Raw genomic sequence first — 72,089 nt, 5'->3', positions numbered from 1 at the left:
CTACCTCTCTCTTCTTATCACCTTCTCTACCTGCTCCCTTCCTTCCTTTTATATCTTTTGACTATGTAATGTCATTAGTAACACATATTCTCTATAGTGCATTCACATTATAGAGAAATTATACTATTGTTTACATAGCACACATGTACAATAGTGCATATGCACTTCACAATGTATTCAAATTCACCAAGCCTAAGGCTTGGATTTTCATTGGAGATCCAACCCAAAGGTTCGGTCATTTCAAGTTGGTATTAGAAGTGATTTCTAACAAACATACCAAAAATGTTTGATTTTTATTGTGTTCTCTCCATCAGGTTTTACCATGTTATATTATCAATAAAATTAGGTTACAAAATATTATAGATCTTTTTGTTAGATATGTAACCATATAATTTATTTTGAATTTAGACTATTTTAAGCCTTTCCACTATAATTTCCTTTGAATGCATGTCCATTTTCTCTCTAAAACCAACGTGTACTATTTGGGGGTTAGATTTTAGCTCCTTCATCCGATTTTCCAACAAGTTTTTAAGAAACTAGACTTCATTCTACACACTTCTTTAAAAAAAATTGATTTTTTATTAGTTCTCAATGTATTTTAGGGGGAGAAAACAAATACTTCACATTTTAAGGATGTGTTCACTTACAAATTTCATTACACACACACACACACACACACACACACACACACACACGTGTGTGTGTGTGTGTATGTATATATATGTATATATTACCCCAAAAATATGGGATAAACTACATGGTGTTAGCTAACTTCTACCCTGAGTATTTCACATTTTTAGGATGTTTTCACTTACAAAATTCATTATTTATACACACACACACACACACACACACACACACATGTATGTATGAATGTATGTGTGTGTGTGTGTGTGTGTGTATATATGTATATATATGTATATATGTATATATATATATATATATGTATGTATGTATATGTATGTATATATTACCCCAAAAATATGGGATAAACTACATGGTGTTAGCTAACTTCTGACTTGAGGGATTAAAGAATTTCCTAAAAAATAAGATTTTAGGGAGACCACACTTCGCACTATGTTATATTTTTATTGAAAAAGCAATACCACTTTCTGTGGCCCCATTTTTTGAGGGTCTTAAACTCCGCCACTTTTTTGTAAAAATTAGTAGTTTAGAAACTATATGTGGAGGAATATAACTTCTATTTAGTCATATCTTGAAATATTTAGTATAACTATCTTCAAATTCTTGTCAAAGTTCATAGATTTTTAACTTTAGAAAAAATGTGGCATCTTATATCCCCCTTTTGGTACCACAACTTTGTGTACTTACCCATGGTATTCCTGTTGGAATAATCAAATGGGAAGAATACTTCTAGGAGGTGGGGTCAATCAAAAGTAACACACTTTAACCTTTTCAAATCCTTTAAAACAAATAACTAAAAGTAAATAGCATCCATGTAAACATATCAAATAAACATGAAGTAAACACATGCATCAACACACATAACACTAGAAATTTGGTAACTCCAAGAATAAGAAGGTAAAATTGGGGTGGGGATGATACCCACAAAATCACTATAGCAATAATTGTTTGACCACTTCTGATGGTTTGCCTTGTTAAAGGCTTTACATTGTGTCAATAGTGACCTTGTTAAAGGATTTAAAACACTTTACATGAAGTGTCACCCTGTTAAAGGATTTAGTCACCTCTTCAAAGGATCTACAAAATAGCTATTAAGTTAACCTATCAATATAAGATTTTCCACTATCTAATACAATTGCTAGAGAGTATTAAAAATCTTTGACCTGATTGCTTACAATCTTCAATTGCTGATTTCAAGCACTTGATCTATTCATTTTGATGTGATCCTTCATTGATCTGATATCTGTTCATAGCCCTTGTTCAGTTCTGATCAACTAGATATGTAATTGTTGCTTTGTTCCTCTAAGTCTTTCACACTTGCCACTGAATTTTTCTATAGTTTACCCATATGCTATTCTCATCCACACATACAATGGAGTTTTCATCCTCCTTTTAAAGATTACAAAGACTTACGGTTAGTATGGATCTACGATCCATATTGAATCTTTAATTCCCGCTCATTCCTTGCACTCTTTCCATTGGTTGCATGCCTTCTCCATTTTTCTTATTGACTACATGCTAATTGCATAGGAAATATAAAAGATTCATTCTTATCCTTATTATCCTTCGAGATCCTTCTATGTCAGCTCAAAAAATGGTTTACATGTGAGTTTTTGAAAGCACAAACTCATATGCTTATTCAGTGTTACTCTAAACATACTAGATTATTGGTGCTTGGCACATATACTATCCTACTTTGCTCAGCACCTATTACACTTTGTCTTTCTTGGCTCATGTATGACTCTGGCTCACTCGGCACATGTTACATTTTGACTTGCTCAGCATCAACTATGACTTAGCACCTATATTATCACTCAGCATCTATTGTTCACTTGGCGCCTGAAGTCACTTGGCACCTATTGAAATTCTGGCTTGGCACATGTTGTAGCTTGGCATATATGGTGTACTTGGCATCTATGTAGAAAGTGGTTAAATGTGTTGACACTCAAATGTCAAAACTATTATGAGACCAAAAATCTCCCCCTTTGACATGAGTGTAAAAAACACTTAACTAAACATTATTGATCTGACCTCATGAGTACATTAATAATTCTGCTCTGCATATGTACAAAATTTCAAAATTTGTTCAAAATACCTTATAACTCCCCCTGAGCTAATTGCACCTTGTCTATTCTTGTAACCAAAATTTTGTGTTGAATGCACCTGATACTCTTTGTCTTTTCCCTATTTTTATAATCTGTACTTGAGTGCTAATTTGTTTTGTCTTTTGGCTATCTACAATCTTTCCCCCTTTATTCTTCAAAAGAATGAAGAATGAATGAAAGAATGTAATCAAAATGCTTAGTATTCTCCCCCTAGTTATATCTTCCTTATTATTTCTCCCCCAAAACATTATATATATCTATCTTATCTCCCTTGTTATTTCTCCCCCTTTTTGACACTTACGTCAAAGGGTTCTGAGGAGTAATACCATATTTTTCCAAAAATGTGCTATTGACCTCCATAATCATTTTTAGAGCTACATCCCAATTCTCCAAAGAAATTTCTAATGACTTATGTTGGATGGTAGTCTTTGCAGCAAGATGTACAAGTCCATCTAATGTAGAAAGATTAGGATCTTTCTATAAAATAGTTTTAGCATAGACTTTCTCTTTATGGAGTACTTCCAAATGTGGGGTTATGGAAGATTGAATCTGCATTAATTTGGCCTTTGTATTGGCCTCTTCACTTGTAAGTGCAGCTAACTACTTTTGCGTGTGAAGCGATTGGGTAAAATGCTTCTCACTCTGAGCTAGATCTCTTGGTAACTACATGCTAGAAATCTTTAGATTTCTCTCCAAGCTCATGATCCTTTGGCCTGTCTCTTGTGTGAAATTGGAAAAATCACACAACTTGTTGTACAATGAGAAGATGTTCTCAAGTACAATTTTGACCTTTTCAATTTTCTTGGCCAATTCTATCTATGCAAGTGCTATACCACTAGATATTTTCTCATTTACCTTTCCTTGAAATTTCCTTTCAGACCCCTCCATAAGTTTGATGTTGGTATCCTAGTCTTCACTTGTCAACTAGTCAACTATATTTGTAATTTGTTCCATTATAGGCTTTGACTCATCTAGTGACTGCAAGCTGAAGGCATCCATAAAGATGTCCTTAATCTCATGTAGTGCTTGCTTATGTTTATACTCTTTTCTCAATATTTCTTGTCTTCTCCTTCTATTTAATGCATCTTGCATCTCTGTAATCTTCTCAATGGTGATACTCTTTGAGTCATGGGCAGGTATTACTATCTCTTCATCTAGCTCAAGGTCTCTAGAGTGAAGTACCCTGGTCACCTTAGTAGAATTCGAGTCTAGTGTTGATATTTGTAAAGGTATGGCTTTAGTGCTTAGCTTCTGAAGAGTTTTTGTAGGAGTGCCTATTTTTGGTAACTCTATCAGTGTTTGTATTGTGGCCTTCTCCTCTTAATTTGATTTATCCTCATTTTCCTCATTAGACTTTTCTTGATCAATGACAATTACTTGAGGTGTACCTTGGAGTTGTATTGTAGGATCAGATGTATCAATCTGTCCTATTGGCCTTGTTGTTGTATCCTTCCCTTCTTCTACACTCAGCTTCTGAATGGTGTCACCTACTCATAATGTGTCAATTGTTGCAATTGTTGGAGATGGTGGTGGAAGCATTAGAATTTGAGTACTAGTAGCTATAGAGAAGGTAAAAGGTGGTTCTTGTGGTTTCACCTTGTCTCTTGTTGGTTCTACTAAAACCTTTTTCAACTCATCCACACTCACCAATATAGGATTTGTCCATAATTGTGCCCATAGAGTTTATTGGTGAAGGATCTTGGAGAGATTATCTGTAGTTAGGGGATTGATGTTCTAAGAAGAATTTTTAGGAACATCCTTCATAGTTATAGTGTTTGTAGGTGTGATGGTTACATGAGGAGGGCTAGGAGGTGGCATTTGTGTGTCTTGCACACTTTTTTCTTCTTGTTGCTGCTGCTTAGCTATTGCCCTTACATATCCTTTTGTGTTTTCTCCTCTCCTTTTTCCTTATCCTCTTCCTCTTTCTTCTCTTCTTCTCCTTTCTTCTTTTCATCTCCTTTTTTTGTTGTCTCCTCTTCTACCTTTTCTTCTATTTTCTTTTCCTCCTCCACTACTTTGGCTTCCTTTTCCTTCTCACTAGCTTTAGCCTTATTTGCTTCTTCATCCTTGTCATTAGTCAATTTGTATATTGACTTCCATAATCTTATTGATTTTTGGACAACTTCTTCAATTTTATTTTGTAGAATACTAAAGGTTCTATATTTTGGTGCAAATTTTCCACCATGTTTCTCGGTAGCCTTATTAATTTGACCTCTTATCAAATCAAGCATCACTTATGCCAGTGTTGATTTTCTGATCTCCTTCTCCATCTTGAGACAATAGTGCCATTTTTTTCAATGATCTCATATAATTCCCTAAGCATGGTATTGTCTAACTCTAGAGGTGTGTTTTTAAATTCTACCATCATGGCATACACTAATTCCTCTATCTTATTTTGATCCTCTCTACTTAATTTCTTAAAATCAACACTTTTCAAACTAGAAAAATCTACATTTTTCCTAACATTATCATATATTTTATCTATTGATAATTTGGGAGGATGACTTACCACTCTAAATTGGATGATATCCTCTTATTTAGTTCTCTCCTCATCATCAGTGTTTAGCCGTGCTACATACTTTCTTCTTTTCTTTTGCACTTCACTAGTCTGTTCAATGGCCTTCTTCTTCTCTTTTGTTTCCTCCTTGGTCTTTTGTGTAGATGCCCTTGTGCTAGATCTTGTTGTAGGTGTCTTTGGCTTGGCTTATGTAGGCTTGGTTTCCTTCTTGGATTTGGGTTGATCTGGAGGTGAAGTTTTAGCCTTTCTTTTCTTTGACTTGGCTTGTGTAGGTGCTTCCTTAGCTTCTTCTTCCTCGACACCTTCCTCCTTATCTTCTCCTAAGCCCTGTGTCAATTCCATAGGGCCTTGCCCTTTTTCTTCTTCTTCATCATCATCTTCTTCCTCATCTTCATCCTCTGCACATACTACCCCTTGAATTTCTGCAACAAATTTCTTCTTTATCTTCTTCACTAGTTTATCCTCCTTCTTCAAGGTGGAGGTTGTTTTTAGTTCCATATCTACATTGGAATGCACAACATCATATGTTCCAAAGTGAGGTGCCTCCTTATCAATCTCTTTTGCAAGAAACATTGTGATTTTTGTTGAGGCTTCATCAATGTTTATCTCATAACCGAATGGTCTAATCCATCTAACTCTTGGAACTACTCCTTGTATGTAGGTGTAATCAATGTCCACTAGGAAGCATATGTCATTGATATGTTTTTCCACTAGGGAAACTGGTATCCTAACCCTTTGCTTCATGGATTTCTTAAAATCCTCAAAGTAGCTTGCCATAAGAGAGTCAAAGTTATCTCCCATTTGCTCAATATACTCATTGATTTGAGTAATTGTAGATTTGTTCAAATTCTAGTTAACTTTACCAAAGGATGGGAATTCTTCCAAAACATAGAAAAATGTGTAGAAAAGGACTGAACCAAACTTGCATTGAGCACCTTTTGACCTTCTTATTGCTCCTAGGTTCTCATTTATCTACCAAAGCATCAATTATGCTAGATCATATGTATGATCTTTCTTTACAAGTTTATAGGCTACATCAATAGCAATACATGGTACACTATTTAATCTATTGGATTGGTAAAATTTGTGAGATATCACTCTTCATAGAAAATCTAGAAGGGGGTCTGTTATAGTATCAATTGTCATACCCCTCTTATTCCACTTAGCCCCTGTGTTCTTTTCAATGACATCTTTTGAATCACTTCTTAGCGTCTTGGGATTATCTAGGGTTGGGAAACCCATAACCCTATGTACTATCCTCTTTGTTATTTTGATGGGTCCTCCTTCCAACCACAAACATCCATTGTGTATTCTGCTCAAAACAATCCATATCCATTCTATTTTGAAACCTATGGGATAAATTAGGACATGAATTAAACCCTTTTTCTTGACTATCTAAAATTTATCCTTGAGTATATTGTTATCACACATTTTATAACAGGCTTGAAAATTTTCCAAATCTCCAATTGCACCTATTTTGCAATTGTAACATTTTCTCACATCTTGCACCATTACGACTTTGGGTGGAATAATGGACAATGCACCAGTAGGGTCATTTTTGTACGTGACTTCTTGGATTGGCCTAAACTTGGGTTGTTTCACTTCATTACTAACCAGCTGGACCTCATGAATTTCCTTTCCCTTGGGGTTCTTAGAACTAGAAGCCATTATACCGATCTAGGGTTTCAATATATTAAAACTTTAACACCATGTAGCATGCGATCAACAAAATTTATGTTGAATCACTATTGAAATTAGTGAAAAAGGCTTCAAGGTTATTCTTTGATCTCTTCTGCACTCTTCTCATCTTTTCTCTTTGTTTGAATGGCATAAAAATGATAAAAATTTGACCTTATACCTTTCAAAACCTAGCATTAAATATTTAGTGCATACAGCTATAAACTTGGCTCTTGCAGGTTTCAACATGACTCCGCTTCCATTGGTTTTCCATTACTTGACTCCAACTAGATTTCCACTTCACTCGGCTTCCATTGACATTTCTCAACTTAACACTAACTAAAAACTCAGTCGCTACTGACTACTTGGCATCCACTGGAGCTTTACTTGGCATCTAAGGACAGCTCAACAATATTTGCAAAAATTTTGAGTTTTTAACTTTGCATCTTTATTCATGCTGATTTCTTCTTTGCAATACTTGTATGACTTGGGATTGATTTATGATATAGCTTTGTATATCATTCCCATACATCTATCCTTTGCTTAGTTGGATGAGGTGTGATCACTTGACCTCTTGGGTGAATTGATCCCTTCATTTGATGTGTTGGCTCCATCCCTTCTCTTCCATGTCTTATTCATTTCTCCTCTAATTTGTTCAACATCTACTATCTCTTTTCCTTTGTTGACTTCTGACTTGGGTGTCTTGGCCCTTGTTGGGCAATACCTGCCAATATGACTAGTCTTAAAGCAATTAAAACATGTGGTTTGACTCAACCACCTTCTATAGTTCCCTCTAAAATGGGTTCTTATGCAGTTCTCAAGAACATGCCCATACTTCTGATAGTAATGAAAACTCTACCTGGTATTGTAATCCCAATTATAGTGGTGTCCATGGTTGTTTCTCCTTGTAGGATGATTAGGTGTCCACATAGGCTTTGATCTACACTCAAAAGGTCTATGTCCATATTTCTTCTAGTTATTTTAGTGACCTTCAAATTTTGGTGTCTTGGTAGTCTTAGTCCTGCATTCATGTGCTTGATGTCCTTGATTCTTGCACTTATGACAATAGCTTGCATTCTTAGGCTTATCATGTTGATCATTCTTCTTACTCCTACATATATAGAAGTATGTCCCTTTTTACCACAGAAATGACAAGTAGGTTTAGTGTTCTTACCTTTGTAACTAATCCTTTCTTTAGCAGTCTTGGATGATTCTCCTTATTCAATGCTAATGTAACTATTGGATACAATTGTTCAATTGTGTGTTGTCTTTGATGTTACACAAATGTCATATCAGTCAACAGATAGATTCTACTGATCTTAGTTGGTTAGCAAAGAAAATTTTAGATTTTACACAATGTTCTTGGAAAATACTCTGTGGAAACAATTTCTACCGAGCTCACTCGGGCGTCGAAGGTTTTTGTGGTAGAAGTTAATGTTAACCAAGCTCACAAGGTTAGCAAAGGAAAGTCAGTGTTTACTAAGTTCACTTGATCTTCAAAGGATTTTGCAAGATTCACAGTGTTAATCGAGCTTTAGTTGGTTAACACTAGAAATTAGTTCTAGAATAGTGTTTACTGAGCAGGGTCGGCCAATGAAGGATTTCATTATTTTGGGAAATAAAGTGTAATTATTTTATGTGATGATTGTAGATGACTGATGTAATGATTATTGGTAATTGTAACTTGTAAATGAGCCAAATTGATAATTTGTAAGGTATAAATAAAAGGTCAAGTTGTGAATTCTAAAGTGTAATGAGTGAGCATGCAAGTGTATTGATTGAAGAAGAAAGTGTGAGTGAATTTTGAAGGATAGTCAGATAGGCTTGAGGAGCAACAAAGTTTTATTTGATCAGAGAGGATTTAGTGGAGTAGAATAGAGATTTGTATCAACAATTTAGTTGCAGCTCATTCAGGTATATTCATTGTTACTTTCTCACCATTGTAGCAGTGATTTCTAAATCTCTTAATAGAGTTGGTCTAGCAACCATTTTTTAAATCCTCTAACAAGGTGATAGTTCTATTGAATTGTTCTAAAGACCTCTAGCAAGGCCACTCCTAATAGGGTGATTAAATCCTTTAACAAGGTCACACATAACACTATGTTTTGTAACCTTTAACAAGGTTGGCTCCTAACAGGGCTCACTTCAAAAGAGTGAAAATCAGTAGCTATTTACTTGGTGGTTTTTCCCATATTGGGTTTCCACGTTAAATCTGGTGTCTCATGTGTTCATGTTATTTCTTTTATGGTTGCATGTTAATCATTGTGAATGTTTAAAGATTAGTAATAAGTTAACATTCATTGCATCTACCAAGTTACAACATTTTTCTGTATGGTTATGGAGTAACAACAGTAACTAGTTTTTGCATACATCTAAAGGATCTGTGGATTTGTTTTTGTGGTAATTGATTCACCCCCCCTCTCAATTACTTCATCAATATTTCCAATACTAACCAAGTCCTAAAGTATCATTACTGGCCCTTGGTGATTTTAGTAGCTTCTCAAAGTACTTGATAGCCTCATTGGGTTTGTTGAAGCTTTTTGCAACTTCCTTCTCTCTTTTCAGGTCATTTTGCAATTGACCATTTTGTATTTTCAATGTAGAGATCTCAATGTCTTTCATATTCAACTCATGATTTGCATTCATCATATGACATAAGGTGTCCAGTTGCATGTTTGAGATTCTTTCAAACTCAACTGTCTTTTCTTCCAGTCTATTGGTAAGATTTCTCTTGTCATGTTCTATCATAGCCTTGTCTTCAATGAATTTCTTCTTCTTTTCAGTTACTTCACAAAGCATTATGGCTTGTGATTCTTGTTCAAGCTTGAGTATTCTAATTTCTTTTGCTTGAGCTCTATTCTTTTCCATCAATTCTACTATTGATGCATCAAACTCTTTGGAGTCTCCATTGGAAAACACTTTTGTGATATCAATCTCCTTGTAGTGTATGTCATTTTCAGCTATGGCTATATCCTTCCTTCTTTTCAAGGATTTTCTCAATTCTTCTTTGGCTTGATCCAAGTTGTGTAGGGTGAGTTGCACATTAATCACCCGATTCTCTATAATCTTCCCAAGTTTGAAGACTTTCATCTTCATATCTTTTCTCTAAGCTATTAGGCTTCTCCTTGTGAGAACTTAGCTCTGATACCAATTGTTGGAATAATAAAATGGGAAGAATACTTCTGAGAGGGGGGGTGAATCAGAAGTAACACACTTTAACCTTTTCAAATCCTTTAAAACAAATAGCTAAAAGTAAAATGCATGCATGTAAACATATCAAATAAACATGAAGTAAACACATGCATCAACACACATAACACTAGAAATTTGGTAACCCACTCCAGGAATAAGAAGGTAAAACTGGGGTGGGGATGATACCCAAAAAATCACTGCAGCAATAATTGTTTGACCACTTCTAATGGTCTACCCTATTAAAGGCTTGCCCTGTTAAAGGCTTTACACTATGTCAATAGTGACTTGGTTAAAGGATTTAAAACACTTTACATGAAGTGTCACCCTGTTAAAGGATTTAGTCACCTCTTCAAAGGATCTACAAAATAGTTGTTAAGCTAACCTATCAACATAGGATTTTTCACTATCTAATACGATTGCTAGAGATTATTAGAAATCTTTGACCTGATTGCTTACAATCTTCAATTGTTGATTTTAGGAACTTGATCTACTCATTTTGATGTGATTCTTGCTTGATCTGATATATGTTCATAGCCCTTGTTCAATTCTTATTAACTGGATATGTAATTACTACTCTGTTCCTCTAAGTCTTTTACAATTGCCACTGAATTTTGCTATAGTTTACCCATACATTGTTCTCATCCACACATACAATGGGGCTTTTGTCCTCCTTTTAAAGATTATGAAGACTTAGGGTTAGATATGGATCTATGATCCATATTGAATCTTTAATTCCTACTCATTCCTTGCACTTTTTCCATTGGTTACATGCCTTCTCCATTTTTCTTATTGGTTGCATGCTGATTGCATAGGAAATGTAAAAGATTCATTCTTATCCTTATTATCCTTCTATATTGGCTCAAAAAATGGTTTACATCTAAGTTTGTGAAGGCACAAACTCATATGTTGATTTTGTGTTACTCAGCACATACTAGATTACTGGTGCTTGACACATATACTATCCTACTTTTCTCAGCACCTATTGCACTATGTCTTGCTTAGCTCATGTTTGACTCTAGCTCACTCAGCACATGTTACATTCTAACTTTCTCAGCATCAACTGTGACTCAGCACCTATATATCACTCAACATCTATTGTTCACTCAGCACCTAAAGTCACTCGGTACCTATTCAAATTCTGGCTTGACACATGTTGTATCTCAACATATGTAGTGTACTCAGCTTCTATGTAGAAAATGGTTAAATGTGTTGACTCTCAAATGTCAAAACTATTCTGAGACCAACAATTCCTCTACGTGGTTGTTTAATCAGGTTCACATCAATTTTGTGAAATAAAAGATTAAATATTTTCTATGGTCATATGACAAAGGGAAAAACAAGAAACATATTGTGAAATGAGATTGGTGTGTTAGAAGTGAAGGGAAACATGGGCTAGGGATTAAGGTTATGAACCTTAGCTATCAATCAAGGTTTGAAGGCCACCCAAGGTAATGGACCTTGTAAATTTCTTACCAAGAATAATATTTTTAGGGGTGTGCTTGCAAGAAAAATCTTGGAAAGGGTTTTAGATTAATGACTTGTTCTTAGGGAAACTAAAGATTAAGGTTCTAGGATCCCTAGCATTTCAATCCTTATGGAAGAGCTAGGAGGGGGTTATGTACTTGGTCTCAAGTAACAATATTTTTTACCATGATACTAAAATCTATGGAGAGAAATCCATCTAGTAGAATCCACGTAAAAAGGACAAGCCTCTTGCCCTACTCTAAGGATTTTAAGTGAAGAAATGGAATTTGTGTGGCATCAACAATTTCTAGGATATCATCATAGAGGGTTCCCTTATTAATTGAAAATCCTTATCTTTGAGATATAACATGTCCTATACCTAGTGGATTACCTATTCTATTCCAAATGAGGTATGTTCTTATCTTAAGCTCCCTAGTGTTTGTAGTGAAGTGTCTAAGAGGATTTTGCTACTAACATGGCCTGACGATGCCCCCTTGCACTCAAATAAAGCCAAACTTGTATATTGTCTACTTTGCAACACCTATGAAATATCCAAGCATTTAAATTGTAAGTGGAGTCTTAACATGGAGCCTCATTTTTGGAGAAGAATATTCTCTAGAATATGGCATTCCCTTTTTGAACTAGAAATCCTATGCTTCATTTGGTGACTCTCAATACATAGATTCTTGGTGGTCATCCCAATGTTTTCTTCTTTTGTTAATGCCCTGAGTCATTACATCATATTTTATTTGAATGTCTCTTTGCAAAGGAGGTTTGGAATTTATTTTTGGTTTCTCTAGAATGTAATTCTTCTAGTATGCATATTATTTCTAGGTATATGGATGGAACCAATAAATCTAGAAATGTTTTTTTGGCCTATTCTCTCTCATCTTACTCTAAGGTGCATTTGAAAATGTATGAATGAGGATTTATTTATGTGGATTCTTATCGAGACTCTTCAAAGACTCATTTTTCACTCTATCTCTGTGTATGTCACCATGATTTTGCAAGTTAAGGAGAACAAGCTTATGAGAGTCATGAATAAATGTTCTTCTTCTTTTAGGAAAGAATGAGTATCATATAAATTCTTAGTCAAAGATAAGTACGAGTTTGATTTTGACTGCACCTTGGAGTAGTTTCTCAAGCATATTAAGAAGAATAAATCTCTTATTGTCGATCCTCCTAGCATGATTATACCCAAATAGCTCATGTTTTCATCTCTTTTATTGGAAACACTTCCAACATTTGTTGGAAATCTAATAGGAAAAGTAAGATGTTAAGAGGGGGCTGAATCAAGATCTTCAAAACTTCATCAAACATAAACTATGTTTGATATCTTCACATAAACCCTCATTAAACCTTAACCTTGCATCAAATCAATCATATACTGCAATGTGATATCGGATCTAACATCTAACAACATAAACAACACATAACACCAAATATGGTAACACAAAAACCCTCCAAGGTGAAGATAAAACTATAGTGGGGATGATGCCCCTAAAGATCTTCACTATGGCAGTAATAAAGTGTGCATGTTAAGGCTAAAAGGTTTGATCACTTCTAATAATCTACCCTTTGAGGAGTATGCCCTATTAAGAGCTTATAAGACTTATCCATTCTACCTTGATCAAAGGATCTTAACTACATAATTAAGTGAGCACTATGTTAAGAGATTTACCCTAAAACACCTGTTATATTTTACCAGTACTTGATCCTTCAATTTTCACATGAATGATGATGACGGATCTCTTTTGTTCAATATGATATCACCTCTATATGATAGATCTTCAATAACTCTTCTCTTAACTGTTCACTGGACTTCTTGATTGCACTTCTAATTCACCTTCAACTTCACATGCATCCAATCTTCAAACTCTCAACTCTATTTCCCTATCTCCAGAATGTGCTTAAATAGTTTCCTTACAGGTTTCCATATCTTGATCAATGGTCAAAATTCATCATTTTAGCCCCTTATTCCTTGCAATTTTTTGATTGGCTAATCTCTTTGCATAGTGATTGATGATCCATAATTAAAGGCATTATTACCTCTTTAACAAACTTATTGAGCTTACAAATACATCTTTAGCGCAGAAAAAACCATTTACATAAGATTATGTGTCATTTGAGACAAATATACAAAACTATCTTAGTTAGCAATTTTTTGATACTCGGTCATGCTTGATCTTCATATTGTCACTCAGCTTCAACTTTACTTGACATACACGTCTTTATGTGGTCTCTATTATACTTGGCATATATATGCACTTAGCATGTATACTATCTCGTGACTATCTCAACTAATATTGGATTACTTGGAAACCATTATCTTGCTAGACAGTAACTACTCCTCAACACTAACTACAATATGAACATGTCTTCTATATAGTACTTGACCTATATAGAATGGCTCAGTTGCAATGATGACTGACCAATCATGCCTATTAATTGACTAAGTGTTTTGCACTAACTAACAATACTATGATTTCCTTTAGGGTCAACAATCTCCCCCTTCGACATTAGTGGCAAAAACACTTTGTCATGACCAAAAATTTTCATTCCAAAACTTCAAAATGAGTACTCCCCCTTAGGATATAATCCATACTTGTAGCTCATTCTACACATAGACTTTTGTACTTGCAATTATCAAAACCTTTTACAAAATCCTCTAATATCACACATCTCTGAGTATTAGACTAACTAACTTCTTATTACTTCAAAAATATACACAACAAAATCTTGTCAAAATTTCATACAATTGATATATGATCATATGTTTATGTTCTTCTTGTCATATTGTTGTTGATCATGCATCACTCATTCATTCCCCCTTGTTTATGTCATGGTTGTTCTAACTTACGAATGGGGACTAGGAAGTATACCATACCTTATCAAATATGGTTTATGGGACTTCATAATCATTGACATGGTGGTGTCCCATTTATTCTTGATTCCTTCAAGAATTTGTCTTTGAATCTCCAATGTAGCTGCAAGATTAATCATATTGTCTGCAATAGACAACTATTGATTACTCTACATTAGATCTTTTGAAATCTTCAAATGTTTTTGCATGACTGTCAAATGTGGAGTCAACAATGCTTGAATAATAAGTAGCTCAACTCTTATTTTTATCTCTTCTTACATAAGATCAAATCATTTACCTTGCAAAAATATTAACCTTGAAAAATGAACTAAACTTGAACTTGCATCCAAGGTCAGTGTGGTGCCACTCTGCTACAAATCAACATCAATCTTGTCCATCTCATATCTTATTTCTTTGATGAATGAAGAGACGTGACATAACTTTATAAATAAAGATTATATATCAAAAGCTAATTCCCCACATCATCAACTTGAGTAGAAAGTTCAACCATTTTAATGGTTATCTGACTTGACACTTTTTCCATGACCTTATTGTCATACTTTCTCTCAGCTCTTTGCATCAATTTATGCTTAGTATAAATATCAGGCTTATTAATCTTCTCCATAAGTTTTACTAATTTTTCAATGATGGTAGCTTGCTCATCTAAGTCATCAACAACTATAGTGTTAGGGAAAATATCCTTGATGTCATGCAAACTTGTTTACATTGATGGTCTATTCTCCTCTCGGCTTTCTTAGCCTTCCTAGCATATAACTCACTTAAAATTCTCATTTTCTCCTTGCTTAAATTTTATCTATCGTAGTCAATTATTACAATATCTTCATATAAGGTAATTGGTTTACCTATCATAGCCTGGAGTGAGTTCCTCTTATTTTTCTTCAATTTCTTGCTCTTGTAATCTAGTGTACTTGAGGTCAGCACAATCAAAAAACCTTGAGTTTGATTTGCCAAGTTCATCTTCTATGATTCTTGAATTGCATCATATTTTTGTGTTTCTTCTCCTATCTTCTTCTATTATTTTTCTTTTTGTATACACAATTTGATATGACATATTTGATTTACTTTTAACAACAATAATTTTGAGTTCACTAGAGGAACTCATTTTACCAACCTCCTGTTTCCCCTCTTGCTAAGGTCTTGAGACAATTGTTCCACTAACTGTAGTAGATTGGTCTACTTGATCATTAATTCGTTTCTCTCATTTCTATCTGTGTGTTCTTGTAGTACCCTTAGTAGCATCATGTATCTTTACTTTCTCAGGTGACTTATTTGCTTTAGTAGCTAGCATGCTCTATTGCTCGGGATCCACATTTTGTGCATCATCCTAATTATCATTTGGATTAACTGTAAAATATAGGAAAATTTGAGGTATCTAGTGATGTATCAACTAACTATGCACATGCTTGTGTGCCTATCTTTGGATACTCTTTGACTTGAACTAACACATCATGATTAGGATTCAACAATACCTCTTGTGTAGGAATTTGAATGACATTATCCTCCTTTGGTTCTTGCTTAGCCAACTTAGTCACATCCTATGTACTATCAATAGGTTCATCTTTAATAGTAATTATCTCTTATTGTTCACTCTCCTAAACCTTTCTTTGTATTGCTTCCTCAATATTTTAAGCACCATCATAGTAGTCTTCTTGGTTGTCCAACTCAACTTGTTCTGGCTCCTTTTTCTCAGTTTCATCATTCTTTTCATCTATTGGCATTAATCCAAAAATATTCTTCCATATCAATTTTCTTTTATGCACAATGTCTTTTATTTTATTCTTCAACACCAAGAATTCCCTTGTCTTAGGTATAAATCTATTTATGTGCTTCTCTATACATTGTGTAGTTTTCTTCTAAGTCAATTTTGACATAATTTGAGCTAATGTAGCTTCCCTTATCTGTCTATAACTCATTATTGCATATTTCCACTTTTCATCAATTTTCTTATACAATTCATTAGGAAAACTACTCCCTATCTCTAATGGGGTAGTCTCTAAGTTTTTCATCATGTTAACTAATGCTTTTTCAATCTTGGCCTTATTTTTCTTAATTAGCTTTTCATACTTGACAAATTTGAATCCTAACAAACCTACACTTCCTCTAATGTTTTTATATACCTCATCTACAATTTTAGGAGGCTTGTGCAATATAGCTCTAAATAGAATAATGTTATCAAAAAAAAAAAATTTATCATCATCCTTTTCTATTACTAGCTTTCTTCTTGGCTTCTTTACTAGTTTACTAGTCTTAGTCTATTCACTAGTAGTATTAATTTCTTCCCTTGAGTAGGCTTGTCGATCCTAGCCACTCCTTTCTTGGGCTTGGGCTCAACTATAGTGGTAGCCACCCTAGGTCTTTTTCTAATAATCCTTGATGGTGTAGGGGTAGGCTTTCTTACTACCCTTTTCAAACTTTTCTTGATTGGGGGTTCAACAATGGTAATCTGTTTACCCTTTTTCTCCTTTGGCTCAATAGGTATTAACTCCTTACCTTTGCCTTCCATCTTTTCTTCTCCCTCCTCATCATTATCCTCTACATCACCATCACTTTCATTTCTTTTCTTATCCTCACCTTTGTCTTATATAATTTGTAGAGGCATATCCTTATCTACACCTTCCCCTAGTGACTTCTCTAGATCTTTAATCGTACTTTTTATTTTCTTGTTCATTTTAGACACTTTTAAATCAATAGTAATTATAAATCTTTCCACCTCATACCTACCCAATGGGTTAGCATTCTTGTCCACTTCCTCTTCTATCAGCAATTTCTATATTCACTTCATCTATGTTGATTTCATACAGAAAGGGTCTCAACCATGCAACAATAGGAATTACTTACTGTACATAGGTATAGTATGTGCCAAAAAGAGAACACACTTAATTGTTGTACTTATCAACCAAGGATTTAGGTATCCTTGTCCTCTTCTTCATTTTCTTCTTTAATTCCTCAAAATATCAATCCATAACATGGTTAAAATTGTCGCCTAACAGATGAATATACTCATTAATCTATTGTGTGTCAAGTCTCCTTGGATCCCAAACAACATTTCCAAATGTAAGAAAATAATTATGTATATAGAAAAACATATAGATAATCAATGACCCAAACTTACTTATTTTATTCTTTTCCTTGCAGATGCTTAATAGATTCTCGAAAAGATCATAAGCATGATCTTTCTTTACTATTTTCCATGTTTGGTTTATTGCTACACATGAAATATTATCGGTTGGCTCAACTAGTGAAATTTGTGTGCTATAACCCTTACTACAAACTCTATCTCAACAACTTGAATAGTAGAAATGGTTTATCCTTTTTTGTCCCAAATTACTAAAGTATTAGCTTCAATTACATCTTCGCTTTGACATTGTATTGTCTTCTTCCTATTCATAATAGGGTTACCAGTAACATGGTGGATGATTTTTTTGTGATTTTCACTAGTCCATTCTCTAGCCACAATTTCATATCATGAATCCTTCTCAAAAAAAAATTAATCCATTCTACTTTGGACTTTCTCGAAAAGTTTAAGGCATGAGTCAACCCTTTCTCGGCAATGTTTTTATGTTCATCTTTTAATACTCCTTCCTTGCATAACTTGTCATATACAATCCTCAAATCAAAATCTCCTACTTCACCTACTTTTCACATGTAACATGACCTAACATCATGAATCATAATAACCCTAGGTGTAATTGATGGCAAGGTACCCAAGGAATCACGCTTCATTGTTATTTTAAGATATTCCTTGTACAAGGGTGGGGGACATACATCATTCTTGACTAATTGAGAATAACTAACCTTTAAATCCACCTTCTTCTCATTTATGGATGACCTTGGTGCCATTTGTTCAAATGTAGGGTTTGAACATAGTTTTTACACAACTTGGCAACCACAGTTGCTTCACAATTCACTTTAATATCCAACAACATACTTCAAATTTTCTCACAATCTCTGCTCAACTACTCTTGAAATATTGAACTCAGTATTCTCTTTGAAAACTCAAATGTTGTGTGCTCAAAATGACTTGTAAAACCCATTATATACCTCAAAAATTCAATATTAGGGCCTCATAAATGCTTTGTACAAATATTGGGTGAATTACAAATGTCTCAGCCAACACGAGATAGCTTGGTCATTACACTTCCACACTTCATTAACTCAGCCAATGTTATAGCTTGGTCACAACTACCATTTTGACTTGGTTGCTTAACACTTTTTAGAACCTCAACACTAACACTTGTTCAATACTAACATCTCAACTCAGCACCAACATACATTACTCAATTCAAACTTCAAAATTTTCCTTGCTCTTCCATTATCATGCACATTTGGACTCCAATGCATTCAATCTAGGAATTGATGTCTGATTTAACAATTTGAAACGCAATTCCATACATACCTCTTTGCTTTAGTTTCAGGTAGAAGAATCACCTAATCCATTAGATTGGGTGACCACAATTTCAACATTTGCACTACTACTATGATCACATTTCTTCTTCCAAATTTGATCCATCTGAGTTCTTACTTCTCCTGCATTAACCTTTTCTTTTTCATTATTCTCTTCAACATTAGGTGTTGGTGCTAGGTTTGTACAACCTCTTCTTAGGTGACCAATCTTTTGACAGTGAAAAGAAAACTAGTTTGAAATTCCTCTAGTTTCTTGATATTCCTCTAAGAAGTATCCTTTCACAGATTGTTGTAATGTGTCCATACTTTCCAAAAAATGGATAATTGACTCTAGTATTGTAATCCCAAATTATGGTATTACCTTTCCTAGGTGTTTTACCTTGGCCTTTTAAGTGTCCAATTGTTCTTTTCTTTAGATCTACAATCTTGTGGCTTATGACCATACTTATGACATGCTTGACAATGGCCTTCAAATCTAGATGTGGCTTGTGACTTACTGGTCTTTGATCTACATTCATGTGATTGGTGTACATACTTGTTGTAATTGAAATAATTTCCATTAAATTTGGTTTTGAATTTGACTTACCATCTTTTCTCCTACAAATATTTTCTATATGTCCTAGTTTTCCACAATGATAACATGTAGGCTTCTTGTTCTTTGGTTTTACAGTCACATTCCTTTATTCTCCTTGCTTTGATGACTCTCTTTGCTTTGCACCGGATAGGAATTCAACATAGCCTAATCTAGAAGTGTCTAGAGGTATCCTTGATGCATTCATTTCTTCATTAAGAAATCTCATAGCATCTTTAGGTTTCTTCATCCTTTCAATGATTTATTTTTTAGCTCTCAATCCACTCTCTAGTTGATCATTTTAAGATCTTAGATTTGTAATCTCTTCCACTTTTCTAGAAATTTCAAGATTAAACTTAGTAATGGATTGACCATGTCAAATTGATTTTGAGTCACCCTTTTTACCTCATTGATCCTTCCATCAAGACTTGTAGCCATCTACCTCTTGTCTTCATCAGTCATTGCCTTGTCATCCTCATCTTTCTTGTTTTGTTCAATCACTTCACATAGCCTTACTAATTGTATTTTATGTTATCTTTTCAATTCCCTTACTTCTTCGATCAAGATTTTTTCTTCCCCAATAGATCTGCTATGGTTACATCAGATTCACTAGATCTTCCCTCATCAGATAAGTATTCAATGTTTTCTTCTTTATATTGTGTGTCATTTTGTTAAATTTCCATGCCTTTCCTTCTCTTTAAGGATTTACTCAATATCTCCTTTGCAATCTAAACTTGTTCAAATGCAAGTTGAACAATGAGCTTCTAATTTTCAATGATCTTTCCTAGTTTGTAGGCTTTCATTCTCCAAGGTCTTTAACTCCCAAGTGGTTAGACTTCTACTAAGAGAACACAACTTTGGTACTAATTTTTGGAAATCTACAAGGGAAAGTAAGATGCTGAGAGGGGGAGGGGGTGAATCAAGATCTTCAAAACTTCATCAAACGTGAACCATATTTGGCATCTTCACATAAATCTTCATTAAACCTTAACCTTACATCAATTCAATCATATATTGCAATGTAATATCATATCTAACATCTAAAAACATAAATAACACATAAGTGATTGATCAACACATGACACCAGATATGGTAACATAAAAACCCTCCAAGGTGAAGGTAAAACTATGGTGGGGATGACATTGACAAAGATGTTCACTACTGTAGCAATAAAGTGTGTCTATTAAGGCTACAAAGTTTGATCACTTTTTATGATATACCTTATGAGGGGTTTCTCTTGTTAAGAGATTACAAGAATTATTTAGTCTACATTGATTAATGGACTTCAACTATACAAATAAGTGAGAACTCTGTTAAGATATTTTACATAGGCTTGTTAGGATCACTCTATTAAGAGATTTACCCTAAAACACCTGTTAAATTGTATCAGTACCCAATCCTTCGATTTGCACTTGAATGTTGATGACATATATGTTGGAAATAATCAAGACTAGCTAGGTTACTGAGAGGGGAAGGGTGAATTAGTAACCTCAAAAACTTTTAAATTAATACAACACTTAACCATATAAATCATTCATCATTCGTTCATCTAATCTATTACATGCATGAGAAAAGATAAGCATTCATAACACAGTATTTTGGTGACCCAAAAACCTTCCAAATAGAAAGTAAAACTGGGATGGGGATGATACCCAAAAAACTTCACTATTGCAGTATAAAGTTGGCCTATTAGGGCTTACATTGACCACTTCTAATGATCTACCTTGTTAAGAGAAATTTGGATTGCTAGGTCACCTTGTTAGAGGTTTTGCGAACATATAATGAAGTATGCACTTTGTTAAGAGATTTATACAAAGACTATTAAGTCTACCCTGTTAAAGGATTTAGAAAACTAATTCACTTATTAGGATGAAATAGTATATCTAACTTACAACTTGATTGTTGAATAGATCTTGAAGTACAAATCACCTCTTGAAGTACAAATCACCTCTTGTGACTGATATGTCTTTGTTGCTCCTTAATGACCTTGTTGAAAACTCTTCTCTACTGCCGATTCACATTTACTCTTCTCAAAACATTACATGTCCACTCCTTAACATACTCATGAAAATAATACATACATTGCAAATGATACAATACATTACATATATACCATTCCAATAATTAAAATTTCAAGGTCAGGTAAAACACAAGTAAACAAAACATTACTAAGTTGGCCAAACAATAGAAAACTCGGGCTCTTCAAGCTGACTCGGTGACCTTCTGATACTCAGAATCCATTGCATTACTTGGCATCATCATGCACTTGGTAGAAGTAGAAGCACAGTCCATACTAATCACAAAATGTAGCTTGGAGCTTGGTAACCATTGGAGACTCAGTAGATATAGTGTCACTCAGTAAATACTAAAACCTTCGTTTACCTTGTTGTCACTCGCTAAACACTACACATCCATTACTTGGTAGAAACTAGCTACATATCACGCAAACTGATGACTCAGTAGATACTGTAAAGCTCGTTGACCATTATTTGTTCAATAAACACTGTTGAACTGCACATTCACTCAGTAGCCTCAGGAATGCTTGGTGTGAACTACTTAACTGCTGAACTTACAAGGTAACCACTGAATGCTCGATATAAAATGTGCACTGAGTGATGAGCTCAGTAGCCATTCATAATCAAATAAGTGTTTTCACTAATGACAAATACAACATAATGCCAACAATCTCCCCCTTTGGCATTAGTGACAAAAACACTTATGAGCCAAAACTTATGTACACTGACATTCTGATTTTGATTTTTCAAAATTGATCTTTGTAAAGCTATTGTATATACATATCTTACATATCTCCCCCATACATATGGCATAATATATACATAAATTTTATCTATACATATATCAATTCATTTTCTCTTTTGATTTTTCCACAAGTCTCTTTACTCTCCTTGTTCTCTCCCTTGTTCATCTCATACTCCCCCTTTTTTATAGTAATGCCAAAGGGTATATACAATATATTCAAATAGAGACACAAAAATATGAAATAAATTCAGAGTGTACCTTGAGAATAAGGTCCAATGTCTTATCCCAATTATCTTGCAAAATCTTGCAGGTGGAGAGTGCCACTTGAACTTCTGTAGAAAGCTCAATCATATGATCTACTATTGAAAAATTGTTATCTTGGACCAACGGTTTTTAATATGCAATATGTTTTTGCATTGGGTCCATAACTGGAAGGATCATATTCTGGAGATCAATCAGTGTACATCTGATCCTGGCTTCCTCTCTGAGTAACTCTGCCTACATCTCTGATAAAAAATTCACCTTCATGTGATGTGCTAAGCTTGAACTAGGGTCAAGTTGTAACCTTTGAGCACTAGCCTTCATGTCCATATCAATCTTATTCAATTTCTCCTTAATATCCTTGGTATACTTGGTAACATCACAAATCTTGCCAAAAATTAATGTTACATTTGTGAAGGTTTGTTTAAGGTTGCTCAAAATTATGGATAATTCTACCTAATTTATTGCAATGTGCTCAAGCACCTTATTGTCAAATTTCCTCTCTGCCTTCTCAATGAGCTTCTCTTGACCAAAAGTGTCCTCATTGAACTTATTTATAGCCTCTTCTAATTGTAACAAAATGTGTTGAGATAAATCAACATCAACACCTATAGCCTTAGTAATTATGTTTTTGGAATTCTCAATTATTGTGAATTCTCTGTATCTCTCTTCCCTTAGTTATTTCTGCTTTGCCTTTTGCTCTAAAAGTTGACTGACCAATCTCATTTCATTGGCTGAGGCAGTTTCCAAATCTATCTTAGGGATAATAGTTTCTTTATCTAAGTCTATATCTTCATAATTGCCTTACCAGTAAGCAAAAGTTTTAGAGGAGTCTTTGGTTTTACTTTAGTGCTTACTTCCTTGGATTTAGAAATAGAAATAATAGTTGATGTAGATGGACTAGCAGAAAAGACTTGAATTGATCCAACTAGATGAAAACTGAGAGAAGTGCCAACTATGTCCAAAATTGATGGGCCTCCCAAAAATGATGTACCAATAGGTAATGTACAAGATGGAATATTTATAATTGAAGAACTAACTGAAAAAAAAATTGTTGCAGTTAAAGTTGTTGAAGACAAAATTTTAGAACAAACTAGCAGACTTACTGTACATGGTGTAGAAGAAGTTGATATAATTATAGAACTGGTAGCTATGCACACTACTAAGGTGGATTGCTCAGGTGCTGATGAAGAGGGTTGCAACTTAGTAGATGAAGTAATTGATACTTCCATTGAGGATACTTGGAGCTGTGAGGTGGTAGGAGCAGATAATATTTCTGATGTAGTTGCAATCAATCTTGTTGAGGCTGACTCCAACCTTGATGATGTTGCTGGCTTATGTGGAGAGTGAGGAAGGGAAGCAATGACTTCTGCTGCAATCTTCATTGGGTCATCTTCTTCATCTACTTCCTTGTCTTCCTCATAAGCTTCTTCCTCTTTTTCTTCATCATCTGCCCTTAGTGTTTGATAATCTTCAACATCAACAGTAGCACATGGAGTGTTATCATCTTCTTCATTATCACTATCATCATCATCATCCTTGATTTCAACTAGATCATCACTAGGCTTATGCAGATGATAGATATTCTTCTACATTTTTGTTGCATCTCTTACAACATGCTCAATGTATTTAATTAAAATCAAACATGTGTGGAATCTGATCATCATTTTAACTTCATTATTCTTCATGGCAGCCTTTACTTCAGCATCAGTAAGATTTGGTAATAATTTCCCCAAAGATTTTTCATAGATATCTTTAGCTATCTGCACAGTAGATCCCCATCTTGGTTGTAATCTCACTAATAATTCCTTTGAGATTTGAGGAGCAATCTGGTCTGGGGAATACTTGCATTGTCCCATTTTGGTGAGTACCAGTTCCTCAATCTGCATCTTTTTAGCATTAGTTCTAGTTTCAAACTTTAAGGCCTTGAAGTTTGTGTCACTAGCTCCTTCTTCCATTTGTTTTAGCCTTTCTTGGAAGGTAATTTGGGGCTTGTTGAGCACAACTTCACCTTTGCCTTTACCTTTGCCTCTCTTGGTGAAAACAACTATGGGCATCTTTGGTGGCTTGGTAATAATTACCCTGCCCTTCTTCTCTATTGGCTCTGCCTCCTTCTTAGCTTCTTGCTCTTCTCCTTCTTCTTCTTCTTCTTCTTCTTCATCCTCTCCTTTTCCCTCGGTAAGCATTAAGGGACTAGTGGCAATTTTCATCTTAGCTATCTTCCTCTTGCCTTTGCTGATTGCTTCAGGTAGCTTAATTTCTAGTTCAATTCTGACGTTTGCCTCATCATAAGTGTTGAAAACTAGTTGCCTAGGGTCTATAGGCTCATTCACCAATGCTTCAATGATGTCCTTGATTTCATCAATATTGACCTCATAAGGAAGAGGTTTCACCCATGCAACTCGGGGCCTAACTACTTGAATATATACTTTATCATAGTAAACCATGAAACACATATCATCTTTATAATCGTCAACAAGCTTAGGAGGAATCTTGTACCTATTGTTCATCCTTTCTTTGAAATATTCAAAATAATTGTCCATTATGCTGTCAAAATTTACACCCATTTCTGCAATAAACTCATTTATTTGATACAAAATGGGAACATCCTTTCTCCATACAACAGAACCTTTGGATGGAAATAATTTTTGCACATAAAAGAAAAGACATGTCAACAACGAACCAAATTTGCAAGGATTGTTCTTTGATGTCTAGATTTTGTCCATATTCTTGTTTAGTTGCTTCAGTAGTGGCTTTGACAGGTCAAATTCCATGTTTTTCTTCATGATTTTGAATGCTAAGTCCATTGCCTCACATGGCACACTGTTTAAATGACTAGAACTATAGATCTTGTGGGCAATTACATGGATACCAAACCTCAACTCCACATAAAAGATGGTGCTAATTTTCAAACCTCTACCATCCCACTCAGCTAGGGTTTTCTTCTAAAGTTTATCTTGACCTAGGGTTTTGGTGGATTTTGCTTTGCTTAGAATGGGAAGGCTAATAATCTTGTGAATCATCTTTTTGGTTATCAATATGGGCTGCTCCAACCATAACTGACCATTGTGTATGTGACTAAGAGTATACCTAATCAATTTAATTTGAAAACTCCTTGGCAGGTGTGATATGTGTGTCAACCCTTTTGTTTCAAGATGCTTATGCTTAAGTTTTAATGAGCCATCAACACGCATTTCCTCTAAAGCACTATCCATTTCTAGGGTTCCTGTCTCCTAAATTGAACAATTAAAATGAGTGTGGATATTGTTAATCAGAAGTACATTTGGTGGAATTTGTGATTGCGCACCATTAGGGTCAAGTGCCTCCGCCACTGTTGGAACTAGCTTGAAATTCGGTGCATTCCACTCCACACCCTTGACCAATATCTCTGAACCCCTTTTTACCTTGTTGTTGTTGGTACTTCTAGATGCCATTGCTACTCAGTAAGTGTTGGAAAATTTTGAACAAATTTCTTAGTTGCAAATTCGCTCGAAATCACTTGGAAATGCTTGTGTGCACCTGAAAATCTCTTTTCTTTGTGAATACTAAAGACGCGATGAAAAATGGAGTCAAATTCTGCCCCTTTTGATAAAAAATTTCCATTAATGCTAGGTACCATACTAATGTAGTGTGTGACAGGCTGTCATCCACTCACTAGCTTGGTAGAAACTTGTGACTCAGCAATCAAACAAAAATTTCATTGCTCCCGACCTAGCTCGGTTGAGTCAGTGACCAACCTTGCTCGGTATGAACTAAACTCATGTGATCCTTTTGTATCTAAAATACTAATTTGGATCTTCTACTTTCTTCCATTTGGAACTATTCAAGATATAGCTTGAAGATGCAGTTCTGGTCCTTTCTTGAAGAATCTAATTGGAAATGGTGGAGTCGCCCACTTCTTGAGTGACATTGCCATCATTTGAACTATCCTGCTTGGTAGATTTAGGAATCCACTACTATCTCATCTGCTTCCTGATGTTATCAGCTTTAGATTTCTTCTCATCTTCAATTCTTCCTATGTTCATGCAATTTTTAGCTATGTGACCAATTTCAATGCATGTGTAACATCTTACTATTGAATCTCTTTTTCTTAAGTGATGCCTTGTGCAGTCTATGCCAATATGTCCATATTCTCCACAATAGTGACATTTGCACCAAGTGTTGTAATCCCAACCAAATATTGCTTTGACAAATTTTTTAGCTAGATTGAACGGTTTGGATCTACATTCAGATGTCTTGTGACCTTGTTTCTTGCATTTGTGACATTTACCTTCAAATTTTGGTTTCTCCTTGCATTCATTAGCTTATGTCCATGTTTACTACAATTGTAGCATTTTCCATTGAATTTTACTTTTTAATTGCTCCAACATTTGTTTGATGTATGACCTAACTTACCACAATGATTGCAAGCAGGTCTTTGATTCCTTTGGGCACCTTGTTTGGAGGATTCACCTTCTTCTTTGTAACCAAGTCCTACTTTTCCTTTTTGTCTATGAAGATTCTGCTCACTTTGTTGATTCAATTGATCCATGTCTACTTGGGATTTTGTCATCCTTTCATTGATTTTCTTTTCAGGGATTAGATCATCTTTCAATCTTTCATTGATCTATCTTTCAGTGATTAGATCATTCCTTAAGTTTTCATTTTTAGATCTTAGATCCATGATTTCCTCATTTGCATTAGAGAGCTAATTGATAAGACTTTCTTGTTGAAGGGATTGATTTTGATTTGCATTGTTCCTTGCCTCCAAGTCTTCACTTGCCTTATTCCTTTGTTCTAAGATTTCACACATTCTTATTGACTGAACTTCTTGTTCTCTTTTTAATTTTCTTACCTCTTCTTGAAGAGAGCCATTCTTTGCTAGGAGTTCTTTGATTACCTCATTTGCTTCATTTGAATTTCTTGATGGGAAAAGGTCTTCAATCTTTTCTTCAACATACTGATGGTTATTCATTTGTCTTGCAAGTTCCTTCCTTCTTTTCAAAGATTGGGAGAGATACTCTTTTGCTTCCTTGAGTTGAGCTATGGCCATTTGCAGATCTAGCTTCTCATTCTCAATAGCTTTGTCAAGTCTAAATATACTCGGTAAATACGAAAACCTTTGTTTACCTTGGTGTCACTCGATAAACACTACACATCCATTACTCAATAGAAACTAGTTGCATATCATGCAAACTAATGACTTGATAGATACTATGAAGCTTGGTGACCATTATCTATTTGGTAAACACTGTTGAACTGCACATTCACTCGGTAGCCTTAGGAATTCTTGGTGTGAATTGCTTAACTACTAAACTTACAAGGTAACCACTAAATGCTTGGTATAAACTATGGACTAAGTGATGAGCTCGATAGCCATTCAGAATCAAATAAGTGTTGTCACTAATGACAAATACAACATAATGTCAACAATATCTCCTCCATTCAATATGATATCACCTCTTTGTTATAGATTCTCAATAACTCTGCTCGTAACTCTTCATTGCACTACTTGATTGCTCTCCTGATTCACCTTCAACTTTGCATGCATCCAATCTTCAAACTCTCAAATCTATTTTTGTGTCTCAAGATCATGCTTAGATAGTTTCCTTATACATTTCCAAATCTTGATCAATGATCCAGATTCATCCTTTTTGCCCCTTACTCTTTACAATTTTTTGATTGGGTAATCTCTTTGCATAGGGATTGATGATCTATAATTAAAGGTGTATTTACCTCTTTAACAAACTTATATATATGATACAAATACATCTCCATCTTGGGAAAAATAGTTTACATAAGATTATGTGTCATTCCAAAAAAATATGCAAAATTATCTTACTCAGCACTAACAATTTGTTGATACTCAGCCATGCTTGGTCTACATTTTTTCACTCAACTTTAACTTTACTTAGCATACATTTTTTTACTTAGTCTCTATTACACTTAGCATATATAAACACTTGGCATGTATATTGTTTCATGACTAACTTGGCTAATACAGGAGTACTCGACGACCATTGTCTTGCTTGACAGTAACTACTACTTGGCACTAATTGCAATACAAACATGTTTTCTTTACATTAATTATCCTATATAGAATGACTTGGTCATAGTGATGACCGACTAATCCTAACTAATAAGTGACTAAGTGTTTTTCACTAACAAACAATACTATGATTGCCTTTAGGGTCAACAACATTATCATTGCTACTCCTCCCTTGCTAGCTTTTTCATGGGAGGCATGAATGTCTTACCCTTATAATCAAATCATTTAGGATAGATTGTTACTTAGATGAGTAGATGACCTTAAGGCATAGATTGCTTGGTTTGAGTTGTCATAGTGTTTCTCCTCTTTTTCTTAATGATCTTGCATATTTTGTAATAGTTTGTCTTAGGAATATACACATGAGCATCAAACTCAACGATATGTATTGTAATCTAGTAGAGGTGCTAAAATATGTCATGGTATCAATTGTAGTATCTTGTGACAAAATTGTTTCATAGTTGTTTGTCATATTCAATAGAAAATAGTCATCTAATTTAAGTAAATATTTTTTTTGTCTTTGTATGTATTCTAATTATTTAGAATTATTGTTCTAGATTCTTATGCAATGAAGAAAAATATTATGGGACATATTATGTGCACCAGGGTAAAAAAGTAGTCACTTTAATGTGTCATCCTAAAAAATTTCTCTATCATCCCATTTATAGTTTCCTCTAACAAGAAAGCCCAATGAACAATTGATTCAATACTTGTACAAATGTCCTAATAATGATACACTATTGGTACAAATAAAGTTACACAATTGATATATATGTTTTTTTTTCAAAAAATATTCACAGATTGGTCCACTCGATAATCATATACTACACTTTTAATTAGTAAAATACAATAATCAATTAATAGAAGATGAGAAGGGGTCATAGTTAATGCCCCTCTCTTTTCAATCAACTATGTACAAAAAAGAAGATTGAAAGTAAACATTTAAATGATATTAATTATATGGCATTGCTATCATAATTGAATTGTGTAGTTTTGAATCAATCATTGATCCATATTCCATGAGTAGTGGTTCACATGAATATGCCTCTCATGAAAATTAATGGAAATCTTATCAACCACTACATGTAAGTGACACTCATAATCATTATCACAACTCAACCTATGGTATTGTTATCTTTTAGGATCTTGGAAACATTTAATTGATGTTGACTTAGTCTCTTTTATTCAACTTATGCCAATATGATTTTAGTCACTTTATTTTAGGTTTGTTAGTTGATATTTTTAAATTATTCAACTTTACATAATAATAATATGATTTTGGATTAAGGTAAAAAATATGTTTTGAGGGGACCATGAAACCCCCTATAAAGAAATTGCATTATGATTATATGGTTATATATACTTTGATGTTTAATTTTTCATGATGGTGTTATGGCCTAAATGATATGAAGATATGATTATATGATGCACATTCTAATGAAATTATGGTGTTAGTTGATGATGATTACATTATGCATTTTATTGGTTATTTATGCAATCATGTTGATATATGACAGAAAGTAAATGAAATAGGTTAGATTTAATTTGATTATGTTTATGAATACTAGCCTTTTGATGTTGTCTTGAGTGTGTTTGAGGTTATTTTAGGATTAAAGTTGGGGTTATGGTTGAGGTAGAGTAGGATAGCTCCTCAATGGTGTTGGATGGGGATATCCTGGTCTACACACACCATGCAGAAATACATAAGAACTATTGATAATTCAAGTTTTATCTCTTCCTTAAACTCCATATGATTTTATGTGAAATTTTGTATGCACAATTGATAAGTGAATGACATAGTTGTAAATAGAATTAAAAACCTAAGTGATAAATGCATTTTTAATTACTAAAAAATAATTCTTACATGGAAATTTTGTTTGTAGTACTAGACATTTTCTTATAATTTCCTTAATACAAATAACTTTGATGGAATTAAGGTGTAATGCACTAATAATATAGTGATGCATGAGTATTGAAATAGAAAATAACTATAAGATTACACCTACATTTATGGGTATGTATACTTCATACAAAGTGGAATCTTATTGGTTGAGAAAAACATTATGATGCCCTATCACCAAGAATGATTATGGGGAACATGATATTATTAAGTAGAGAGAGAAAAATGGTTAGATGGAGAAATGTGGGGGGGGGGGGGGGAAGAAAAATGTCTTTCTAGGTGCTACTCTACATTATTGTAATCTATTTTCTCCTATATTTGTTGGAGTATAATTTGCTTCTTGGTTGCATTTGTCTCACTGCTTATCTCCATTTTTTACCTACCCATCTTTTTTTCCCATTTCCCCCCTTATTCTAGGGTGGGTTACATATGTAATTGTGTTAAGATTCAATATGTAGTTGTGCCTTATAATGTTTTTCCCCCTAATTATTGTTCTCCTTGGAAGATTTTAGATATTACTTTGTTAAATGGAAGTAACTCAATTTATAATTAGACCATAAGCAATATTTATGATATGTAAGTCAACCTTTTTTCTAACAACCAATAAAGAGAGAAGATGAACAATGAAATCTACATTGATTACATATAGAATGTAAAGAACTTTCGAAGATGTTTGAATATCTACCTTGTTCTACATGCAAATGTAGAAGTTGGTACTTAATTTTGTGTGATATGTATGAAAGCATTGATGAAGTTAAACTTCAACTAGTGGCTTGAGTTAATAGGAAATTAACATCTTGTTATTCCAAATTATAGGCTTTAGGTCGAACACTTATTTATTTAACAAATCATAACTTCTTGTCTACAATTGCACTTTGTCTATGCAAGATTATTGTTTTTATTGGAGGATTTGAGCAATACACAATACAAATCCACAAAGCCCTCAAATGCCTACACATAAAAGCCTATCATAAAGAAGAAAAAGATAAGAAGAGGTGAGGTTTTGCTCTAAAACTATGCAAATTGTATTCTCATAAATGAAAAAGATGCAATATACTTACAAATGATCTATCCTTATAGAAGGAGATCGAAACCCAAAAAGGGTAACCTAAAAGGCAAATGCTATTTAATAATTATTAAAAATGAATGCAAAGGTGCATAAAGTGAAATCTTAAGAAGGGAGAAAAGGTAATTTAGTAAATAAAATAAAATAAACCTTTTTCTCTAACACCACCCCTTATGATGAGCAACAATGCAACTACAAACAATTCAGAATGAGCAAGGAAACTACAATGCAATGCAAAAAGCAAACTTGGGTCCTGACAACAAGGCCTGATGAGGTACCCAATCACAATCAAATCTCTATGAAACAAAGAGATAGAGAAAATCCAATGGGAAAAACTCTACTCCAAAAAGAGATGGAAAAAGGATGCATAAATGAAACATCTCAAGAGAATCTCTTAAGACCATAAGTACAATGAAATCCTCCATGATAGAAGCTTGAGACTCCATAACCCCCCCAGAATGGCAAGGCTCTTGTGTCGATGAACATACCAATGTGGCTCCAATCTAAAGGAAACAAAGGTAGTGGACAAGGATGATAAAACTGATGTATGTAAGTTGTTGCTGGAAGTCCTAATTGATGCTCAAAGGAGAATGCATGAGAATCTTGAAATGGAATCTCCAATGAAGGTGGAATAGTAGGTGTGTTCAATCTATCATCTAAGAGGAGATGTGTGTCATTTTCTATATCCTCAAAAATTGTAATATGTTTCTCGATGATTGGAGCTACAATAGTAGGCAATGTTAAAGAGAAATCTTGTGTAAGAGATGGAATCTGAATAGGAGGTGGAGGTGTAGAAATCACAACACTAGTCTTAGGAACAACACATAAGTTCAAGTGACCCGACTTCACCTCAGTAGTCTCTCGTGAAAAAAGAGAATGAGTCTCTAATAATGAAGATGGTGGAACAAAATGTGAGAAGGAATATAGGTGGGAAGCATGATCAACAATCCCTATTGCAATAATATTGCCTATCTCACTATCTCTAATGTGCACTAAATCGTGTGCAAACTCAACTGTCTTCCCTGTCCCACTATGTGTAATATGATAAATAGAGAGAAGGTTAGAGGACAAAGATGGAACACAAAGTACAACATGAAATGTACCAATATCAATGTCAATAAAACCTTTCCCACATATAGTCATAACAATTTTATTCCCCATCAAAGTGTGTGGAGTAGGAGAAGCCTCAAAAGAAGAGAACAAATCCTAAGAAGATGCCATATGGTGTGAAGCACCTGAATCCAATAAATAACTAGAAGAATGAGGGATAGTAGTTGCACATAGTGCACGGCCCTTTTCCATATCTTTACAATCTGACTGAAATGATGATGATGAAGAAGGTCTATGAGAAGTAGAAGGAATATCAATGTTTCTCTTCTAAAGGAGAGTTGTCAAATATAAAACCTATTTAGCATAGCCATCTAACTTCTTCTCATAGCAATGTGACTCATCATGATTAGGCTTATTATAATATGCACATTTCAGTCATTCTAGCTTTGATTTACCCACTTTAGGAGGAGGTGGCCCTGATGAACTGTGAGTGTTGGAATCAATCTAAAACTCTGTAGAATGAGACTTCTGAGACTTCTCCTTCATCCAGGAAGATGGTCGAGCTACCAATGCATAAATCTGTGAGCCTATGAGAGAATCCAACTAAGATAACTTAGCTTGCTCTTGAGTCAACTAATCACAAAAAACCTCAAAGGATGGCATGGTAAATATATTACCCAAAGCATATTTGGTGGAATTGAAGGTAAAAGAAAAAATTTGAAAGTTTTGACAAAGCTTAGAAAGAATTGGGTAGATACACTCAGTGTTAGTCTTCATTTTCCCATAACCCTACAATAAAGATATCAGTTGCTTGAATTTCATCAAGAAGTCCTTAATGGAGGGAAAAGAATATGGTATAAATGAGGTAAGCTCTACCTCAATCTAAAGTTCCATGAACTCATTCACTATACCAAACAAGCCTTCAAGCTTGGTCCACATAGCTAGAGGGGAATTGCACCCATCAAGATGAAATTGTAGACAGTCAAAGACTTGTAAAGCAATCAATCCTATTACCTCATCCATCTTGTTCCTATTTTGCATGACCTCAAAAAGCTTCTATAAAACTAGTTGCACTACATCTAAACAAGACCACAACCCTTTTGACTAGAGAATTTGTGTCATCAAGGTCTTCTATGTGCAATAATTATGGGGGGTCAGAAGTTCTAGACAAGAAGAGGGCTCGGCCATTGTTTTTAGAAGGTGTTGAATTTTTTTTGAATGTAGTTATAGTTTATATAAGTAAATAACATAAACAATAAGACAAAACACTCCCCACAATGCAAAAACCAAACCCCAAGAACTAGAAGGAAAGCGTAAATGAGAAAAGAGCAAAATAGCTTTAGATATGGATCACAAATACCTACTAAAAAATATTGGTGAAAAGATAGAGAATTTGGAAAGTTCTCAAGAAGAGCTTTCTGATGCTTTATTCAAATCGAAAAATGGAGCTATAATGAAGAAGTCATGCCCCTCAAAAGATAGAAGTCATCAACAGACTTCAAACACCAAAACAAGTACCAAACTAGAAACAATTACCAAAAATTCCTACTCCATCATCTTTGTCTCAGAACCAACTTTTTGGCACTTCTTTCGAATCAAAAAAGACCCTCATATGCTTAAGATATTTTGAAAAAACTATAGGGCCCCCATAATAGCCATAAAAAAGAATTTATTTTAAATAATAAAAAAATTAAAAAATTCTCATAACCACCATAGTAGAATGGCGGTGGAGGTTGGGTTGAGTTGTCGATGGTAGTGGCGAGTTGGGAGGAGCAAAGAGGGAGCAGCGACAACTTGAAGAAATTTGTATGGTGGCTGAAACTTTGGCGTGGCAACTAAGAATTTCGCATGGTGCTAGTAAAAGTCAAGGCAGCATAGTCAGTGGTTGAAAAGATCTATGGGGTCGAACACCTGCTACGGTTTTTGGGAAAGCAATCTGTAGGCTAGAAAATTAATTGTGGGCCACTTTTTAAAATTTTAAAATTTTAAAAAAATTGCATCATAATTCGTTTAGAAGGTCGTACGACCCTGTTGGGCAAATTTTTTTTGCCTCCTAGATCAATGTTGTCCAAAATGAACAAACTTTATATGAAAATGGGGGTTTTAATGCCTTTTGAATCCAACCATGAGGTTCATTTGGTCTCAAAGTGCTTTGAAAGTTAGAGACCCCCTATTTTCATAAGAAATACTCGAAAAACTCTAGATCTATTCTGTCAAACCCTCATTCTGCTTTTTCTCCAAATATTGAACAAGCTATAGTAGATCAGGCTTTAATACCATGAAGGATTTGAGCAATATGCAATACAAATCCACAAAGCCCTTGAATACTTGCATGTAAAAACCTATCACAGAGAAGAAAAATATAAGAAGAGATGAGGGTTTGCTCTAAAAATATGCAAATTGTATTCTTAGATGAAAAAGATGCAAGATACTTTAAAATGATCTATCCTTATAGAAGAAGATGCAGTAAATGTTATTAAAAAAAATTGCTCCTTTTATAAAATGTTTACAAAATGATTCATGAATGTCTAAATAACAAAACATAATTTGTGACTATAGTTGAGTCACTTGCAATGGCTACGTGCAAGTGCTCTCTGAGTTTTGATACAAAGGCTCGGCTCCCTTCTTAATATTTGCAAGGAATAAAATAATTATGTCTTTGACCAGAAGATATGAAGGCATACTAACATTCACCCATAAAATAATTGAGCATGTCTTTGGCCAGGAGACATGAAGTCATATAAACATCCACCCATCAACATGGAATGAATGTGATTATCAAATTTATGAACTAAGAAACAAACAAATGGATGACGAAAAAATCATTCATCTAATCATCCAAAACTGAGTAATTGCAAGAAATTTAATTGAATGAGATCACTGGAACTTCTCCATGATCAACCTCTAGTCAATTTTTAAGTTTCAACACCCTCTTCTTATATCATTACAGATCTTTCAACTTTTGAAATCGGACACACTGAATTCTCCATAACAAGGAAGATGTGAGAGATACTTTCTTTATAGTGCTCCCATAAATTATGCATCACCTTATTATTCATTTGGACGATTTTCCTAGATGGTAGGATTGGGTCTCATCTTTGAACTTCTCCATCATTGATTGCTAATTATTTTTTAAGTTGCAAAACCCTCTTCTCATATTCTTACAAATCTTTTAGCTTGTAAAATCGGACACGCAATCTTCTCCATAACAAGGAAGACATGTGACCATGTTCAATACTTAGGTTGGTATTTACAACATGAGAGATACTTTCTTTGTAGTCTCCCCAAGATCATGCAACATCTTATCATTCGTTTAGATGATTTCAAAGATGGTAGGATTGGGTCTCATCTATTTTGAGACCTTTCTATTTAGCATGATCATTTTGTAGAGTCGTCAACCTCCAACACACAAAGATGAAGTAAAAACTAAGGAAACAATTTAGGAATTGATCTTCATTTCCAAGTTCCCTAACAATATGCATAGACTTTGTAATGTCCACTAATTCGAAGACCGTATTCAATAGTAAATATTAAATAAGTATTAGACAAATTAGTTTATATGTATAATTAATTTGATAATATATTATTAATATAATAAATAAATAATAAGATATAACAATTATGAATATAATAGTATATATTAGTAATAAATTGTATAGTAAAAATATAAAAATGTCATAATATATAATGTCAATATTCATATTGAGATTATCATAGATCATATAGTTCAAATATTTTATAGATAAAGACTAGATCAATTCTTTTTAAGTCGACGACCATCTATGAAAGAATATGACCTCTAAGACAATGCATTATAAAGGAATGTTTGAGTTCATGGATGGAAAGGGGGGAAATTATCAAATATAAAAATGGAAAAAGTATATTACTAGAAACATGATAGTATTTAGTAAGACTTGCACCATTTGAATAAGTTAATAATAAGAGTTGCAAATCACACAATAGAGATAAGGAAGTATGAACAAAGCAGACAATATCAAGGATTTAGATATTTGATATGCATGCAAAATTATAAGACACAAATACAAATTATTTTAGAAATTTAAATGTACAATGGAGACCATTAGAAAGAGGAGATTGATAGCAAGCTAGAAAGGCCATGTCTTGAACAAAATTTCCTTGGTCAAACAACACATTTGGTGATTATGTATGGAGACAAAACAATAGAATAATTCAATTAGTAATAATATAATGATTTAGCAATAGTTAAATAAAAATATATAATCAACCTAGATAGGAGGATAATTGTCAATAGACTTTCACTTGTGAGCGAGAGCCCACTAGAATTTCCTCATGGTCCTATTTGTGATGGAAAATTTGGTAGCCAGAAAGTTGGAAAGTTGGTCACCTGAAATGTGATTGTCATGCCTAGTCACCCAACTCCTCCCTGTGTTGCTCACTCCAACTCCGCTTTCTATCTGGGTGGCTGGTTGTTGACACATGACACCAAACTAGATGAGTTTACATTTATAAGCATACTCACATCTTGTGCTAAATTGGGAACTCTAGATATCATAAAAGAATTAGATACTGGAGTTGCAACTACTTTGGTAGGTAGTATGTCCCCTATTTCAAATGCCCATTAGTGGCTTGCACTGTTATGAAGCTTATATGGAAATTGAGGTTAGGTCATGTATTTTTTCCTTGTAGACCATATATTTTCTCAGAAAATGTTCATTAAAGCCCAACCTAATTAGTCTCCCTAACAATATTTGAGACATGTGAATATCCCTAGTAGCTATATCGATTCACACCTAATGTCTTTCCTACTTTGATTTTTTCAATGTTGGATGCCAATTCACTGGATGTCAATGGCACATAGGTAAGGAAGATTTGATAAGGAAGTTGTAAACTTTCTTCAGAATTATTTTTATTTCTGATTGGTCTAAAGTATTCTTGGCAATTCCTAATGAGTCTAATCCTTTCCTTGATAAATAATTTATACTTTCTTGTATGCTGGAAGTCTCCTTTTATATACCTTGCAACCAATAGTCTCATGTTCTTCAAGAAAGTAAATTGTTGACGACGTTATCTCACCTTTACTACAAAATTTTCCTTGCAAGCAACCATTAAACTATACAAGAAAAATAGTAGGACTTTGTACGAAGAAATATCATGGTGGATGGGAGATTCAACATTAATTTGCTTACAAAAGCTTTATTGGATATAAATAGAAAGACATGATCTTCAAATTCCAAGAGATTTACAAATTTGAAGCAAAACATCATCCATCCTAGTTCCAGAGCTTCCAATTTGGCATAAGTTGTGAGTACACTTGCAAATGTAAACTAACCTAGTTGAAGATTTATTTATTTCGTAATGTCACACGGTCAAACAATTTATGGGCATCAACCAAATTTCTACACTTAACTTACAGAAGAATAAGCTTATTATGAAATATTGTGGGAGAAGCACATGAAAACTACCTGTGATGGATGAAATTATGGACATTATTCCCATGGGTGAAATTGTGAAAGCGATTTCTTAAGAATGTAGGTCTGCCATCCTTGAAGATATGTACATAATGGCATCTTTATGATTGTCAATTAGTTTCTACATGTACCACAATGTCATTGCCAGTGATAAGAAAGTTTCAAATTAATGAAAAATTTAAACATTTGAAGTTAATTTCTTTGCCAAGATCAAATGGTACAAATATTTTAGAAAGATCAATGCCCATCATTTATTTAATCCTATTCACAAATGTTTGTAGCTCGATTGTAGAGCACACATCACTCTTCTGGAAATCTCCTATTGGATTTGTTTCTAGTGTATCTTGATGAACAAATGATAATTTATGTGGCTACTTGTTGTTTGAAATTGAGCCTATCAGCTATACAGTTGCACCCTGCCCTGGTGCAAGCACTAGTTACATCAAATTTGGTTTGAACAAAGTTAATGAGTTGTGTGTCAATGATGAAAGCTTTAGACATTAGAAATTATTTCATAGAGTGATCACAGCTAAGAAAAGAGAGGACATTACAAAGTGATATTTCATATTTAATTTTATTATTATTTGGAATTTAGAAATTGCTAGAAAAATAGAGAAACTTGGAAATATTTATTTAAATTGTGAGGGAACATTATAGCTCAATTGTTAATTAGATTTTTTTTTCTTTCTATAACCATTAATATATTGTCGATGTTGGGAACTTGTATTCAAATCATAATGTGTTGATATGAATAATATGCATTGATCTTTTCTTTCTTAGATTGAATTCATGGGAGTATAGTGATGTTTTCAATACAAGGTGTCTCTATTATTTGGGTTATAAATTTTATACTTAGACATATAAATATCATAATGGATGTACAACATGAAGGTCCCCATCCTAATGTATGACACATTATTACTTTGTAAACATGTTCTAAATTAAAGCTTGATTTGTAGGTCAACTTCCCTTGTAATTCATTGTTGGAATTGTGATTATGTGATGTCATGATATATATATATATATATATATATATATATATATAGAGAGAGAGAGAGAGAGAGAGAGAGAGAGAGAGAGAGAGAGATGGTTGACAATTATTATTTACATTTTTAAATATTTATCTTTACTTATTATTATACATTCTACCACCTACCAATGTTCTTTCAACTATTACTTGTAATTTAGTTGGAAGATGCATGGTCAATATAATATTAATGGGGGGTGAATCAACATGTTCAAAAACTTAACTAGTTTGTCACAAAATATTAATAATTTTTTTAATCCAATTAACAATTTATAAAAGATAATGCCATTCCAACACACATATAAACATCAAATTTACTCTAAAAACGTAATGAGGGAAAAAATTGTGAGAATCACACTTGCTATATGAATAATGGATTGCATAATTTTCTTTAGGCACACTCCAAAGAATCATACTACTCCTTGAAAGGACGTGGAGACCAGGACACATTTACTTAGGGCTTGAGACACAATGTATTAGCAAAATTGGCATGCATTGTCCCATAGCAAGATACATATTTATAGAAGTTTTCAAAAGAGTGCACAGTCTTCTAGGAGGCATAGAGTCCTATGGAAATGATGAAATGAAATGATATAGGATATCTTGATCATACACTATGATTTCTCTATCTCACTCTCACTTTTCCACCTCTCTCTCTTTTTTATTTGTGGATGTGGAACATTCTCTCTCATTTGACATTTATGGAGGTGGAGATTGTTAAGATAATGGGTGTTGCACACATTGCATAATATTGTTTAGATTGTAATATTTTATTTTATTATGCAATGTTGCACCTAGGAGCACCTAGATGAATGTGCAATATGTAAAGATTCCCACAAAATATTCTTGACGAGTTGTATTGTAACATTATGATAGTATTTGATGTAATTATTTAATATTGGAGAAAAGAATCAAATGTCCAATATTAAATGTGGGGTCAATGGGTTTGGTAGCACATGGTTTATGTAACACCACTTGGTGGTTTTGTGAGACTTTCTACTATATAAGTAGCCGCAAGGATAGTTATAGTGAGAAAGAAAAAAAGGCAAGAGTTGAGCAAGATAAGATTTGACAGGTTAGCCAAGGGAGCATTTGTGAAGGTTGGAAGCATGACATGGGATGTGTGGATTCATGCTTGTTCACATGGATTGCTTGGTTGTGGCTATGGCTTTGAAGGCTTCCATGGTTATATTGCAATGTTTTTTTTTTTGCTGAATAATACATGGTGATGGATGCTTTTGGAGGTTGAGTTTTTTCCCTCAATGAGTGTTTCCTAGGGTATATCTTGTGTCACATTTTTGTGGGTATGTTGTCTATTCTCTTGCATGTGGATTTCAATTGCATATTTATTTCAGATCTATTATGGGTTATGTGGAAACAATTTGTTTTCTTTCTTACAAGTTTCCTTTCAGAGAACAATAAAATGGGGGCTTCATCCCCTATATAGCCCAACACCCTTTTCCCCTATCTCTTGTGCAGGTTTAGATACATTTCAATAGAGAAGATTTTAGATTTTAGATGTAATAGGCTCAATTTACAAAAGATTTTTGAAGATTGCATCACCATGATAGTGTATTGTGGTGCCAATACCTCAAAGAATTTATTATGATGAAGGGCTTTTGAAAGTTAAACCAATTCTTTTTTGAGAAGACTTAAAGAGAAGTCCAAGTTTCTCCTAAATCCAAAACATATGGATTTCAAATATCATGACAATCACCAGTCAATTACGATTTTTTTATTTAATTCACAAAACAACCAATTATATTGACAATGCATCTTCCAACTGAATTACAAGTGATAGTGGAAAGAACATTGGTAGGTGGTAGAATGTATACTAATAAGTAAATATATTGGTCAGTGTTTTCTTTCTTAAATTGAATTCATGGAAGTATAGTAAAGTTGTCAATACAAGATATCCCTAGCATTGCTTGAGTATTTTTAAATCCTTTTTCTATGAGAAAGATAAATTTTTGAAGGGTGGTGAATATGGACCATTAGGGAAGGGTAGTAAGAAAATGCTAAATTTTTTCCTACATGCCAATAAAATTCTGGTATTATTTTCTTGGCCAAGCTATATATTTCGCACGTCTTCTCTATGCACAATTATTGTTTCATCTTCTTGCCACATTTAGACATATGTGCATGTAGATATGTTATACAGTTGCACTAGATCCACCTGATCCAACAATGTTGAGTATTTAGGTTCTTAGGATAGGTTCAAGGAGTTCTTTCTATTAGGAAGAACCATATAGGAGCTAACCATTATGTAATTGGGTTGAAAAACTTCCTATGCCACACTCTCATCTTCATATAGCAGATGAATTTAAATAGAAGGGCTTAGGAGACAAGAACATACATATGGTCAAAGTTCCAATGGCATGTACTATTGATATTGTGATGTGAATATCAGGATTTAACTGTGTGATTTTTGAGTCAAACTCGATGACCCATGTTTCATGAGTAGTAATTCAACATGAATCCATCTCTCATGAGAATAAATGGAACACTTAGCACTCATTGGATCTAGGTGATGCTCACACGGGTGAAGCACCGAGACTTCCCGGGAGGTCACCCATCCCAGTACTACTCCAGCCTGAGCGCGCTTAACTACGGAGTTTCCTCCACAATTTGACTAGCTGTGGAAATCATCTCCTACTATTGATATTGTTTGGGTTATAAATTCTATACTTGGATATAATTATCATGATGTATGTACCACATGAAGGTCTTCATCCTAATGTATTAATAAAAATTTTATGATTGAATCGATTTTGTATAGTTTCGACTTTGATTTTCCTTTTCGACTTTGAAAATGTAAGATTTATGCTTATAGTATGGTTAAAGTAATATGCAGTCCTTACACTCATATAATAAAACATGTGATCGTTTGAAGAGTCAAGTCATCCTAATAATAATCTAACTGTAACAAGCTTAACTCTAAAGTTTCCTCTAAATTAAACTCATTTAAGTTGCTACCCACTTTACTAGAACCATATTATAAATTTTAATAAAACTAAAAAGCATCTTTCTCACCTACACCTAAACTACATAAATAAATAAAAACAACCACTAAACAACCACTAACTGCTGATAACCACGTGAAAATTGTCAAGTAATATACAACCACAAGCTTGTCTTACTAAAAAAACGAAAAAGCAAAGGGACCGTTCAAATATTCCCCGCGGGTCGGCAGGTAATATTCCCGGCCGACCGCGTGAAATTCCGGCAAATTTGGGGTATATAAAGCGGTGGGCAACGAGCTAAAACACAAATCTTCACTCTGGCACTCTGCTCAGGAAAGGAAAGCCAAAGCACAATATTAATTTCGATTGCAATGGCAACAATCCAACTGCACGGGAGTCACCGCTCGCTTTTCACCACCAACGCCATGGCTTGTCTTTACGAAAAGGAGATCGATTTTGAGTTCGTCACCGTGGATATGGCATTGGGAGCTCACAAACAACCTCCTTTTCTCGCTCTCAATGTAAGCAAAACTAAGACAGATCCACTTCCTTTCCTTTTTCATTATGTTGCCAACCCTCACAATTTGACCATCTGATGCAGCCGTTTGGACAAGTTCCCGCAATCAGAGACGGCGATTTCACCTTATTTGGTACAAATCTCACTCTGTTTTAACTGTTTCATCAAATCTTGCTCTCTTTTAACTGTTTCATCAATTTTTTCTGCAGTTTTAGGGGTTTATTATTGACTATTACTGGGGAGAGCAGAGAAGCTTCATAAAATACTTATAACTTCAACTGTGTTTAATTGTTTGTCAAATTTTAATGCAGTTTTAGGCTTTCATTTAGTTTACTTGGGGAGCAGAGTCCAGCGTCGTCACAAAATACGTACAAATTTCTAGGTGTTCAACTGTTTCATCAAATTTTAATGCAGTTTTAGGCTTTCATGTTGTTTATTTGAGGAGCAGAGTCCAGCGCCGTCATAGAATACGCACAAATTTAACTCTGATCAACTGTTTCATTAAATTTTAATGCAGCTTTAGGTTTTCATTTTGTTTATTTGTGGAACAGAATCCAGCGCCGTCATAAAATACGTTCAAGGCCAATTCTGTTCAACTTTTTAATCAAATTTCAATGCATTTTTAGACTTCCATTTTGTTTATATATGGAGCAGAGAGCAGTATCGTCATAAAATACATTCAAATTCAACTCTGTTCAACTGTTTCGTCATATCTTAATGCAGTTTTTAGGTTTTCATTTTGCTTATTTTTGAGGCAAAATCGAGACTTTCATCAAGTTTTAATGCAGATTCAGGGTTTTACTTTGCTTATTTTGGGGGCAGAATCCAGAATCATGAAATACGTACAAATTTAACATTGTTCAGCTGTTTCCTCAAATTTTAATGTAGTTTTAGGGTTTCATTTTGTTTATTTTGGGGGCAGAGTCGAGAGCAATTATAAAATACTTGGCTGAGAAATACTCTGGTCAGGGCAGCAATCTGGTGGGGAAAACTCTGTGCGAGAAGGCAGTGGTGGAACAGTGGTGTCAAGTGGAATCGCAGACATTCAGCCCGCCCTGTAGCGCCATTATTGTGCAGATCGTGTACGCTCCCATGTTTGGGGGAAAGACGGATCAGGCAATCATCGACACGAATGTGGAAAAACTAGGCAAAGTGTTGGATATCTACGAAGAGAGGCTGTCCACCACCGTGTTTCTGGCGGGGGATTTCTTCAGCGTCGCAGATCTTTCACATCTTTCCTTCTTAAACTCTCTGGTGAACGTGGCCGGCAAGGGAGACCTCATTACCTCTCGCAAGAATGTGAAAGCGTGGTGGGAACGCATATCCTGTCGCCCTGCATGGAAAAAGGTGTTGGAGGACATCAAGGCTTAGCTTGCATTGCCCTGTAGCTCTGAGTCGCGTTTTAAGCGAATGAATAAATCATAGTGAATAAAACTGGGTTGAAGTATTTCAATCTTTGTGAATGAATGAAAGACGAGGGCAAAACAGTCTATCGGACAACCTTAGAAACTTTCAAAGTCTGGAAATCTAGGTTTTTTTTTAACTTTTTTCTTAGATCTGTTCTTCCAATGTGAATGTTTACCACTAAGTTTGCTAAACTGTGAAGCTAAGTTTCTTCATAAAGACTAGTCAGTTTCCAGAATATCATCATAGCTAGAGCGGATGTCATTATAGGCTGGGCAGTCTATGATCAAATGGTGCTCTATCTCCACCACTTTCATGCTACAAAATAGAGACTCTCTTCCCACTCCTCTTTTGGTATTATCCATCTCTCAGTTTGACATCTCAACTGATGTGAGCTCATTCTAAGTTGTACTATGATCATTTTGACTTCTCAGCTCACATTTCCTCCATGTGTTACTGTGTGTTCTTCTCTATTGATAAAAGTACTTGATTTAAAACAAAAAGAGTATGGTGGAAACTGGGGAACACCTCTTTGCAATGAACATGTTACACCAACTCATGATTTCTGACTTTTTTTGGTATCTTAAATAAATTATAATTTAATAAATAACACATAATTAAAATATTATAATTTAAACAAATATTTTATGTGGTATTTATTAAGTTGTTTTTAAAAGTTCAATAGTTTTATTTTAAAAAATTAATAGGGATGTGATCCGGGAACATTAGTTCCCTGGACTAGTAAATACATATTTCTAAAAGTGTATTATAATACTTTCACACAAGGAAATGCTTTTATACTAAACACACTTCATTTAAACATTTCTTTTCTACTATGGATTTAGTAGATCTTTAGCCAAATTAGAACATCGATATCTAGTCCTTAGATAATATAATTAATGAAATAAAGAAGGAAACACATGGTCTTCGTTACATGCAATATCGTCAACTATTTATTATGATGGACATGTTAATAATCAATTTTAATTTCATAGTTATTAAGATTTAAGAAGTTAAACTAATAGAATAGTTCTACTCTTGAAAGAAATGTTTAAACTTCTCATAAACTTTGTGTCATTTTTTCATATTAATCTTTGTAATATGTAAATACATACATATGTAATAAAGTTCATTCAAAAGATAAATAAGAGATAAATGTTATGCAAAATTATAAAACTTTCTCACGTTAAAATTATGTTTGTAATAAATAAATAAGTATATCCATTATTTCACTCTATATATCTTTATTTGTATATTGTTAAATACTTACAAATGTATCATAACTCATTTAGATCTTCATTTAGAACATTATTTATCAAGATCCTAACATTGAGCCCAGATTTAGTGGTATTTAAAGTACTCTAAGTAAGTTATATTGCAATGTTTTTTTTTTAGCTGAATAATACATGGTGATGGATGCTTTTGGAGGCTGAGTTTTTTCCCTCAATGAGTGTTTCCTAGGGTATATCTTGTGTCACATTTTTGTGGGTATGTTGTCTATTCTCTTGCATGTGGATTTCAATTGCATATTTATTTCAAATCTATTATGGGTTATGTGGAAACAATTTGTTTTCTTTCTTACAAGTTTCCTTTCAGAGAACAATAAAATGGGGGCTTCATCCCCTATATAGCCCAACACCCCTTTCCCCTATCTCTTGTGCAGGTTTAGATACATTTCAATAGAGAAGATTTTAGATTTTAGATGTAATAGGCTCAATTTACAAAAGATTTTTGAAGATTGCATCACCATGATAGTGTATTGTGGTGCCAATACCTCAAAGAATTTATTATGATGAAGGGCTTTTGAAAGTTAAACCAATTCTTTTTTGAGAAGACTTAAAGAGAAGTCCAAGTTTCTCCTAAATCCAAAACATATGGATTTCAAATATCATGACAATCACCAGTCAATTACAATTTTTTTATTTAATTCACAAAACAACCAATTATATTGACAATGCATCTTCAAACTGAATTACAAGTGATAGTGGAAAGAACATTGGTAGGTGGTAGAATGAATACTAATAAATAAATATATTGGTTAGTGTTTTCTTTTTTAAATTGAATTCATGGAAGTATAGTAAAGTTGTCAATACAAGATATCCCTATCATTGCTTGAGTATTTTTGAATCCTTTTTCTATGAGAAAGATAAATTTTTGAAGGGTGGTGAATATGGACCATTAGGGAAGGGTAGTAAGAAAATGCTAAATTTTTTCCTACATGCCAATAAAATTCTGGTATTATTTTCTTGGCCAAGCTATATATTTCGCACGTCTTCTCTATGCACAATTATTGTTCCATCTTCTTGCCACATTTAGACATATGTGCATGTAGATATGTTATACAATTGCACTAGATCCACCTGATCCAACAATGTTGAGTATTTAGGTTCTTAGGATAGGTTCAGGGAGTTCTTTCTATTGGGAAGAACCATATATGAGCTAACCATTATGTAATTGGGTTGAAAAACTTCCTATGCCACACTCTCATCTTCATATAGCAGATGAATTTAAATAGAAGGGCTTAGGAGACAAGAAAATACATATGGTCAAAGTTCCAATGGCATGTACTATTGATATTGTTTGGGTTATAAATTCTATACTTGGATATAATTATCATGATGTATGTACCACATGAAGGTCTTCATCCTAATGTATTAATGAAAATTTTATGGTTGAATCGATTTTGTATAGTTTTGACTTTGATTTTCCTTTTCGACTTTGACAATGTAAGATTTATGCTTATAGCATGGTTAAAGTAATATACAGTCCTTACACTCATATAATAAAACATGTGATCGTTTGAAGAGTCAAGTCATCCTAATAATAATCTAACTGTAACAAGCTTAACTCTAAAGTTTGCTCTAAATTAAACTCATTTAAGTTGCTACCCACTTTACTAGAACCATATTATAAATTTTAATAAAACTAAAAAGCATCTTTCTCACCTACACCTAAACTACATAAATAAATAAAAACAACCACCAACTGCTGATAACCACATGAAAATTGTTAAGTAATATACAACCACAAGCTTGTCTTACTAAAAAACGAAAAAGCAAAGGAACCGTTCAAATATTCCCCGCGGGTCGGCAGGTAATATTCCCGGCCGGCCGCGTGAAATTCCGGCAAATTTGGGGTATATAAAGCGGTGGGCAACGAGCTAAAACACAAATCTTCACTCTGGCACTCTGCTCAGGAAAGGAAAGCCAAAGCACAATATTAATTTCGATTGCAATGGCAACAATCCAACTGCACGGGAGTCACCGCTCGCTTTTCACCACCAACGCCATGGCTTGTCTTTACGAAAAGGAGATCGATTTTGAGTTCGTCACCGTGGATATGGCATTGGGAGCTCACAAACAACCTCCTTTTCTCGCTCTCAATGTAAGCAAAACTAAGACAGATCCACTTCCTTTCCTTTTTCATTATGTTGCCAACCCTCACAATTTGACCATCTGATGCAGCCGTTTGGACAAGTTCCCGCAATCAGAGACGGCGATTTCACCTTATTTGGTACAAATCTCACTCTGTTTTAACTGTTTCATCAAATCTTGCTCTCTTTTAACTGTTTTATCAATTTTTTCTGCAGTTTTAGGGGTTTATTATTGACTATTACTGGGGAGAGCAGAGAAGCTTCATAAAATACTAATAACTTCAACTGTGTTTAATTGTTTGTCAAATTTTAATGCAGTTTTAGGCTTTCATTTAGTTTATTTGGGAAGCAGAGTCCAGCGTCGTCACAAAATACGTACAAATTTCTAGGTGTTCAACTGTTTCATCAAATTTTAATGCAGTTTTAGGCTTTCATGTTGTTTATTTGAGGAGCAGAGTCCAGCGCCGTCATAGAATACGCACAAATTTAACTCTGATCAACTGTTTCATTAAATTTTAATGCAGCTTTAGGTTTTCATTTTGTTTATTTGTGGAACAGAATCCAGCGCCGTCATAAAATATACGTTCAAGGCCAATTCTGTTCAACTTTTTAATCAAATTTCAATGCATTTTTAGACTTCCATTTTGTTTATATATGGAGCAGAGAGCAGTATCGTCATAAAATACATTCAAATTCAACTCTGTTCAACTGTTTCGTCATATCTTAATGCAGTTTTTAGGTTCTCATTTTGCTTATTTTCGCCTCATTTTGCTTATTTTTGAGGCAAAATCGAGACTTTCATCAAGTTTTAATGCAGATTCAGGGTTTTACTTTGCTTATTTTGGGGGCAGAATCCAGAATCATGAAATACGTACAAATTTAACATTGTTCAGCTGTTTCCTCAAATTTTAATGCAGTTTTAGGGTTTCATTTTGTTTATTTTGGGGGCAGAGTCGAGAGCAATTATAAAATACTTGGCTGAGAAATACTCTGGTCAGGGCAGCAATCTGGCGGGGAAAACTCTGTGCGAGAAGGCAGTGGTGGAACAGTGGTGTCAAGTGGAATCGCAGACATTCAGCCCGCCCTGTAGCGCCATTATTGTGCAGATCGTGTACGCTCCCATGTTTGGGGGAAAGACGGATCAGGCAATCATCGACACGAATGTGGAAAAACTAGGCAAAGTGTTGGATATCTACGAAGAGAGGCTGTCCACCACTGTGTTTCTGGCGGGGGATTTCTTCAGCGTCGCAGATCTTTCACATCTTTCCTTCTTAAACTCTCTGGTGAACGTGGCCGGCAAGGGAGACCTCATTACCTCTCGCAAGAATGTGAAAGCGTGGTGGGAACGCATATCCTGTCGCCCTGCATGGAAAAAGGTGTTGGAGGACATCAAGGCTTAGCTGGCATTGCCCTGCAGCTCTGAGTCGCGTTTTAAGCGAATGAATAAATCATAGTGAATAAAACTGGGTTGAAGTATTTCAATCTTTGTGAATGAATGAAAGACGAGGGCAAAACAGTCTATCGGACCACCTTAGAAACTTTCAACGTCTGGAAATCTAGGTTTTTTTTGTAACTTCTTTCTTAGATCTGTTCTTCCAATGTGAATGTTTACCACTAAGTTTGCTAAACTGTGAAGCTAAGTTTCTTCATAAAGACTAGTCAGTTTCCAGAATATCATCATAGCTAGAGCGGATGTCATTATAGGCTGGGCAGTCTATGATCAAATGGTGCTCTGTCTCCACCACTTTCATGCTACAAAATAGAGACTCTCTTCCCACTCCTCTTTTAGTATTATCCATCTCTCAGTTTGACATCTCAACTGATGTGAGCTCATTCTAAGTTGTACTATGATCATTTTGACTTCTCAGCTCACATTTGCTCCATGTGTTACTGTGTGTTCTTCTCTATTGATAAAAGTACTTGATTTAAAACAAAAAGAGTATGGTGGAAACTGGGGAACACCTCTTTGCAATGAACATGTTACACCAACTCATGATTTCTGACTTTTTTTGGTATCTTAAATAAATTATAATTTAATAAATACCACATAATTAAAATATTATAATTTAAACAAATATTTTATGTGGTATTTATTAAGTTGTTTTAAAAAGTTCAATAGTTTTATTTTAAAAAATTAATAGGGATGTGATCCGGGAACATTAGTTCCCTGGACTAGTAAATACATATTTCTAAAAGTGTATTATAATACTTTCACACAAGGAAATGCTTTTATACTAAACACACTTCATTTAAACATTTCTTTTCTACTATGGATTTAGTAGATCTTTAGCCAAATTAGAACATCGATATCTAGTCCTTAGATAATATAATTAATGAAATAAAGGAGGAAACACATGGTCTTCGTTACATGCAATATCGTCAACTATTTATTATGATGGACATGTTAATAATCAATTTTAATTTCATAGTTATTAAGATTTAAGAAGTTAAACTAATAGAATAGTTCTACTCTTGAAAGAAATGTTTAAACTTCTCATAAACTCTGTGTCATTTTTTCATATTAATCTTTGTAATATGTAAATACATACATATGTAATAAAGTTCATTCAAAAGATAAATAAGAGATAAATGTTATGCAAAATTATAAAACTTTCTCACGTTAAAATTATGTTTGTAATAAATAAATAAGTATATCCATTATTTCACTCTATATATCTTTATTTGTATATTGTTAAATACTTACAAATGTATCATAACTCATTTAGATCTTCATTTAGAACATTATTTATCAAGATCCTAACATTGAGCCCAGATTTAGTGGTATTTAAAGTACTCTAAGTAAGTTTGAAATTAGACATTAAACTTATATAAGAGATACACACAATATCAAAAGTGAATTGAAAAGGCACTCATGCATTAACTAAAATTTGAGCTCATCAAGAGTGTGGAGGGCTTACAAAAAGTGTTTTTTTATTACCATTGTTGTAAAGTAGAAATTTTAGAAATTTAGAGCTATTTTTAAAAAAAAATTAGAAATTTAATTTTTTGACTGTTAGGTAGGAAATATGTAGAAATTTAGTTTTTTATTAGATCTTTTATTTTATTTTAGTTGAAAGTTAAACTATGGAAATACTTCTTGATATTTATTTAATCAAACACTTGAAATCATTTGAGCTTATATATTGAAACCTTAATAGTCTCTTAACCAATTCTCCTATCATTAACTCAATTCTTGTTATCTCTTTTGTATGAAATTGTGCTTGTCAATACTTTAGGATAATTAAGATAATAGAGAGTTATCAACATTGTCATTTTTAAAAAAAACTCAAGATGTGACTATCTCTACACTCTAATCTAGTATTTTGTTTATTTAAAAATGTATGTTATAACATTATTCACCAATATCCAATCTAACAAGAATTAGTAAGGGTTTAGTAATTGAGCACTCAAACTTTGCATTTGTTAAGATTTGATGTTTTTATAATGTTTAATAGCATCTTACTTGGAATGTCCCTTGATCAAAATCAAGATTTAAAATTCAAATCATCAAATACAATGTTACATCATCATGCTTTTAGAGGAAGAGAAAGAACAGAAGGAATCAGAAGACTATGAAGAAGGCATAAGGAAGAGGAGAAGGAGGAGGAAGAAGAAGAGGACAAAAAAGAGGAAAAGGAAGAGGAGGAGGGAGAACATGATGAAGAAAGATAAAGAAAAAAAAGAACAAACAGGGAGACGAGGAGGAAGAAGAAAAGGAGACATAAGGAGGAAGAGGAAGAGAAAGAGGAAGTGGAAGAATAAGAGGAGGAAGAAGTACAAGGAGAGAGAATAAAATGCTGCAAATGAAAAGAACACAAACAAAGCTTGATATTTGACAACGATGAAAGACATGGATTATCATTCACAACTTTGTCTAGAGTGAAGAGCTTACATTGATGATTTTCTATCATTCCCCTTTGAAAGATTCACAAAAAATGTGAAACCACCCATGCAAGGTCTTACAGAAAAATGAGGAAACAAGATTGGAAAACATATCTTTATGAAATGTACGAGAATGATGTAGAACTCTCCTATTGTTTTCATGAGATCAAGCGATTCTTTTTAATTATAGGTTTGTGGAAACTTGGAATATTGTCCTACTTCACTCCAATAAGTCTACATCATGTTAACCACCATATCTAAAATGACTTGAATGATAAAAAGAAAACAACTCATAATTAAAATGAACTAAAACCTTACAACAATTGATACAAGTATATAAAAATTTGCACTTATTGGTACAAGCACTAGGATATAAAAATTTGAAATGATTGATGCAAGTGCTAACATATACAAATTTAAAACTAAAAACTATAAGATTTATAATTATGCAGGAGTCTCTCATCTCAAGACCTAGAAAAGTCAGTCAAACAAAGCAGCTATTCAAATAAGCATATGAAAAAAGGCTATTCAAACATACACCGCAAGCATGCGTCGCCTGTCGGTGGAGAATATCCCGGCGAATTCGGGCCCTATATATCGGCGGAATACGAGCTAAAGGTTCTCACTTTCCTCCCTCTGCTAAGCCTCTCCAATTTCAATTTCAAGTGCAATGGCAACAATACAGCTGCACGGGTATCACCATTCGCTCTTCGCGACCAACGTAATGGCTTGTTTTCACGAGAAGGAGATCGATTATGAGTTTGTCACCGTGGATATGCCGTCGGGAGCTCACAAACATCCCGCTTTCCTCGCCCTCAATGTAAGCAAACTAACACAAATTCACTTTGTTCTTGTGCCCTTCTGATTTACACTGACAAAAATTCATTGACTTTAAGATATTTTTTTCTCTGTTCCATAAATTCCCCATTGCTTACCGTTTAAACCTCTGATGCAGCCGTTTGGACAAGTTCCGGCCATTAAAGACGGAAATTTCAACTTATTCGGTAAAAAATTATCTCTGTTATACTGTTTCGTCAAATGTTAATGTAGTTTTAGGGTTTCGTTTTGTTTACTATTGGTGTAGATTGAGATCCATCATAGAACAGACATTTGAAGCTGTTCAGCTGTTTCATCAAATTTTAAAGCAATTTTAGGGTTTTACGTTGTTTATGTTTGGAGTACAGTCCACAGATGTCGTAAATTTAACTTTGTTCAACTGTTTCATTAGATTTTATAAGCAGTTTTAGGTTTTATATTATATTTGTGGAGTCGAGTCGAGATTCATAATAAATACCTGCAAACTCGACTCTTTTCAACTGTTTCCTCAAGTTTTAGAGGAGATTTTGGAGATTATTTTGTTCATTTGTGGAATAGAGTCGACAGTTATCATAAATTGAATTTTGTTCAATTGTTTTATAAAGAAGTTTTGTAGGGATTTTATTTGTTTATTTGTGGAGCAGAGTCGAGATTCGTCATAAATACCTTCAAATTCGACTCCGTTCAACTGTTTCATCAAATTTTAAGCCAGTTTTAGTGTTTCATTTTGTTTATTTGTAAAGCAGAGTCGATAGTTATCATAAATGCGTACAAATTTCAACTGTGTTCAACTGTTTTGTCAAATTTTAAAGCTATTTTAGGGTTTGATTTTGTTTATTTGTGGAGTAGAGTCCAGAGTTACCATAATCTTTGGCTCTTTTGCATTGATATGTCAATTAGCCTGATTAAATTTCTACATGATCGAATCGAGATATAGTAAAGAGAAATTTGAGTCTGTCAACTGTTTCGTCAAATTTTAAAACATTTTTAAGATTTCATTTTGATTATTTGTTACAAATTCAACTCTGTTCAGTTGTTTCTTCAAATTTTAATGCAGTTTCATGGTTTTATTTTGCTTGCTTTTGGGGCAGAGTCAAGCCTCATGTTCAGCTGTTTCGTCAAAATTTAATACAGTTTTAGGGTCTCGTTTTGTTTATTTTTGGAGCAGAGTCAAGAGCAATCATAAAATACTTGGCGGAGAAATATTCAGAGCAGGGCAACAATCTGATGGGGAAAACCCTGCACGAGAGGGCATTGGTAGAGCAATGGTCTCAAGTGGAGTCGCAGACATTCAATCCACCCTGCATCGCCATTCTTGTGCAGATCGTGTACGCGCTCAAGTTTGGGGGAAAGACGGATCAGGCAGTCCTGGACGCAAATGTTGAAAAGCTGGGCAAAGTGTTGGATGTTTACGAAGAGAGGTTGTCCAAGAGCGAGTTTCTGGCGGGAGATTTCTTCAGCGTTGCAGATCTTTCACATCTTTCCTTCTTAAATTCTCTGGTGAATGTGGCCGGCAAGGGAGACCTCATCACATCTCGCAAAAGTGTGAATGCGTGGTGGGAGCGCATTTCTCGTCGCCCTGCCTGGGAAAAGGTGTTAGAGGCGACCAAGGCGTAATTTGTCCTGCATTTTAGCTCTTTGACCAGTCATGATTTTGTTTTAAATGATGACCAGTTCAATATTTGGCTTTTCTATTCATAAGAATATGGTGTTCACACGAAAAGAGGGAAAAGAGTGCCGTGGAAAACTGGAAAATGAGCTTATTTTCCATGAAAGTGGCTTGTGTGTTATTACTATTAGTCAACTAATGTTTTTGTTAGACTCTCTCGACAAGTATTAATTTATTTTATGCAAACAAGCTAATGTCTTATTCGAACGTTGGTAAGGTTCTATTTTAAAAATCAATTATGATATATTATTTCTGATTTTCTGAGTGGTCAGTAAGTAATATCTCGGGGTTTATTTCTATTTCTCTGAATAGAAAATTACAAAATTAATAGGTTTATCGTAGAATCTTCAAACTTGAATCTTTTGGCGCCGTTCAACCGTGTAGATTTTTTTAATGCAATTAGAGGGCGATGAATATTATCAGCATGGACAAACAATTAATAAGCTCTACTCATAATTAAAGAAGCTAGGTTGGAAAAATCTTCAAATAAATTGACAAAAAATAAATTATGATGTTAACTTTTCTAAAGAAATAAATAAGTAGCAGATGCATACTTTTGTGCTTCCAAGGATAAGTGATGTGCTTGATAATGGAAATATTTTTAAAAATATAATCTTATGTGAATATATTAGATTATTAATAATTTTTTATTTAAATAACATAACATTAACTAAAATCTTTTAAATCAATTAATAAATATTATTTATTTAAATTCAATTTATCAAATATGGACAAATTATTTTAAAAAACCCATCAAAAAATCTATTATGAAAAAATAATAAGAGAAATATAAAAAAATAATATGAAAAAATAAGCCTCTAATAAATATTCTATTAACTAAATAAATTATAGAAATTAAAAACAATATTTAAAAAAAAATACTAAACTAATATAAAAAAATTAATTTAAATAATTTAAAAACTAAAATCTAATTCAATTTTAAAAATCAAAAGTTAAATAAATAGAGATCACAATATGAGCTAATGTGGAGATTAAGGTAATTATTTAAAATAAATAGAAAAGGAAAAACAATAGTTAAAAGTGGAGATAACAACTAATAAATATCAAGAGAAGAGTTAAAAGTGAAGTGAGATAAAAAAAAATGGTCGATAATTAATATTTTGGTCAAACTGACAAGTTTTTGATCAAATCACAACTTTTTTGGCCAATTTACAACTATTCTGTCAAAAATTCAATTTTCGAGAACAAAGTTCCCACAAATAGCTTATCGGCTAAATTATATTTTATCTTTTGAATTCATTGGTTCGATCTTTTTTCTAGCGATGAGTAGTTAATTTTTTTCTTATTTATTATTTCCTTGACATTTGCCAATTATGCAAGTACATTTCAATCAACGATACAACTAACTACACTCTCCTTAAGAACATTCACAAATCTTTTTCTTTGGTTTCAACCAACAAGGTGATTTTAGGGATTGATATTTTTAAATATATTAATTAACAATATATTTCTTGTATTATATTTTCATAAAACTTATATTATAACTAACACTTTCACTGTTTAAGGGTGAAAGGGTTAAGCCGATAGTCTTGTTAGCCAATAGGCTTTCCTATTGAGGTTGCTTGCAACTGGAAATTGTCTCACACCCTCAAACCTTTCCCTCCATACAATTTGCAGTTGTCGGTAAGTAGTTTCAATTGTAGGTTTTCTTTAAGATTTTGCATTAACTAATTGTGGGGGGTTGGTGAGTGTAGGTTGAGTAGGTGAGGGGAGAAAGTGTGTTCTCCACACACCCACTCAGTGAGTGTGTTTAATGCATTTATGGTTTATGATTTCAACTACCCATTACCATGCATCCCCTCATGTCTGATATCGAGGCCTCCATCAAAGTAGTAGAGTGCATCCAGGCTAGCTTTGTGGAGAGAAATCCTAGAAAGAGAGGTAGGAAGCCTGCAAATGGTAGAGAGGAGTGATTGACTCATGTGGAAAATGAGAGACAGAGATGAGAGAAGTTGAATTAGGGGTTCTATGCACTAGGAAAGGTGGTTCCTAATGCGTATAAAATAGAAAAAGCTTCTTTGTTGGGAGATGTTATTGCTTACATTAAAAAGCTTCAGGGCAAGTTGGGGGATGTGAAGTTGCCCAAGTTGAATCATTAAAGAAGGAAATGATGGTGGTGAGAGAAATTGGTGTGGTTGCTTTTGGGTTTTATTTTTGTTTGATCAAGGACCAATATGCATTAGTTGATTCATTTGATGCTAAAGGCATCGAGTTGAATGGAAATAGTAATCCTAGAATGGAACTTAAGGTTTGAATACTTGGAATAGAGGCAATGATCAGAATTCAATGCCCTAAATAGAATCACCCCATTGCTAGATTTATGGGGGCATTGAGGGAGCTTCATTTTGAGGTACACCATGCAAGTGTGTCCCCCAGATTTGGCATAGAGCCTGTTGGGATGTGTTTAATAAGGAATAGAAGCAAACCATCTATCAAACATTGCAAATATAGTGATAAGTGTGTTGTGAATAGGGACAACAATAGGGCAGAAGCCATTCATGATTGTGTGAGACATGTTGGGTTCCATGGAATTGGCTTGCATGACGAATTCATTCATGGGTGGGGGATTTGTAGACGTGTCATTGGAGCTGAAGATTTGTTCCCTTATGGCTCTGAATGAATGCTCCAAATCAGGATCCACATACTCTCTGCCTTCTTTGTGAAGAAGATTTTCTCTAATTTGGGTCCCCTTGGATAAACAAGATTCCATCCCTGCCCAATTATGCCATGGATGGTGGCAAAAGATTTGGTTTCATATATTCCAATTTCATTTGCTTGAAAGTTTCTAACACATTTTCAACAAATTCATTATTGTTAAATTGTTGAATTTAGCTCCCACATTGCTTATTGTTAGATTATACATCGTATAAAGCATCTAGAATTAGTTGGCCAAGAAATTTAGTCTTTAGGCTTTTTGATTTTTTATTGGATTCCTTTCTTGAAGGATTGAAGGCAATTCAATCCTACAACTAATGCGGCTTGGTAAGAGTTTCATGAATGTTAGTGTCTCTCATAGATAATTTTATCAAATTGGTGGACAAATCGATTGGATCAAACACAGTGGGGCTAGGGCCATGTAATTAATGTCAACATTTACAAATAGTCGCCCGCCCATGGCATATTTTGGGGCCATGTAACCACTACATGCATCTAAGAAATCCTCTTTTAAAATTTTAAGTTCAAGTTGTTGCATTTTTAGTTCGTTAAAATTTAGGTCAATAAAAAGATGTTCATGAAATAAGCTCTCTGGAAAGTACAAAGACTATAAGAGAGTTCTTATTAGGTTCTTGCAACTCTTGATTGGATTTCTTTTTCATTATCTGAATTTTTTTTTGCTAAGCCAAAGTCTCTTATCTTAGGATCCAGTTTCTCATCAGGCGAAATGTTGCTTGCTTAAATGTATCTGTGAATTATTTGAAGCTGTGAATCCTAATGAAGTTACATAGGAGCAATTACAATAATATCTTTTAAGTGCATGTCAAGTGTGCAATTTAATAATAATAGACATATGTCATTTTATTTTCTTGGAAATGCTAGGTAAAGATTGAGAGTGAATTTTCATGATCACTGTTATCTACCAAAAATGCACCCTATTAAGTTTGTAGAAAACTTAACCTTTTGGACAAACATGGAAACATTCCAAGATTGTGGGTAAACTGTGGCTGGAATGAATCTTTGAATTCTAGGCCGGCTTCCTATCTGGTAAATCACTTTATACTGCCTGAAATTGATTCTTTTTAAGGAGGAAAAGGGAAGAAGGATAGCAGTAAATAAAATTCTAAAACCTGAGGGTGATGCACCAAAATATAAAGATGAGAAATGATAATGTTAAGGCACAATAAAACTTTACTAAAGACCAGTTCGACATAGGCACAATATTGATATCAGAATACCCAAATACAACATGAGAAGGATTGACCTCAAATCAATTGCTAATAGGAATAAGAAGATTCACAATTAGCAGCTAATATAAGAATTTAAATCACAACTCACAACCTATATGGGTAGTAAATGTACTCTTTTTGCAAATGCTAAAAATTATGACATTAACTTCAAGGATTCAAGAATGAATCACAAAAAGAACTCACATGCAACAAAAGAACTCAATAATGGCTTCCAAACTATTCTTTGTTCCAGCTTCAAAGGTAACAACATAATAACACTTCTCATAACTGAGTTACAAGCAATCTGCAAGTGACCACCATGAAGGACTTCAAGAAATCACTTCAAAATCTATCTCTGCATAAAAACTAGAACTCTCCCAAATAAATGAGCCTTCAACTCATACTTATGCCCCATTTCACCCAACTGCATTTAGAAAGTCATAAATGCTGGGTCGGATTTAGCCCTTGAGGCCAAACTTGAGTCTTTGAAAAGACTTCAAAAGGTGTACAAAATAGCCCAAAAGGCATGGCTTGGCAATATCACCAATTGCCCCTCATAACTGTAGTCACATCTCCAAGCAGACTACAAAAGTTTCCAAAAAACAATAACTTCTTTGGCCTCCAAGTCCCATCAACACGTGACTCAATATTTAGTTATAATGATTTGCAAAAATATCTGCTTTTAACATTCTAAAAGAAAATTAAACATTTATTTCTTTGCATAATAATGTTTATTAAATGATTTATATTCTGTAACAAAATATAAGGCACTTAATATTTATTAAAATATAGTTTGTTCTTTTTTTTTTAATAAGTATTAATTATTTTATAAAATATTGAGTGATAACATTTAATCACTCAATATTTTATTAAAATAATTAGTATTTACTAAAATAATAAGAACTAATTACATTATAATAATTTATTTTTACAAAGAAAAAGTGTCTAGTAAAATCTTTAAAAGAATTAACATTATCATTTCAAAAATAAAATAACTTAAGACCGAGCCAAGGTAAAGAAAATGTTATGTTTTTTTTTGTTGAATTACAAAACATGGCATCGAAGCTTAGAGATTGAAAAAAAAAAACATAAGGCAGGAAGCCTTTCTTAGACGTGTTAAAGGGCATGATAATAGCAAGTCGAAACCTAAAACAAATGTCATATTCTTCATTTTGGTTAATTGCATTTGCAAAAAAAAGAGCTGCGGCTTGGAGAAAGAGGGATTGATAGGGAAAAACTAGACCCCTATTGTGCCTTCTCATCCTTCTTCCATGCATTTTGCTCAGTCTTCTTTGTCGAGCCCGCCATGAAAGATATCTGCGTTCAGATTTGTGAAGGATTTTTTTGGCCTTTTTCGTCACAGAGGAAAGGAGGGCCCACTGGGTCGTCTACCTGTGTTCGGATTTGTGAAACCTTCTGGTTTTTTGGCTATGGCAACTGAACTTGAGAGGTATGCTACCACAGTTCGACCTCTAATCACCTAGTTTTCTCTTCTACTCATAAAGATGGAAACCCTTTGGCCTTTTGAACTTATAAAAAATGAGAATCTCGTGCTCTTTCTCTGTAGTATGCCACCATGAAAGATTTGGTGAGGGTTTCTCCTTTTTCATACAGCAGTGATATGTTGCTGATGATGTGGATCTATTATGACTGGGTTTGTTGTATTATTGAGCTTGCTATTGAAAATTAAAAATGAAGCTCAAACTTCTTCTTTCCTGTCGCCATTTATGTTGATACCAGTATGAGATATTTGATATATCTGCTGCATGTATACATTCAAATCACATTGCTTGCATTTGAAAATGGATTCATGGCTACATATAGTGTCTTACATTTTAACAAAACCCAGGTCAGGTTTCTCAAAAACACCTCCAATCAGCTATGTTACCTTATTGTTTTTAAGAAACACTGCTCCATTCTTCTCAAAAATATAAATAGGGTTTTGTTGGAACTCCTATGCTGTAGCCTGGCGATATGAAAGATATTTTCTTTTGTTTATTTCTAGAATTTGCTATGAGATGAACTCTCTAATTTCTCAATAAGATAATGTTCCAGCATATCTTCTTCGTCATCTTCAAAGTCTTTGTCATTTGTTTTGCTGCTCCTTTGTAGCTCCACTTTCAAACCATTGCCGTCTTGTTAACTTCCTTTCCTAGGGTGCTGTAAGAGCAGAAAATGAGATTAACCTTGCACTCCCAATGCTTGCTCTACTTCAAAACATTTTTTTGAGAAAAAAATGCCTCATGACTTGAGCTCCATCAAGTTTGAATGCGCATGTCTGTACAATGTAGTTATCATGCCTCTTGCTGAATACATCCTTCATGCTTTCTAGCAGTAAGTTATGAATCTACGAACTGTAATGTCAATCATAATTACATGTTGTAGCCTTCTATGTACCCTGTAGCATATCATCTATGAGGTTCGAGCATGGGCTTGTGACACTCATAAATTATCTCTCTGTGATGTGCGTTCGGACATTTAAAGTACTGGTTTTTGAGATCAATATGCTTATGCTTGATTATAATGAAAGGTTTCATATCAGAGAAATAATATGTCCCTTTAACATCATACTTTCTGATTTTTTACACTAAAGCATTTAGGATTTATTCTACTATTTCTACATGTATTCAGAATAGGAAATATATAGCATGTGTGGGTACATAGTTGGTAATAACTAGTCATTGCTTAGATCGCTTAAGATCTAACCCCATTGTTTTCCATGCAAGAGGATGAACATCACAGAGCCATTAGGTCGAGAGCTGGATCAAGAGCGGCAACAAAGATCGAATAACCAGTCAAAGGCTGAAAGGCGATGACTGGTTACCTCTGACTCTACTCCCTTATGCTGTATTTTTCTTATTTTCAATATGTGTAGAAGTAGTAGTATTTTCATTCCTATTCTTTTGGTACATAATGAATAACATCTATGCACTTTTGATTACTTGCTCTTATACTAAAATTTTACAAGTGTGCAAAAATTTAGTAACAATCACAGAGCGATAAGATGCCTCTTTTATTTTCCTAAATAGTTTAGAGTAGAAAATATGTGCAAAGTGCATTGGTATGACAACATTGGGATGGAGTACTTTTGGAATCGATCACTCGACTAAAACATATAGTTTACCAATTTAAATGTATGGATGGCTTGACTCTAATGGTTTTTTGATGTAAAGGTGTGCAGTGTTAGTATATATAGTTGGCAACACTCATAGTGTGGATAAGATATTACAGTGTAAGACTTAGAAGGTACTAAGCAAAGTGATCCAATTTTGGTACAAGAATAGCATCCAAGAAAAATATCACACTATTTAGCCACTTGGTCACTATCATGTTAACTCTCGTAATAACGTATTTCTTGTGGGCCCATTCAAGCACTCACATTCGTACAAGCCTGAAAATCTATTTATTAATGAAAAATGATCTTGTATCGAGTTAGACTCATTTCATGTTTCTTATAAAATCTGCAACAAAATCATAGCTTATATGTTGGTCCATTATGAAATAATAGATGATATGTGCACTCAGAAATGCCTCCTCTTTTTTGAGTGCTCACCCAAAAGGATATATTTTAATGGTGTGGGATTAATTATTGTGTTTAAATATTAATTTATTGTTTTCATAAGTGATAATTTTTTTAAAAAAAATTTGTTAAATTTATAATACATTTAATTCCATTTAATTTCATATATGTGACTTTCTTACATTTACAATGGGCATTTCTCTCATATTCCCACCTAATTATGGATAAGGAAGGTAGAGATTTCCAAATAGCCCATCATGGTTTACCACTTCGACCCTTTGAACATTTCGAATCTACCATTTTAAATAGAAATTTTGAAAATTTAGTACATGTAATTGGTTTTATAATTGCTAGCCATTTCTTGTTTGCTAGTCAAGTTAGGTGCAAAATGAGTTCTATGCACATAAATCCTACACAGCACAAGTTCTATTCCGAAATCATTTAAACTTTGTTCACAATCTATATTTATCATGAAAATTCATTTAATGAATTTTTTATAGTATAGTTGTTTGTTAGTGCACTTATCATATATTGCTTTGTGCAACAAATAGCTTGGAATGAATTATTTTACTGTGTTCCATAAAATTAGGAGCAGATAATATGAAGAAATGTGTTTCATTTTTTATAGATACAAATGTCTACATAACAAATTAAAAAAATAGAACATGAGTTCATGTCATATGGTTCAAAAAAATCATTTTTAACGATTTAATAATTAGTTTTAAAATAATTTAAAAAGTATTTTTTATTTTTTATTTATTAAACATATTATAATAAAGATAAATCTGTTAGCTAGTTAACCACTGACTTTGATGCATATCACACATATCATACCTATACAACATTTGTTCCATAATTTTAGCTAAAATAAAATAAATTTCAAATACTAATAATTAATAATGATGCCATTGCTATGGTAAACCCTATTAATTTAAACATATTATTAATATTATATCATTTCTAGATATTTCTACTATTAATATATTTATGTTAAATGACAAATAAAGTATAATATAATTGATTAATATTGTTTTATAATTATAGTAGTTTAAGATTTAAAATAGTATTTGAAAATATGGAAATATAAGTATAAAAAAGATAGGAGAAATAAAAAATATTAGTTTCTTAAAATTAAAAAAAATTATAATACAATTTTAAAAATAATCATTATTTTTAGTTCTTATAAACAATTCAAATGGATTTAGACAATCATTATTTTCATCTTGTCTTTAATATTAGGTCTTTTTCATTGTTTAGTTTGTTCATGTTTTTTCCTTTGTTTTGCAATCAACTTTTAAACTTTACTTTTGAAGATTTTACTCATGTTGAAATCCATCTTATTCACTTCTTTTTATAAATAATAAATAGTTAAACATATAGTGGAGGAATCTAATTCACTTCTTTAAAAAAAAAAAAAAAAGTCGCTAAACATATAGTGGAGCAGTTTAGTTTTATTTTTTAGAATTAATTTTATATATTTAATAAAAAATTGGCAATATTTTGATTACTTTTTTATTTAATTTTACTATTTAAATTATTATCATATTTCTTTTTAATTAAAAAAAGAAGTATTTATACATTTAAAAAATAAATAAATTAAAATCAATCTAATCTATTTTGAATTTAACTTATCTTAAACATTTTTGAATTATAAAGCAGCGAACCAAGGGGGCTAGCCCTTACAACAGTCAAATTGGACAACACCCAGCTAAAAACCACTAGACAAAATTACTCCCTAATTCTTACAATCACAAAAGCATTGATTGGATAGATGAAAATAAGAGTTTTGGTGAACATTAAACTATACTGCTTGTACCATAACAACATAAACTATAAAAGTTTTTAAACAAAGGCACAACTGCCTTAAAATGATCAAAGTTCATAAACTAGCAGACCATAAACATAAGGAAAAAAGTGAAAATGACTCTAATTGGGCTTCTTGTAATCCTTGCCCTTGAGGAGGATGTTGGCCTAGTCCTTAGCCAAGAAGTTGAACAACATTCTGGAATTCTCATTGGTCAAATCACCTTCCTGGTTGTCCTTTAGCAGGTGCAAGGTGGTAGTCACAGCATGAGTGACCTTGATAGTGAACTTGGCTAGAAGTCTCACTCTTTCCTCTAGGGCATAAACTCTCTCCCTTGGCTCTTTATTGGACAGTTTCTGGGCCTCCACGGGGGTCTCCTACATATCATGCTAATTACCATCCACTTGATGCTTAGCAATTTCCTGCAAAATCAGTGGATTAGGGAAAACATTGTCTTTGGTTGTAACCTTAACCGGTGAGGACACCATCATGGGGGAGGTCTCTCTTTCCACCATGTTAGGGAACTAGTCCCACGTGAGGTCCACACACCCCATCGCAATGGAATCTAACACACAGGTCATCTCTTTCCCACCTCTAGTCACACCTCCCGCACTAGACATTGAGGAGTTTGAAACCTCCCCCTCCTCCCCCTCCATATTCCCCCACCAAAGTTTGAGGCCTTTTGTTTAACTCTTTTCTTAGGGTGGGTCGTCTCCTTTGAATTGAAATCCTCCTCCTGCGAGGTCCTAGACCTCAACTTCCTTTTTGTATTGGACTTAGCAATTCTCTTGGACCTCCTCCTACCACTTCTCCCCTCATCCTCAGAGTCTTCCAACTCTTTATCCTTACCTTTCTTCTTCTTCTCCATAGGGGACCCACTATGGGAAGGTTGGGGGGTGGGGGCTCTAGGACTAGTAATTTTGAGAGGGATTTGGTGGGACAAGGGTTAGGCAGAGTAGGGATATCCACCTCATAATTCTAGTGGGTAGCAGAGCAAGGTAAAATTGATAAAGGAGAAATATTAGCCCTTGGTGGAGAATGGTATGGTTGACCCCCTTCATTATTTTCTTGTTAACATAAGCAATCATATCAATCAAATCATGTAACAAAAAAAAATGGGAGAGAAATATGATCACGGTGATGGAAATAGTTCAAAAGAGGAAAATGGTAATAATAGCAAACACCATACCTTCCTTAAAGCATTAAATACTTCATCAGCACCAAGTATACTTCATTCTGAGGCTCTGGGAGCTTTTCCCTCATAAACCCTCCCCTATGACGAATGGGTTCTTTGCCTTCCAAAAAAAATGATTTTAACTTCCTTTTGAATACCAAGGTAGATAAAGTCATTTTAACTTCCTGGATCAAAAGGATATCAACTTTCATGTTAGACAACTGCTACTTGAGAGCAAACTATTTTTAAGGGCTATTCAATCCCCTCATATTCCAAGATAGAAAGATCATTTTCTACCTTTAGTCACATACTCTAGGGTTGGTTGCCTACCACTAGCCGCTTCCCTTGCCATCTGCTTTCTTCTTCTATTCTATTTCCCAGATTTCCTCACATCCAAATTTAGCTCCTTCTATTCCTTAGGTTTCCTTGAGACTTTGGTCTATCTTCTACGGGTTTTCCATTTACCCCCTTCATTCTTATCCCCATCTGAGGGCACTTCAACCTCCACCTCGAGCCTTTCCCTAGGTAAAGATTCCACAATCACCTTCTCTCCCAACTCTTCCTCCCCCTTATCTTTAGAGATAACCTAGGCTTCCTTGTCCTCAACTAGCTTCTCCTTCCTTTAAGACGTATTGTTCCTTTTACAGTCCACACACAAATGTCCAAATGAGGAATAGTTCTAGTAGAAAAGCTCTACATTCTCATAGACAATGGGTTGTACCTTTTTTCCCCACTTAGAGTTGAGCACAATGGATTTGGGTAATGTGGCCTCAATCGTAACATTCACACTAAGCCTTGCAAACACCATATAGGATTTCTGAAGGGTATCCATGTCCACTACAATAAAGTGTCCAATGCAAGGAAACTCAGGTGCGGAAATAGCTTCCTACACTAATCTCATAAGGAAAGTATGATGCAAATCCTATTAAAATCTTCTACACTTACAGATTCAATATCATGTAAATAACAATATTGCAGCCAACCATGCATACAGAAAATAGACAGAGAAAGAAACACATAACACAAAGATTTTCCAGTGGGGAAAAACCTTTCGGTAAAACAACCCCACCACTCCAGAACTTGCACAATGTATTATCTTCAACAAAAGATTACAATACACTTGCAGTACAAGCTCAACAATGACAACAGAAGACTCCAATAGCAACTCACAGTACCAACAATACACTCTCTCGCATCACTTCTCTTCATAACCCTAAAAAAGCTTATAACATGTGCTTCACTTTAGGGCTACTCCCAAAGGTAAACCGTATTAGGGTTTTACCATTCTCCGAGAAAATAGGAACCCTAAAATTTTTTTTGGGCCGATGCCCTGAACCCCACTATTGGGGTAGAGTGTATAGTACTCAAATATCTTAGTTGCCACATGTCTTCACCTATCATTGAATCTTCCTAACATATCTCTTACGTGTCATAGGAATCCGTCATAACCGTTTTAGCCATGATCTCCTTACACAAATCAAGATGTCAACACATCAACATTATTTGCAAGAAATACAATTTACAAAACAAATAATAAGAATAGGAATTATACAAGGTTGAGACACCTTATTCCTAACATCCAAAGGAGTTCCCAATAGACCTAAGTATCCTTTCATTTGAAAACTCCAATGGAAGTCTTGAGAGCCTAACCTAGACCTGGGCCATTCTATTCAACTCTTTCATCAGGTCCAAAGCAAGGTTCCATTTTGCCACTGTTAGGCTATGTTTCCCCTGGAACCAAGACCTTGCCAACACCATTGTCATGTCTTCCATCACCATAAAGTAGAAGAGACCACTTGACATTGCTGAAATAGTCACACTCCCTTTTAATTTCTACTTTTGACTTACCCCCTTCCTAGTCATCTCAATCAATGGACAGAAGACAACAGACCTTCCAATCAAGCACAATTTAGATTAGCTAACACAATGTCCACCAAACTGTCTAGAAGAACAATCCTAACTCCCTTTTCACCACTGATCACCTTGGGAGCTTCCAGTGGGGCACGAGTCTTACTTTCTCCAAGGACCACGTCCTTTCATCCTTGAGTCACTTTTGGACTCACAATGCTCTCCTAACATCCACAAGAAGCACAATAGACTCCACTGGATCCCTGCAAGCAAGACGATCAGAGTCAACTCCCCTCTAGGCATCCCCAGTCGAGGTCAGAACTAGTTGTAGGTCTGGGTAAGAAACAAGGACCTAGCCCAACCATAGGGGGCCATTCCTACTCATCAAAATCAAACTTCAAAGGAGTAGAAAACATGAAAAATTGTTGAAGATAAGGCTAAATGTTTTTATTGAAAGGCACTACTCAATTATGTTGCACCTCACATGCACTCTCTGTTCTTTGAATCTCAGAAAAAAAAGGGGATTGTGACAAAAGATTTGGTGTCTGTTGGCAATATTAAACTCTTATATCTAAAATTTTATTTATTATAGAATAATTATATTATATTTATATTTATATTCATATATATATATATATATATATATAATTTTAAAAATATTAATATACAATTTTTAAAATTTTTTTTTAGTATTGAAACATAAAATTAAAATTTATACAATAACAAAATTAAATTTATTTTAATAAAATTTTAATGAAAAATTGTTAGAATTAAATTAATTTATCATTCTCTTTTTAAAAAAGAATATAATAATAGATCCTAAAAGGTGTCATAGTGCAAGTACACATTTTATAACAAGTTCTACTTAAGAGAATATTTGAAAGCAAAAATTAGGTACCTTGTTTAATTATCTAAGAAATATGAAAACATGAAATGAGAAAAAAAAAAAATACACACACACACACACACACACACACACACACACACACACACACACACACACACACATGTTCAAGAAACGAAATTGGTGTTTTATCTCGTAATGATTAAATGACAAGACATGTTAAGGACATAGTAAGAAGAATATACTATTTATCCATGATTACAATTTTATATAACACATACTAGTAGTCAAAATCTCAACATTAGGATTGCACAACTAGATAAATGACATCGTTAAATAGAGCTTCATCTTTGGTTTTCTACTTAGTTTTTTAGTTTAAAAATATAATATTTTTAAAGGATTTGAATTAATTAAAACGGTCCAAGCAACCCTTGTACAATATTAGGTTTTTCTTAAACTTTCTCCCACAACCACAACCTATCAACTTACCTTGCACCTTCTTCTGTTGCAAGTGCCAGTATACTTTTGATTATGTTCTTATGTTCTTTATTACCTCTCTCTCTCTCTCTCTCTCTCTCTCTCTCTGTCTCTCTCTCTCTCTCACACACACACACACATCCTTTTTTCTCTATCCTACTACTTTCTTTATTGTGATCATGTGATAAAATAGGAGAAATCATACAGAATGGTTGAGTGTATGATGATCTAGAAGTAAAATTGGTTATCTTGAGAAAAATAAGTGTATGTCTCCAATTTAAGATCTACCAAAAATAGATCTTGAGACTAATTTAAAAATATTTTCTAGAAGTAAATAAAACATGTATGCTCTATATGCATGAACTTTATAAAAATTTAAAATGATGAAAGTCAACTAATAGGTTGTTCGTGTAAAATTTCTATTCTAAGTGTGCTCATAAGTGTCCTTCTACTTGTATTTCTACAATCCTTAACTATTGAATACACATTACTAGGCATGCTTCTTCTTTTTGTCCCATTCGTTACCCTCCCCTCCTCCTTCTCCTCCTTTTTATTGCTCTTCTCCTTATGCTTCTTATTTTTCATCTTCCTCTTCTCCTCCTGTTTCTTGGTCTTCTCCTTCTCCTTGATCTTTCCTCTTTATTCTTCTTCTTCATGTAAGACTAAGTCTCTACAACCAAATAATTTTAATATGCAAAAAAAAAAGTTCCATTGCCTAATTAGTATGAAATATCCAGAACATGAAAGTTATATATATATTCACATATATAGATGGAAAATACTAATTGTGGTGTGAAATTTATGAAAATGAATATTTGTTAATCATCAAATATTTTGATTTACTTCAGTGATTTATCTTAAACCATGTAATTAGAGTGTATCTATTATTTTTAGAAATAATAATTTTTTTTCAGCTATAATTATTTATAACTAATCAAATATGTATATGTGTGTGTGTGTGTGTGTGTGTGTGTGTGTGTGTGTGTGTGTGTGTGTGTGTGTGTGTGTGTGTGTGTCTATATATGTATGTATACACACATATACACATCTAACTCCATCTTTACATTTACCTCTATCTTCTTCACTCCCCCTTTATATCTAGACAAATATTCCTCTTCTCTATGTAGACATTTATATTTATATATCTTTTCCCTTTTTCCTTATTGCTATATATTTATATCTCTCCATAATTTCTTCCCCCACATCCCTCTCTACACCTCTCTATATCTCCATTTGCTTATATATCATTCTCTCTCCCTCTATCCCCCCCTCTCTCTCTCCCTCCCTCCCTCTCTGCCTCCCTCCCTCCCATTCTTGTATACCAATATTTATTAATTTCTTCCTTTACATCCCTCCTCATCCTTCCCACTCTTTCTCTCCCCCTATATGTTGTCTATGTCTATATGGCTATTTATATCCTCACATTATCTCCCCATTTCCCTTTCCTTCTCTATTTTAGACCAAACATACATCTGTCTATTTGTATATATGTAGCTCCCTCTCACCCTATCTCTATATCACCTTATATATCTACCTAGTCACACTCTATCTCACCATTTGTATCTTGCTAGCACTCTTTACATCACTATTCATTCCCTAATTGACATTGTCTTCTATATTTATGATGCACTCAATCATGTAATATATCATATAGTAGACCAATAAATAAAGCTATTGCATGGCATCATTTGTAATTTTAAAATAAAAACTACTTTCTAACTTTCTTTTGTAAACAATTGCATGACACACATAATATACATTTTTCATTCTAAATTGATAGACATATTTACAAATGGAACATTAATATAAAATATTTTAATTTAAAAAATATTTTTTATTTTTAATAAATTTACAAATTACACAAAGTCATGAAATATCTTTTCTTTTAACTATATATAAATTATAAAACTAGCTTTTTTTACTAATCCTTCAATTCACTCTCATCCTTGAATATTAAATAGGTTATAATCAAACAGCCTTCTCATGCCTTTCAAAAAAAATTGTGATTCATCAAATTGATCATATCAATATTAATATTCAACTTGATTAGACATTAATTTTAATTTTGATATTACCTACTTTTAACAATAATTATTATGCTAAATAAAATATAAAATAATTTCTCAATATCAAACATTTAAATATATGTTTATAATTAAAATAAAAATGTTTATAAAATTAATATGATATGCTATGTAACATGTAAAAAGCCAATTATTTTAACTCTCACATTTAATAAAAAGGAAATTATGAAAATTCTAGATTAAACCAATGAGAGTCTTTGATTTGGGCATCTAAATTCTCAAAGGTGGGCAAATTTTTTTTGTCATATTGAGAAGCAATATTTATTTCTCCCATAGCAGTGAATTTTCATTACAATAAGGCAACAAACTTCCCCTTATCTAGTGACAATTTTGATACTTAAGAGTAGCAAACTGGTCATTTAGTTAGAGTTTAAATTGCTTCAAGGGATGAAGGGCATCTTTTGGCAAGTGAATTTTCTCTATATTGGCAACAAATTCAATACATGGTAGTGATTTTGTCTTATTCATAAGACAGTCAACTACCTTACTTGGGGCAATAGGTCTTTGACAAGGGAGGATAAATAATCAACTAAAGGTGGCAATTTTGTTCCTTTCAACAACAATTTATGGGGTCGAAGAAGCCTTTGTTGAGTCCCATTCCCAGGGATGTTGGAAGATCATCACTAGTTGACTATACTAGAACATGCAAAATCAAACTCTATGAATATAAGAAAGCAAGCCTTCTTCTTCTGTGGCTCTGGTATTAGGGAAATATATAAGTTTTATAATTGTTTCATGAACTTGTAGGAAAAAGGCATATCAGAACCCACATAATACCAAGATTATTGTGGATCAAGGCATTAAAAGCAACATGCAATCAATGTGGTCTACCACCATCCTCAAAACTTCTTTCCTACAATATCCATTCATGACTTTGATTGTTTCCAACTTTTTCACAGAAACCATGAAACCCTTGTAGTTATTGTCGTTTGTCTTAAACCCTAACCAAACACATAAATGTTTTCCAAATTCGCAATCAATTTCTACCATTTATATTGGTTTCTACCAACCGTTGTTTTCCAATTTTACGACATCTGACAATGCCTAATTGTCATAACAATCTAGTGACAAGTCTCCTAGAAATAAGCGTATTGGCTTAAATATTATTTTAATTAATTAAATTTATTTAATTTTAAAATGATATTGAGTTTAGTATATAGTAACCTATGTTTTAATATTTTAATATTTTTTTACAATACTTATACTATTTTTAAAATATTGTTTAAATAAGAATCATAATCAAGGATAAAATTTAGCATGTTTTCACTAGTACTATCTTTTTGAAATATTTTATTTTATTTTTCTCTTTCTAATTTTAGAACACCTATACATACAATATATCCACTAAGTTGTGAAAGAGAAAGGTCTTCACTAAATTCTTTGTGGTCATTTCACAAAATAAAATAATAATGAAGTCCAACACATAAATTACAAGTATCTTTTCATATTTTCTTTGATAATATGAAACAATTAAGCATAAGCACATGCTAACTTTACATATAATATGTTAGAATGTACGCATTAATTAAGTAAGGCTTACTCTTGAATATTTACCAAAAATATTTAATGGTTTTCTTGTGTACTTTCAGAAATTAAAATTGGCACTCTTTCTAAGTATCACACCAAGCCTTCTCCAATGCCTAGTAGAAATTAAGGGATATTTTTGCAACAGGAGTTGTATTAAGAACATACCTTGCAATAATGAATGTTTTACTTGTTAATCTCCCTTGTCCTAATTTGCAATTAAGTTGAATTTTAATTTAGAGTTTTGATTGTATTTTGAATTGTCTTGTATAATACCCCTCCTTTGCAATCATTGTAGACTTAGTTATTAAAGTTCTATATGACTCTTCTATAGATGTTTTAGCCCTTATTTGATATTTTAAATGCAATACTTTGATATATTCAGTAATTGATTAAGTCAGGTTGTAACAATTTCCTACTAGTAGTGATGACGCTTTAATTTCTCTTAGTTAATGAAATTACTTTTATGATGATGTCATATGGTGTGTCTTAGAAAGATGTTTATTATGTTCTCATGATGATGATATATTCATGTTATAAGATGATGTTATTTATATTTAATATTTACTATCATACTTACCTCATACTTGCATGTGTGTGGCATGTTTCTATTTTACATTTACGTTTGGCGTGCTTGATATGGTTGAGGGAGGGAGTCATAGTCAACTACTAGTCGGGATCTACACAATGTACCACTCCCCGCCATTGTTTGTTTAGCTTAGACATGGGGCCCAAAGTGGTTGTCAGGGTAACTCATTGTAAGTTGTGTAACAAGTGATAGCAGAGTAATTTAAAATATCTAGACACACATTAAAAAGATAAGTTAGAGATATTGCCTCACCCATGCCTTGAGCCTTTGTACATGCTAAGGATAGGAATGGGATGATATCTAGTGATAGGTATGACTAGTTTTCCTCATCTTCATGAGAGGGTATTATGGTTCCACATGTGTCATGTTGAGGGTCTGGGGTCTAGAGTGACCAGTCTAGGGTAACTCAATGCTTGAGGGTTCGAAGTCTAATGAGAGACCAATCCATGGTAACTCAAGTAGTTTGACCATATGATGACACTCCCTAGTATGTAACCTGAGTCTCCTTCATGGTTTTTATATAGTTACCTCTAGTGGTGTATTTATTGTGAGTTGTTGCTGAATGATTGGATGTCATTTATTGTTGATAGTTTACTTTTATTGATGATGGTTATTATCTATTGATTATTGTTCTTGGATATGTGACATTTGACTTAAGGTGGATATCTTTCATTGACTTTATCTTGATTTTTGATA

At 33.7% G+C, this 72,089-nt stretch overlaps 3 protein-coding genes across 3 annotated transcripts; all 3 read left to right on the top strand.

Moving 5' to 3' along the window:
- The first annotated feature begins 42,275 nt into the window (after window positions 1-42,275).
- Window positions 42,276-44,322, top strand: LOC149538260 (glutathione S-transferase F10-like). The gene is made up of 3 exons (XM_089802699.1): window positions 42,276-42,484; window positions 42,565-42,613; window positions 43,403-44,322. Exons 1-3 carry the CDS (start codon window positions 42,335-42,337, stop codon window positions 43,849-43,851), a joined length of 648 nt encoding a protein of 215 aa, XP_089658825.1. The 5' UTR covers window positions 42,276-42,334; the 3' UTR covers window positions 43,852-44,322.
- An 896-nt stretch (window positions 44,323-45,218) lies between these two features.
- On the top strand, window positions 45,219-49,229 carry LOC149538259 (glutathione S-transferase F10-like). The gene is made up of 3 exons (XM_089802697.1): window positions 45,219-47,268; window positions 47,349-47,397; window positions 48,209-49,229. Exons 1-3 carry the CDS (start codon window positions 47,119-47,121, stop codon window positions 48,655-48,657), a joined length of 648 nt encoding a protein of 215 aa, XP_089658823.1. The 5' UTR covers window positions 45,219-47,118; the 3' UTR covers window positions 48,658-49,229.
- Window positions 49,230-51,713: 2,484 nt separating this feature from the next.
- LOC149538258 (glutathione S-transferase F10-like) lies at window positions 51,714-53,880 on the top strand. Its single transcript, XM_089799627.1, has 3 exons — window positions 51,714-51,959; window positions 52,095-52,143; window positions 53,124-53,880. Exons 1-3 carry the CDS (start codon window positions 51,810-51,812, stop codon window positions 53,570-53,572), a joined length of 648 nt encoding a protein of 215 aa, XP_089655753.1. The 5' UTR covers window positions 51,714-51,809; the 3' UTR covers window positions 53,573-53,880.
- The last annotated feature ends 18,209 nt before the right edge of the window (window positions 53,881-72,089 follow it).

This window comes from Cupressus sempervirens, chromosome 9 (assembly GCF_028749045.1).
Source record: "Cupressus sempervirens isolate cs-2001-9-10 chromosome 9, ASM2874904v1, whole genome shotgun sequence".
In the NCBI taxonomy this organism is placed as follows: Eukaryota; Viridiplantae; Streptophyta; class Pinopsida; order Cupressales; family Cupressaceae; genus Cupressus; species Cupressus sempervirens.
Note: the sequence above shows the minus strand (reverse complement) of the source record. Positions and strands in the feature narration are given on the sequence as shown.

Bases quoted from the DNA above. Each gene is read 5' to 3' on its own strand.
- LOC149538260 (XM_089802699.1), top strand. From the start codon at position 42,335: ATGGCAACAATCCAACTGCACGGGAGTCACCGCTCGCTTTTCACCACC. The intron at 42,485-42,564 runs GTAAGCAAAACT...CATCTGATGCAG, and splicing joins CTCCTTTTCTCGCTCTCAAT to CCGTTTGGACAAGTTCCCGC. The intron at 42,614-43,402 runs GTACAAATCTCA...TTTTGGGGGCAG, and splicing joins CGGCGATTTCACCTTATTTG to AGTCGAGAGCAATTATAAAA.
- LOC149538259 (XM_089802697.1), top strand. From the start codon at position 47,119: ATGGCAACAATCCAACTGCACGGGAGTCACCGCTCGCTTTTCACCACC. The intron at 47,269-47,348 runs GTAAGCAAAACT...CATCTGATGCAG, and splicing joins CTCCTTTTCTCGCTCTCAAT to CCGTTTGGACAAGTTCCCGC. The intron at 47,398-48,208 runs GTACAAATCTCA...TTTTGGGGGCAG, and splicing joins CGGCGATTTCACCTTATTTG to AGTCGAGAGCAATTATAAAA.
- LOC149538258 (XM_089799627.1), top strand. From the start codon at position 51,810: ATGGCAACAATACAGCTGCACGGGTATCACCATTCGCTCTTCGCGACC. The intron at 51,960-52,094 runs GTAAGCAAACTA...CCTCTGATGCAG, and splicing joins CCGCTTTCCTCGCCCTCAAT to CCGTTTGGACAAGTTCCGGC. The intron at 52,144-53,123 runs GTAAAAAATTAT...TTTTTGGAGCAG, and splicing joins CGGAAATTTCAACTTATTCG to AGTCAAGAGCAATCATAAAA.